This window comes from Equus quagga, chromosome 8, assembly GCF_021613505.1.
Source record: "Equus quagga isolate Etosha38 chromosome 8, UCLA_HA_Equagga_1.0, whole genome shotgun sequence".
In the NCBI taxonomy this organism is placed as follows: Eukaryota; Metazoa; Chordata; class Mammalia; order Perissodactyla; family Equidae; genus Equus; species Equus quagga.
The window spans coordinates 79,271,212-79,343,300 of NC_060274.1; the positions used below are offsets into that span (position 1 = coordinate 79,271,212).

The window sequence follows — 72,089 nt, forward strand, 5'->3', positions numbered from 1 at the left end:
GGTCCTGTTCTTGAGTAATCTACAAAAAGACAGAAACAGTGAGATGAAATTATAAAGTACTTCTCTTACAGACTTCTAAAATTAATAGGGCACAAGTAGGGGGTGCGGTGGAATAACTTAGCATCTGAGTAAGTGAGTTTCAGAAATAAATCTCAGCAATATGCATTCAGTCAACATAGACTTTGATATCTGCTTTCAACTAAAAGTTCAATAATGTCTTACAAATTACATTATTTTTAAAACAGGTTTAGGGGCCAGCCCCGTGACCGAGTGGTTAGGTTCTTGCGCTCCGCTGCAGGCAGCCCAGTGTTTTGTCAGTTCGAATCCTGGGCGTGGACATGGCACCGCTCATCAAGCCACGCTGAGGCGGCGTCCCACATGCCACAACTAGAAGGACCCACAACTAAGAATATACAACTATGTACCAGGGGGCTTTGGGGAAAAAAAGGAAAAAAATTAAAAAATAAAACAGGTTTATTTGAGATCAGCAGTATATCTGCCTATAGCTCTCCATGACATCCTGCACAGTGAGGAGATTACCTTGCTGCTTTTTCTAGGTAGATTGGAAAACAATTAATGCAAATCAAATGTTCTCACTTCATCAAATATTATTCACCCCACTGACTAAATTGAGAAAATAAAGACAAACACAATATGCAATGGTCAACTTATAACAGCAAGGATGAGGCTCCTATGGCTTTAGCCCACTATCTAACATGTTAGTGATAATTAACAGACATTAAAATGAACCATATCATTAAGCATATGCCCCAAATTAAGATTCCCGGTTGTTTATTCCACAGCAAATTCACAGGAAAACATACTTTCCAATTTTTTGCAAGTTTTTCTTTAAAACATACTTTCCAATGTATTGCAAGTTTTTCTTTAAAGTCATATCTGTTTAATGCAGAAAATAAGGAAAAAGAAATAACAAGCATCATCCAATATTCCATGATCAATATGCATTCATCATTAATATTTGGTTATACTTCCTTTTAGTCTTTTTTCCGTGCTTTTTAAAGATGCATGTTAAGATCAGATTTTAGAGAGACAGATATTATCCTTCTGTTTTATTTTGCTTATTATTATAACAAATGTTTTCCCATTGTTGAAAATTGGAAGAGTCCACTCAGAATTCATATTGCTTTAAGAAGACAACCTAAGAATCTAATAAATATTAATTTAGAAATATAATGGAGATTTCCAGTTTCAAGTCCAACATTTAAAAGCTTAGAAGTCATCACTCGCATCCTTACAAGGAAAAAGCTTAACAAACTGATAATCAACAACTCTTCCTAGATCCATCAGAGAACTGACGTCACAGGGCAAACTACAGCCCCCAAAATTGGAGAGACAGGCAAACATAGAGAATCACAGCTTAGCAGGAACAGAAGCCCAGGAGCAGAAGCCCACTGCTGCAGCCAGTACCAGTAGGAACACATAAACTATAACTGATGAAGTGGAGGTACAGTGTAGATAAGCTTGAGAGTTAAAAACTCTGAGGGTCCCAGTCTTAGGAGAACCCCCATACTTTCATGAGTTTTATCTCCAGAAGCCACTCTCAGGGTGAAGATTGGAGAAATTTCCCTTTTGCTTCTAGCAGGGGGAGGGGAAATGCCATCATTTTTAAACACACACAGAGAATTCTGTTCTCCTTAACAAAAGCCCAGCTTTAAGGGAAACTATTTTACCTGAGCCTAACAAACTTGGGTTTTACCAGAGATTAACCAATCTAGGAGAAGGGAAATACCCAATTCCAGCCCCCTCTAGCCTTCCTGTCTCACCTGCCAGGGGGAGTGAGGGTGCAGGAAAGAAAGCTGAGAAGCACTTGTGAAGGTCACAGCCCAGGGGTACAGGCTCACTAAAAGTGAGACCTAATATAGGAGTATAAAATGCTTCCCTTCCCCATCCCCCTCCCATCTTACCACCACAGGAATAGGACTCCTGTATAATAACAGAGGATTACAGCTGAAAAAACTCAGACCCTATTTGAGAAAGAGTCTCCAGGGAAATACAAAGACAAGGCAGACAAAAACAAGGACACTAGAGGAAATTTTAGCCTCTGATACAGGTACAGCAAACAGTAAACACAGCCTAAACTCCTAACAAGACAAACATCAAACCTCACACTAAAATCCTATCAACCTCAGTTCCCTTAATCCAATACTTCATATTCAACTATCAACAAATAATTACAGGACAGGCTACAAGGCAAAAAGACACAGTCTAAAGAGACAAAGCCAGCATCAGGATCAGACAGATATGACAGAGATTTTGGAATTATCGGATAGGGAATTCTAAACAACCATAATTAATATGCTAAGGGCTCTAATGGAAAAAAGGATAGCATGTAAGAACAGATGGGTAATGTAAGCAGATAGATGGAACCTCTAAGACAGAAGCTATAAATGTAACAGAAATGAAAAATGCCATTGATGGGCTCATCAGTAGATTGGGCATGGCTTAGGAAAGAATCATTGAGCTTGAAGATATGTCAATAGAAACCTCTCATACTGAAAATCAAAGAGAAAAAGGAATGAAAGAAATGAAACAGCTTATCTAAAGACTGTGGGACAACTACAAAAGATGTAACATATATATAATAGGAATACCAGGAGAAGAAAGATCAGATGAAATATTTGAATTAATAATGGCTGAGATTTTTTCAAAATTAATTATAGACACCAAACCCTAGATCCAGGAAGCTCAGAAAGCAACAAGGTAAATGCCAAAAAACATACACCTAACCATACACACATTCAGACTGCAGAAAATCAAAGACAGAGAAAAACCTGAAAGAAGCCAGAGGAAAATAACATCGTACCTATACAGAAAAATAAGAATTACATCAGACTTCTCTTCAGAAATCATGCAAGCAAGAAGAGAACGGAATGAAATATTTAAATTGTTGAAAGAAATGTAATGGGGAAATGTTTTGGGGGTCTCCAAGACCAACTTCATGTTCCATGACTCACTAGAGGGACTCAAAGAATTCAGAAAAGCTATTATACTCGTGGTTATGAAAGTATACAGATTAAAATCAGCCATGGAAAAAAGCACATAGGGCAGAGTGCAGGAGAAACCAGACAACCTTCCAGTTATCCTCTCCCAGTGTAGTCACATGGACAGTGCCAAATTCTCTTAGAAATGATGTGTGATGTGTAAAGTGTTGCCTACCGGGGAAGCTCACGCAAGGGTTCATACCTAGCATTTTAATGGAGCACCAACATAACTGACCTTAGCTACTCAGTCTCCAGTCCCCTCCAGAGGTCAGGCTAGTACAGTGTGGTCCAGCGTCCCAAGTGAATAAAAACAGATGCTCACTATAAATCACATTGTTATTATAGACCATCTGGCATGGCCCAAGACCCCAGGTATACAAATATACTTTTATCAGACAGGATATTCCAGGGGCTGAGAGGTTATCTCTCAGGTGATGGTCAAGGACCAGTGCTAAAGACCTTTGAAATGTATGGGGTTTGGAAAACCCAGGCCTGTTGAGTTAACCTTTTACTACACAGGAAACCATCAAGGAAACAGTTGCGTAGATAGGAAGAAGCTCAGCAGATGGTATTAGAATTGGGTGCAGAGCTCCTTAGCTCTGTGTGCCCCTTTCCCATGCAGGCAATGTGCCCTCGGTAGAACACATACTAGAATATGGCCAGTCAAGCAGGAAGGGCATCAGTGTTCCTATCATCCTTGCTGAAGAGTCCATCAGTGGGAAGAGGACTTCACAGAAGCTTCAAAGCCCAGGTAAAGGTTAGGTAGAACATGGGATTACTGCCCTAGGAAGGAAGTGTGATGTAGAGAAAGGAACTGTAGGCTCAGAATGAGGACACCTGATCCTAACTATGTCGTTTTGTCTAACTGGCTTCAGGGTCCTCGTCAGTAGTATTTTCCTACTTAGAGGTGGGGGGCAATATTGCATAGTAGGTATAAGAGTGCCAGCCAGGGCAGGCTTAATGAGCAAGCAAACTGTGTGGTTGCACAGAGCCCTACACTCAAAAGAGCCTTGGACTTGGTTTCATACTCTGCTGTTACCATCTTGAAGTTCCTAACAATTTTTAAACAAAGAGTCCCGCATTTTTGTTTTTCACAGGGCCACACAAGTTATGGAGCCTGTTCTGGTGCCAGGTCTGGAATGGGTCTATGGATTCAAATACCCATTTATTACTGTTTAGGAATATGACCTAAGGCATATTACCTAACTCATTTTAAATGTTTTCTTTTCCATAAACAGAGGATAAAAACAGATTGTTGTGAGGATTAAAGGCAATAATATATGGAAAGAAACAGCATTGTACTACATTAATAGGCCATAAGTAGTAACTATTATTTGTTCTCAACAATAATAAAATGAGAGTATATTGCTGTGTAACAAATTGTAGTCAAATCTACTGCTGTGTAACAAATTACCCCAAAACTCAGTGGCTTAAAACAATATTTTTTATCTCATGGTTTCTATGGGGCAGAAATCCAGGTGCAGCTCAGGTGAGTTCTCTGGCTCAGTCTCTCACTAGACTGCAGTCATCTCAGGGTTCAAAGGAGAAGAAATCTGCTTCCATACTCATTCCTGTGGCTCTTGGCAGGATTCAGTTCCTACTGGGTTGGTTGTTGGACAGTGGGCCTCAGCTCCTTGCCAGCTGCTAGCTGTAAGACACCCCCTGTTCCTTGCCCCCTGGGCCTCTCAAGAGGACAACTCCCAACATGGCAGCTTGCTTCCATCAGAACAAGCAAGCAAGAACAGCCAGACAGAGATTGAGCAAGACAGAAGTCACAGTCTTTTGTAGACTAATATCAAAAATTATATATCATTACTTTAGCCATATTTGATCTATTATAAGCAATTCACTAGGTCCATCTCACACTCAAGGGTACAGGATTACACAAGGGCACTGTTACGGACTCAACTGAGTCACTCTAAAATTTATATGTTGAAGTACTAATCCCAGGTACTTTAAAATGGGACTGTAATAGCAGATAGGGCCTAAGGCAAAAAAGGCAATAAGGTTAAATGAGGTCTTATGGGTGGGGTCCTAATCCAACATGAATGGTATCCTTATCAGAAGAGAGAGAGATATGAGGGATGTGCGGGCAGAAGAAATGCCCTGTGAAGACACAGTGAGAAGATAGCCACCTACAAGGCAAGGAGAGAAACCAAACCTGTCAACATCTTCATCTTGGACTTTCAGCCTCCAGAACCGTGAGAAAATACATTGCTGTGTTTGTCACCCAGTCTGTGGTATTTTGTTATGGCAGCCCTAGAAAACTAATAGACGCATGAATACCAGGAGGCCAGGATCACTGGAAACCATTTTAGAAGCTGCCACAGAGGATGTTGGACTAGTTTATTGTCAAGGCCCTTTTATGCAATCATCTTCTAAGAGAATCCTTTGCTTTTGCAGAAAAGGACACATTTGGCACTCTCCAATATGCAGTAGTAGCCTGACAGCTATTAAGCAATCTTAAATAAACCTGTTTTCAGGAAATTTTAAGCTCTGTGATTTACACAGTCACCTGCAAAGATGTCATTTTCTAGAATTAACATTCTTAAACATTCAAAACTTAAGTAATCGCAGAGTGCAGAACATTAAAAAGACTTTTAGATTCACCCTCATGTGTCCCAATTGGTTGTATTTCAAAAAGTTGTTTTTAGATTAGACCTATTTCGCTTGCCATCATTTTTAGATCTATACATACCCTAGGCATTCTCTGATCTAATCAGAAAGCAAAATCACAGTAATATATTTTCTTCCAACTGAGTTTTTAAAAAAGGAATGACATATGTTGAATTTCCTACAGCTACAGCCTTTCAGAGAGGAGTCTTACTCTTTAAGAAAAAGAAATTAAACGAATAGTTCTTTGGAGACCGTTTCAATGTAAAACAACTCGTGGGAGTTCTCTTCAAAGCATTTGCAAATTCTAATAATCTAGCTACCCACCCACATCAACACTGTTAATTAGAGCCTCTTTTTTTACTTAAAAGGAAGTATAACCCAAAAAATCAAAAGAAAAATAAGAATAAACCAAGCATATACCAATTCCACCTCTCATTGACAACTGTCAACTAAAAAAATTAAATTTTCTTGGACTTCCAATTTCAGCCATGACAGAATAGTTGGTGTTAGACTTTGCCTTCCTGCCATAAACTGAATAGAATAAATAAAAGAACAATTTTCAGGATTGCATAGCATTCAGAACAGAAGTATGGTACTTGAAAGAAGGAAAGAAAGCAAAGCGAGCTTCTCTTGCCCTGCTGGGAAGCTGAGTCTAAGCAGAAAGATGCATTCTCATAGGGCAGAGGAAGCAGAGACTGGAGTTTGAGGTTGCCAAGGTGGTTAGGATTTGGAGGTCAGGCACTAGAGAGGCGGGAATTGCACAGGAGAGAACTTCAGAGAGGAACCTGTGAAATTTTATAGACATTCTCACATCCCTGGCCCCAAGCTATCTGAGCACAGGGTGAGACTACCGGAGGCCTACCAGAGAATAGCTCCCAGGAGACTGGAGAGCTGAGCAGAAATTCCAGAGGCTGCACAGTGCTAGGAAGATAACGGAGTTCTAACCCAGCCAGAGTAGAGGGATATTCGATCCTAGACTTTTGGATGAGTCACAAAAAAAGGTCACACCCTAGGAATATTGATCATGCTCTAGGAGTAAGGGCTATATCCTAGAAGTAAGGTTAAAACTGAAATAAGCCCACCGTAAGAGTCTAAATCCAATCTTCATCAGAAGTAAAGTGATCTGCCAGTAATTTACTGGCAGCCAGAACAAAATTCAACACTTTTGAGAGGAAGAGAACATAATCCAGAGCTTCTACAAAGTATCATCCACAATATCTAGCATGAAATAAAAATTTATCTGGTGAGAAGAATCAGGATAAAGTGACTAATAGCCACGAGCTAGAAGCAGGTACAGAGAGGATTCAGATATTGAAGTTAACAGAGAAGACTTCAAAATAGCTACAATTTATACGTTAAAGAAAATAGAAGTAAAGGTTGATAGTGAAGATGACAAGATAGAGTACATCAACAGAGAATTAGAATCTTTTTTTTTAAAGAAATCATGTAGACATCCAATAACTGAAAAATACAATATCAGAAATTAAGAATTTTTCAGATGGGTTAACAGTGCAACAGAAAACACCATTAATGAATTTGAAGACAGGTTGATAAAATATATCCACACTGAAGCACTGAGAGGGAAAAACATAATGGAAAAAATCAGTCATCTTAAATCCATTATTGGGGAGATTCTCTCTTATCTACCTCTCTTTTTCTTCTCCTTTCTCCCGAACAATTATTTTTCTAATAGGAGAAAAAGGTTGGGAGTGGGATTTAAAATAATACTTACCTGGTAAGAAACATCTACATAATAATTAAGAATTAGCTTTGGGCACAAAAATTAAGCAGAAAGAATGTCTATTTAAATCTCCCCCTTTCAAGGCCCTCACTTTATCCATATCCAAAGTCCAGAAGCCAAAATACTGTGCTTTTCTTCAACAGGTACAGGACCTCTACTGGACTACCTCCTCTCCCAAAATCGGGTCTCAGACTTTCCGTTGAAGAAGTACCCATTCCGTGTCCCATCCCCTCAAGCTTTGGGTGGTATTGAGCAAATGGATATACTAATGAACATACTGCAATTCATCTGCTAGCCCTTATAGATTATCACTTAACATGATAATCCTGTAAATACAATACGTGATGCAGAGGAGTAAATTACTGAGATTGGAATTTGGTAATCTAAGACATGCCAGTGACACATAGCAATACTTTAGAATGGACAAACTTTACTTTAAATAATAATATGATAATGAGGATGAGGATGATAATAATACCTCCACTATTCAGTCTGCTAATTACATATAAACTCTTAATCCACATGGCATTTAAACAACTCATTAATATCAGGAAAAAATGTAAATGGTATAATCTTAGGTGTTTTATTTCCCTTCCTTTAATCTATTACTCAGAAGTAAAATAGTAACAGAAAAAAATTAAATTTTGGAGAATAGTCCTGTTAAAAATATTCAATTACTGTAGTATCACGGGGGCGGGGGGGGGAATTCTTCAAAGATGGCAAGTATATACTGTTATAGAATTCTTAGTCATAAACTTGTTGAACAAAGCATTTCATAAAGTTTTATTCTCGTTCTAATAAAATACACTTGTAGCTCTTAAGTTTAGTTTTCAACTAAATAATAATAGCTCTCCACTCTCTATCAGAAGACATCTAAACTCTTTCTTCTGACATTCTAAACTCCCCATTATTTGCTTCCATCTAATTATCTATGTCTCTCTAACTATAGCCCCCCACAAACACTTCTCACATCAGAGCAGTACCTATTTCTTGCATATACCACTCATCAAAAAAAGCATCCAATGATGAATCTTTATAGAAACTCTTCTCAGATCCTTGGCCCTGAGCTGTATGAGCACAGGGCAAGAGTCCAGGAGGCCCAGCACAGAACAGTTGCTGGGAGACCAGAAAACTGAGCTGAGCAGAAATTTCAGAGGCTGCACAAAAATGGATTTTTGGTAGGCAACTAACATTCTATGCCATGTCTACTTCTTTGCCTACCAAACATTGAGCCCTCACTATGTTCCATGCACTATTCTAGGTGTTAGGGATGTAGCAGCAAACAAATCAACTAGGTCCTTGCCCTTATGGTGAGGAAGCTAGATAAATGGGGAGGGTTGAGGGAGGGAGCAGGATAGTGAGGAAGAATTAGTGGGCATTTGTTGAGGTCCAAAGGCAAGAGATTATGACTCACACAAGAAACTAATATGATCCTTTTGGAATTTATTACTAAAACCTCTTCTCATTTCACTTCACCTACACCTTCTCTAGTTGATCCTGTCTACTCTAGATCAGATCTATTTGATAACATCTCCTCCTTGGAACCTAAAATCAGAGCAGTAGATAAGATCATTAAGAGAAGCTATGATGAAGGAAAATGAGAAACTGTCTTAGTTATAAATTACAAATGGAACAAAATATTAAAATGTAAACCAAAATATATCAAAGGAAGGCTTGAGAAAATATTTTTTCCAATCTCAAGAGAGAAAAAGACTTTGTCTGTATGAAATAAACCTCATAAGGCATTTTAAGAAGTCAATAATTTGATTGATAAAATTCAAAAACTTCTGCATGGCAAGAACAGTCACAAGCAAAGTCAAATGACAAATGACAAACTGGGAAGAACATCTACAATTTATATCACAGATATAATTCCCTAAAATATAAAGTATCTATAAATCAATATGGGAAAGATGAACACTCCAACAGAAAAATAGGCTAAAGAAAACACAAATGGTTCTTAAATATATGAAAACATGCTCTACCTCACTCGTAAGAAAAATGCTAATTAAAACTGCAAGACACCATATTTCACCTGTTGGAAAAGACGGGAAAACTTGACAACACGTGAGTCAGTGAAGGTGTGAACAAGCAGGGGCTTCTTATTAGAGTCTTCAGAGACCTAGACCCTTAACAGCAGACCACTCTGCCATTCCTAAGGCATGGCCTTTATCCTCATGGTCCAGAACAGCTGTGATCCAGTCATTTCATGTCCATTCCAAGAAACATACTTCCCTTTTAGGGAGACTTCCCAGAAGCACCACATGACACTTTTGCTTACATCTCAATTGTCAAATATAAGTCACAGAGCGACATCTAACTGCAAAGGACTCTGGCAGTCCTTTAGCTTGGCTGCAATATGAGCAGCTAAGTGTGATAATTTGAGAGAGAAACAGAAAATGGATTTCTGATAGGCAACTAACATTCTCTGACATGTCTACTTCTTTGCTGACCAAATATTCATACATACTAATTCTCATACATAGAACACAATGAATCTTCTTCAGGGATACAGTTCTCAAGTCTCATCTAGATACTGCATCCAGGTCAAAGTTCAGGAATTCTGGAAAATGTGTACCTGCCATCTGGTCCAGATGGCTCCCCATGATCCAGCAATCTAAGAAATTAAAAACAAGTTAGCTGCCCCCAACTCACCCAGTATACAAAGGTGGAGTAAGAGCCAGACAACCACATAAAACTGTGACACAGAAAAGCTGAGAAAGGAAAACCTGTAGTGGTCACTTCTCTATAGCAATATGAAATTCCATGGGGCAGAAAGAGAGACTTCCTTTCCTGACAGTGTCTGGGGCCTTTAGTTCTGCTTTCTAGGAAACTCTTTCTGGGGCTTCTAGTTTTGCTCTCTAAGAGGTTCTTTCTTGTCCCTGATCTCATCCGCAATAGACATTAGGGAACACCAGGGAGCTGCTGACATTTCATAGCTCACTTCCTGTCAGTGGTGCAATTCTGTTTTCTTCAGAAAAAAACGTATTTTTTCCTCTTGGTCTTCATGCCCCTTTCCTTACTTCCTCTTCTGGACTGTCCTTGATGCAACAGGAAAGAGAGAAAGTGCTGCAGTACCTTTCTTTTCCATCATCCCAGTTTTGAGTAAAACTCTAAGATTGTTATTATTTTAACTTTTAATCTCTTTACTTCTTACCAGAAAGAAAAAGAACATCAGTCCAAATTTCCCTATACAGTTCATCTATGCCAACCTCAAAAGTTTTTTACACTTAATTCAAAAACATTAGTCGACCACCTACCATGTGATGCACACAGGATCTCAGGTTCAAGGAGATCCTGGTCCCCATCTTGCTATGGTGGTTACAGGGTATATACAATTAACACTCATCAAACTGTATTCTTAAGATCTGTTCATTTTATTGTATGTAAAATATACCTCATTAGAAATGTAGGCTATTCAAGAAAAGAAAACAAAATGTTTAGAGTTTATTATAGCTGGTATAATAACCTCAAATAAGTTAAATTTATGATGTGAATTTGACTACTCTGTGTGCTACTGTGCACAGGGCCCTGAATATCGGGTAAAGTAGATGGGCCCTCTCTATGGAACTGGAAATGTTAACATTTTGTAGTTGTTGTAATTGTCTGTTATACCATTTCATCAGCTGTAAAAATTATTTTTAAATGTGGCATATATCAGTAATAACATCATAAGCTTTTAGTTAGCAAATTCGAGTTCAAATTCAAGCTTTCTGTGACTTCAGGAAAATGACCCAAGCCTGTTTCATCTGCATAACGGAGATAATGCCCTACTTCACAGGGTTGTTGTGGTGACTAAATGAGTAAAGTGCCAAGTCACAGTAAACATTTCCCTACCCACATCACCTCCTTCTAATGCCTTTGCTGTTACGCCCTTCGCTAGGATTGTATTACCAATTATGACTAACACACAGAAAAACACTGGCCCTTTACAATGATTCACGTTATGAAAGTTTCCAGTTCTCAAAGTATTTTACACTTAATATACACAATTCTGTGATTCATTCATCCATTCTTATTGAACATCTACTATGTGCCAGGACCTGTGTTGGCCCCTAAAAATACAGTCCTGCATTTATGGAGCTTACATTCTACAGGTGAGAGTCAAGTCATTTACATACATACATAAAATCAGGTGGGTAAAAGTTCTTTGAAGAAAAGTAAGGTGAGGTTAAGGAAGAGAATGATGGAGGGACAAGACGAGTGTAGGGAGGCCAGCTAGGTGGCATAGCGGTTAAGTTCGAGCACTCAGAGGCCCAGGCTTGGCCAGTTCGGAGCAGGGGCAGACCTACACACTTATCAAGCCACACTGTGCCAGGCGTCCCATGTATAAAATAGAGGAAGATGGGCACAGATGTTAGCTTAGGGCCAATCTTCCTCAGCAAAAAGAGGATGGCAGATGTTAGCTCAGGGCTAATCCTCCTCAAAAAATAAAAAAAAAAGACGACAGGTGTAGGGTTTGCTATTTTACATAAGGATGAGAGGAGCCATCTCTATCAAGGTGACAATGGGCAGAGATTAGACTAAAGAGAGGAAGCCAAGCATGTGGATATCTGGGAGAAGAGTTCCAGCAGAGAGAAGTTAACTCAGACACCAAGGTGAGAATGTGCCCAGCCTTTCTGAGGGACAGAAAGAGATCAAACAGCAACAGTGCAAGTGAACATGGGGAAAGAATCCTAAGCGATACAGAGATCAAAGGCACATGAAGCCACATTACACAGTCTTGTAGGCTACAGAAAGTGAGGATTCAGGATTTTATTCCCAGTGACAGGAAGCCACTGGAAAGTTTTGATCAGGGTGTGATGTGATCTGACTTTTCAAAGAACCACTCTGGATATTATGTGGAAAGTAGATTTTAATGAGGAGGAGAAGCAGAAGGGCTGTGAACACCTAGGACAGCAATTCTCAAACCTGAGTTGCATCAGTAACCTAGAGGACTTGTTAAGACACATACTGATCACAAAAAAAGCTGTACACAAACATTCATAGCAGCTTTATTCATAACAGCTAAAAATTGGGAACCCAGATGTCCTCCATGTCCATTCATACCATGGACTACTACTCAGCAATAAAAAGGAATAAACTGATACACACAGCCCAGATGAATCTACAAAGAATTATGCTGAGTGAAAAAACCAATCCCAAAAGGTAACTTACTATGCAATTCCATTTATATAACTATCTTGAAATGACAAAGTTATAGAAATGGACAACAGATTACTAGTTGCCAGGTGTTAGAGACTGCGGTGGGGTGTGGGTGAGGAAGGTTGGCTATAAGAGGGCAATGTGAGGGATCCTTGGGGTGATGGAAAAGTTCTGACTGGATCACTGTCAATATCCTGATACTATAGTTTTACAAGATGTCACCATTGGGAAAAACTAGGTAAAGGGTACAAGGATCTTTCTGTATCATTTCTTACACTGCATGCAACTCCACAATTACCTCAAAATGACAAGTTTAATTTAAAATAACGGTTGAAGTAATTAAAACACACAGGCATTGCTGGGCCTCACCCTCAGTTTGAAAATGTGCATTTCTAACAAGTTTCTAGGTGATGCTAGTCTGGGATCAGCTATGAGAACCACTAGTTTTAGGAAATAACACCTGGAGCAAGTATTATTATTCCTATTTTGTAGAAAAATCTGAGCCTAAAAAATAAGTGACATCTCCACCAAAGAGGTAGGAACTAAGTGGCAGGGACAGAACTCAAACCAGGTCCTACCAGCTCAGCGTTTTTGTGTTAAGTAAATCAAGGTCAGGAATAATCTTAATTGTAAGGTCTCTCTAGTGTCCAGCACAGAACAGAGGCCAACGCTTGTTTAATTGGATTGCACTGCCCTAAAAACTAAATTTCAGGACCCTGACTGGTGGCATAGTGGTTAAGTTCTCACACTCTGATTTGGCAGCCCAGAGGTCAGAGGTTCAGATCCCGGGCGCAGACCTAGCAGCACTCGTCAAACCACACGGTGGCAGCATTCCACATAAAATAGAGGAAGATAGTCACAGATGTTAGCTCCAGACCAACCTTCCTCACACAAAAAAAACAAAAAACCACTAAAATTCAATAAAATTTAAGAGCTTAGTTGTAAACATTTCGCAAATTTTAAGAAGTACACAATTAAACTGTGTCCTAGTCTCAGCTCTTATCCTGTGCCTTGAGTAAGTGCTTAAACTCTGTTCCTTAGCCTCCTCAGATGTGGGATCAGGGGAACTGGTCCCTCCCTACTTAAATCTGGATTTCCTACTTTAAAAGCTACTGGGTTTTTATAGGCAGCTACAAGTTAATCCCTAAAACAATATAAAACCGGTTACATTTACTAACCATGTTAGTATTTCATCAAAATGGACACCTGCCATAGCTTTACCTTCTCAATTTCTGGAAATCCTGAATGAGAAAGGAAAGAAAATGTATAAATACTAACTGGACAAAAGTTTCACTGATGACACTAAAATTTAGCAGGAAAAATGGGGTGGGGAGGGGGGGAAGCAGGAGAGGGCCAGAGCCTTCAGCAATTCTGTGGGATTCAGAAACTGCTAAGAGTTTTTTAGCAGGAACATACGTGCCTGGATTCATGGAGATCTGAGGCAATTACATTAAGCGCTTACCAACAATGCTCTTCCTGCAGTTAGCTCTCAAGAATTCCACTTTAAAATCCCTTTATGCAATAAACTTCCACAATAGTTTCCTATGCCTCCATGGCAAAGGCAACAAAACTTGAGGAAATAGGCTTAAATACCTAAGAGGATTTTACATCAGAAATAAGGAAGAACTTTCCGGTAATGATAGCTCCAGTCACCTAATATTACATTCATGATCATTCTCTACTTAAACAATGAATGTTTAAAACACTCAATCCAATAAGCTCCTGCCAAACTGTATCACATCTTGTTTCAGGCCTACTTTCCTACGTTAACTACAATTCCCAAAACTAACTAAAAAAGAGCTATTTGGTTACAATTACAGAAAAACCTAAATAATAAAAATAGGTCTCAAATCCAGACAAAGATCCCAGGAAACAAGGATCTAGAACTGAAAACTAGTTCCCACTCACTGCCTTTTCTTCCATCAGAAAACAGTACTGCTATTCTGTGTAGCTCTCCATGGGCTCTTCCCCAGCCAGCTCCAGTTTTCAGCCACCACTGAAGGAAATCTTAGATTCACATCTAACTCACAAATAAATCAGACACAATTCCCCAATGCCATTCCCATCCCCAACCAATAGAATCACAGGACCCGTATTTCTTTCAATCAGAACTTTGCTCCAATGCAGTGCAGGAAGTACAGGCCTAGTTTGTCAGAAACTGAGAGCTCTCTATACCTTTATTACCTCAGAACATCACAGAGGGAGTGATTAATTCAATGCAAAGGGAAACTGGAATCCATTTGCTAAGCGAATGGCCAAGAATTAACTTGGAAAGTCTCTTATTTTTTAAGGTAGCATCTAGGAATATATATAAATTCCCTGCTTTGAAAAAGTACCAAAAGACCAAATTTTTACCTCATAGTCCTATCATGTTCAATTCAAAAAAACTCAAGACATAACATTGTTAAAAACATTTATTTTGATACAGTCTATCATAAATAAGTCAGTAGAGGGTCCACTCTGCCACAGATGCATCTGAGAAGAGCCCCGTGCCATTCAACCGGTGAACGTCTGAACGATGTCTCATCTCTTATGCCAGCCAGAGCACACACCTTCCATCTTGTTCCTGTCCATTGACTGCTTCCAAATCCAGATGACCAAATAGTCCTTTATCCCCAAAGTAAGCTAAAATGTTTGTGAAGAGGAAAAATAAATTAAATCCCAAAGTAAAAACTTCTAAAACAGTGTAAGAACTAGAAGATTTTACATATTTACATTTGTGTTCACTCATCTGTCAAATTCAGTTACTAGAAGACAAGCATCAATCTCACTGAGCAAAAAAATCAAACACAGACACCTATGTTTAAAGAAATATGGTTTTGTTACTTTTGAGTGTGGTTATCTATTATAAACAAAAAGGAAAATGTAAGTCGAGGTCAGTTAAAAGATAAATGATTAATGATTTTCATTAACATGAAGGAATGATGAACCCAAAAAATAAACCTATAATATTAGCAGATGCAACACCACCATAACTAAAAATAACATTTATTGAATGCTTTCTATGGGTCATTGTACAGAAAGGTCACAACTCCCAATTATGATCCCTAAAGATGTAGAAACCAAGGCCTTGAGATGACTACACATCCTAAGTGGTAAAGTGGGATGGGACCCAGGTGCTCTTAACCCTTAGTCCACACACGTCCCAGGAGCAATGAGCCTTCACTTCTACCTCAACTAATTCTTAACCCAAACATTCCAGCCACTAACTAGCCCAAACTCCTGCATCATTTGCTGACTAAGCAACAGGATCCAGGAAGGAGACAAGAGGTGTTTTATTTCTCAGTCCTGTTCATTAAAAATGTGATTTCTAATAGTATGTCAACTTAAATAAAACTGCATTACAAAATGACAATTTGAGCATTATATAAAGTTTATTTTTTAAAAGTATTTACACTTTGCCTGGGAGTAAAAAAACCAACATGCATCTATTTCCAGTTTTGAAATGTGTATTAAAATCTCCCATTAAACCCCAAGTACTCTGGCATACAGTTAAGATGAAAATAAATTATTCATTTATTAAGGTCTCTTCCTCAATGGTAACGAGCATCCAAAATAGAGAAAAGAAAATCTTCCTTGGCCTTATACAGATAACAGGAATAATGATTCTCTTAGTTAACCCTAGTATTCATATATTTTTGCCTAAATAGTATTCTACTAAGATATTGCCCGCTATTCATTAAAATATTGCATTTTGAATAAGTCATTCACATCAACCAACATTTGCTGACCACGTACAATGCACCATTCGGGTGAAAGATGAATGTGGTCCTAATCCCAAGGAACCCAACTTAGCAAGGGAAACAGAACAGTAAATCCTGAAGTATAATATTTACGTAAGTATTATTATAGAAATAAATTTACATATAAACAATAGTCATGCACCACACGTTTTGGTCAACGACAGACCACATACATGACGGCTGTCCCGTAAGATTAGTACCATATAATCCAGGTGTGTAGTAGGCTATACCATCTAGGTTTGTATAAGTACAATCTATGATGTTCACACAATGACAAAACTGCTTAACAAGACACTTCTCAGAACATATCCCCATTGTTAAGCGGCACATGACTGTAAACTTTATATTAATGAACAATAAATTTTGTATTAATAAAAACCCTGGCAGATACAATTCTGTTCCTTTCAGGGTACAGATGAGGCAACCCAGGAAGACCTTTCTAGTCAGTCTCCCCAGTGCAAACAGCACAGTATATGAAATTCCATAACTGGATAATCCTTTTCAGGTACTCAATCAACTCTTTCCTAACTTGCAAATACCTCTGGAAGGAAACCAGAAGATGTTTCCAGTGACAGAAAAGAATGAGAGAGTGAGCAGCAGAAAGGAAAGGAGCACCAAGGAGACAATAAGGAGAAGAAAAGAAAAACCAGGGAGGGTGGTTGCTTCATCTAGTCTGCAATTTTGAAGGGTCAAGTCTTAGTGGGATAATTGAAGCCAAAAAGAAATACAACAGAAGGGCACATTCTATCCCCGTCTCTGGATCCTAGGTCACCTAGGTCACAAAAAATGCTACTTCCCGTAACACAGGTCCGTTCTAAAAATCATACCACAAGATGCAATGCTGTATCGATTCCTGTCCAAAGGGCCAAGAGGTTAGTTAGGGTCATTTAATTAAGTTAATTAAACACTTGTTGGCAGCTACTTTAGGTGCTTACAGGACAAAATATAATGTAAATAAGCAACAAGTATAACATAAGGCAGAGAATGACAGACACAAAAGGATACTACGGGAACACAAAAATTGGAGTGATTTCAGCTAAGAGAATGGGGGAAAAGATTTAGGGATGAGGTGACATTTGAGATTGGGTTTTCTAGAAGCACGTTTTCATCAAGTAGAAACTGAAGAGTATTCCAGGCTGAGGGAACACAAGCATATGGACAAAGGCATGAAAATATACATCTTATTCTAGGATTAGCATGCAGGTTCTTGTAGCTAGAGCATAGGTCTCGTAGGAGAAAGATGTGAGGTAAAGGAGATGACATAGAAAAGATTAAAATTACTATAAACAGTTTATTGCCCATATATTACTTATTAGTTGATAAGTACTGTTAATACTTTACATACAATATACTTGATAAGTACTATTAATACTTTACATGCAATATTCTTATTCAATCTTCATGGCAACCTTATAAAACAGATTATGCCCAACTTATAAGAGGAAACTTCATCTTAGAAAGGAAGGTTAATGGCCTCTTGGGGAAAGGTATTTGATGACAATTTCCAGTGCCTGGAAAATGTTCACACAGCTTGACCAGGTAGTCCCATCTCTGATAATGTTTCCTAAGTTAATGTTTCCCTAAGAAATAACTGGTCTAAGGTCAATCAGCTAGTAAGTAGCAGACATATTACCCCAAGTCACCATTTTACAGAAAAGGAAAGTGGCAGTTCGAAGAAAAAAGGAACCTAGTGGAGATCTCTGAAATAAGTTTTAAGATGCCATACCATAAAACGTTAAAGGGAGAGAGGGAAGTGAGGAAAGGAAGCAGTGAGTGAAGACCATTTATTGAAGAGCTTTATCAGGGAAAAGAGAATAACTGCAGAAATGGACAAGCTGAGGGCACACACGGCAGTAAACTTGCAAAAGATAAACCTCTTCCTCTGAGGAAGGAGAGGCTGGCAAGGCAGAGCAGGTGGAAATTCCTATCAGATGGCACTGTGCTAAGTAAGAGGGAAGATTATCTGGGGAGGCCACGTGGCCCAGTGGATAGACTGTAGGCTTTGGAGATAGACATATTCCACCACCAACTGACTGTGCAACTTGCTCTGAAGGTCTGAAGTGACAATTAGAGATAGTGTATAAAAAGCATCTAAAACAGTGGCTGACACATTGTAGGTGACTATTAGTAATATTACTATTATTTTCTGCACATTCCAGAAAAACGTGGCTTAGGGTAGGAGTTTGAAGAAACTGAAGACCGAGAATAGTCACTGAAATGTCTGTTAGGGAAATCCACAAGAAACATCTGTAAGACAGGGTCAAGCTGAAATCCCACAGCACCTGTGCAGGGGGCCTGGTCATCACAGTGCCATGAGTATCAGTCCCTCCTACAGAGCAAGCCTGCCTGTTCCAGATTCTGCTTTAATATATATGAAATGCGCACATATATACGTATCATTTTCACAAGTATACATATATATGCATATACATGAGTATATGAATATGTATACTGTGTATCTCCTTGTGTGTGTGTGCGCACGCGCGTGTGAAGTTTTTACAAGTCCTTATCTAACAATGGCAAGGTTGTTTCTGAAAAAGGAATTTGACAATGCATTTTCAGAGCCATAAATGTTCGTACACTGATTTATTGATCCCATGAGAATTTATCATAAGGATATAACTAAAACCTGTAAAAACCTATGTGCATATAAATGTTCATTATTTTGTTATGGAAAATACTAAAAAACTGAAAAACCTAAGTGATCAACATCTGGAAAAATCTATGTACTAACAAAATCCTACGCATCCTTGTTAGAATGATATAAAAGGTTATATTTATCTCAATAAAGATGAGAATATGGGAAATTAAAAACAGTTCACCTTTTAAAGTGGTAGGATGATAAATTAATTCTTTTTCTTTTAAAATACATTTCATTATGGTTATAAAATAACCATACAGTATAGTAAATAAAAACTAGGAGGGGAAGAGAAAATAGTTACTTTATAACATTAGCGTAGACTGGTCTGCAAACTGTTGCAGTTCTCCAAAACTATGCTGACTGGTAAAGCTCCAGTGCAATGCCTCCACTAGTACTCTTCTGCTTCCCCATGATTCACTACTAACATATGAACAATTGCCCTGAAATGTTCATTTGTAAGAGCAGTACCTCAAAACGGTTGGTTCAGGCATTCCAGGATCTGCACCCCTCTTGAATCCTAGGGGAGAGGGAGGAGAGAGAAAGAGAATAAATACTAATTAAAACGCTAACAGACAAAAAATTGACAACCAGGACTTTCTTTCCTTTTTAAATCAACCTAGGGTAGCTAGAATGATGTCCAGATTTACCAGCACTATCTAGATTTACCTGTGCTACAACAGTCTTGACTCTTCAGTAGGGTATGAGATTATGTCCAGGACTAACCAGTAGGGAGTACGAACTACCTTATTCCTATTATACACAGTTAGCACAGTTGCCCTTAGCATGCTCTATCTTTCATGATTAGTCATTACCCAGAAAAAAGATATCACAACCACCAAATCATACTGGAAAGACTATAAAGAGCAAACAGATTTTTTTTAAAAGACTAACTAAACTTTAAAAAAAAAAAAGATTGAGGACAGTATCTTATTTTATCCCCCATGAACCTCTCTTTTTATAAAGCAATCAAAGATTGGTGATAGAAAAAAGAGGAAAAAAACCATTCAAGTTATTGTTTAACAACCTAATTAAGTCAACACTCTTATTACAAGTATGATTAAATAAACCTTTTACCATTTAAAACATACCTATTAATTAACTAGAGGACACATATGGTAATTTACTGAAATAACTGATTAAAATTAGAGATGGCATCAAGAACTGTGAGGAGTATGAAATTTTACCCCATTCCCAAGAAAACAAACTAGGCTACCAATTTCACAGATGCCGGCGGAAGACACAAGATGCCAAGTAAGCAACAAAGGACAGTTTATTACTCCCTGCAACAGCTGTAGTCAGACTATCATCATTTAGCAGATGAATCCTAAGTTTAGGGCACCAGAATCTTTTACAATGTGCAGGGAGCATGGTTTCCCTTGCTCTGGAGGAAGGTACTATTTTCCAAGGCTATTCACTCCACAAACATCCTTAAAAAAGATAATATGGAACAAAGGACAGTCAGAGCCTCTGCTCACAAGATCTGTAGAAATTCAAAAGACCACGGAGAACTGTCTTCCAACAGGTGACTCATCAAAATCGTTTTTTGGTAAATGTCCACACAGATTCTTTATCATCCTGTCACAGTCAGTGCTATTTCATAGCACTCTACTCCCTATATTCCCTGATATATATATCCCTATATACTCCTACTATACTCCCTGAAGCCCTGAAAGGTATGTTTGAATCTAAACTAGACAAGAAATTCAATCTACAGGTGCAGGTTTTGCTGAGAGCTGAGGTGGAGAAGTAAATGAAACGACCTGAGAACTAGGTTAGAAATAAAATTAAATTTATATTCAGCTCAAAGGAAACAAGAGCAAGCTAAAACAGGACCCCATACACAAAACAAAGGAAAAAAAGAGGTGGCACAAAGAAGCGGAAGAATCAAAGCCCCGCACCTTTCTTAGCTAAAAGGTGAGCTAATCCCAGTGTCTGACTAGCCAACCTGGGCCCTTCTACCATTAAGTGAAAGTTGGGGAGTCGTGAAGTTTGGGAGGAAGAGGGGGAATGACAAGGGCCCATAAGGGCAGGTTGTCATAATTATTTGTTCTAATCCTTGATACCTATATAAAGTCACTAAAATCTGGGAAAGTAATGTTTTTAAAAAATTGCGTTCAAGAGGCCAGCCAGGTGGCATAGTGGTTAAGTTCACACCCTTGGCTTTGGTGGCCCAGGGTTCCAGGTTTGGATCCCGTGCGGATCTACACCCACTTATCAAGCCATGCTGTGGTGGTGTCCCACAGACAAAATAGAGGAAGACTGCCACAGACGTTAGCTCAGGGCCAATCTTCCTCGCCAAAAAAAAAAAAAAAAAAAAAAGCGGACATTCAAAATAAGGGTGGAGAAAGATCTTTTTGAGTCCTGGATACTAAAGTATCCCCAGGTTATCAGTTGCCTTGCAATTCATGGGGAAACAGGAGCCACAGCTGCCTGGAGAACATCCAGCATAATCAAAGGCCCTGTCAAAACTAAGAGTGAATGTACTTTTTCTTAGACAATGCACAACACCTAAAACACACAGGAAGCAGTACCTTGTTAAAATCACAGGATTTTCAAGTGTGAAACTGACTTTCAGAAAATGTCACACTTTATGCTCAAACTGACAGAGCTGGGGCTCTTTCCTTTCCACCATATTGCCTGAGTAGGGCAATCAGATTTAAAAAAGAATCACTGAAGGCTACAAATAAGATAAAGTCCCAGTGTGCAGCCCTAGGGGGAAACATCTGCCTGAGCACTTACAAACCTTTACAGTACAGCAGAGGGGTTAAGAGCATAGGCCTTGAAGCCCCATTGCTTGAGTTCCTACCTCCCCCACTAACAAGCGTGTGGCCTTCAGCAAGGAACAAAACTTCTCTATGACTCGGTTTCCTCACCTGTAAAATGAGATCTATAATAAAAATTACCCAAACCTTTCATTATACAGATGAGAAAGCAGAGACATCCAATAACCAGTCATGATCATGCTTCAAGGCAGTGGCATATCCACAAAGTCTACAGGCCTGTTTCCACTTAGGCCACCTGGAGAGGTGAGGACAAATGCCCTGAAAACCACCCAGTGCCAAAGAGTGAATCGGGCGCTTTCACATACGTAGGTCGTCTAACTCTCCCAACAATCCTGAAAAGTAGGTCATCTTCATTTTATAGACGTAAAAATAGAATGGGAGGGATTACATGATTTGATGAAGACCATAAAAATAGCAAAGGATAGAACAGGAACTCAAACTCAGGTCAGACCGACCCCACTGGACCAGACGGCCTCAAAGGACACGCGCGCGGCGTGGTCCCGTTTCTCTCTCCCGCACGAGACAGGCAAAAATGGAGTCGCAGCCTCCGCACTCCCTTCCCTCCCGCCTCCTCCCAAATTCTTCTCCCACTGACCCAGATAAATCACGAGAGGAATAAAGCCCCAGCGGATGGCAAACTGGCCGCCCTTGAAGAGCTGCTGCAGCCTCTGCTTGGCCTCTTTGCTCAGCTTCACCATGGCGACGGCTTGGACGACACAGCGAGGACCCACAAACGCAGCGACCGCCTCAGGAATCCGAAAAAGATAGCACATGCGCAAGCGCCAGACGCGGCCTTTACGGCAAGAGTCGTGAGCGTCGCCAGCAGAGGTCGTAATTCACCCTGTTAATCCGCCTCGCCCTCCCCGGCGCCGCCGGTGGAGGACGCATGCGTGGTTGGTTTTCCGTGCTTGGAGGCCCATTTCAAGGTCCCTAAGGTTTAGCAATCGCGTTGTTTTGTGATTGCCGGTTACTTGAGGAACTGCTGTTGGGGTTCCCTCAGCCCGGAACGCCCTCTCTCTTCCCACAGTCCCATTCATTTTTTTTTTTTTGAAGATTTTATTTTTTCCTTTTTCTCCCCAAAGCCCCCCAGTACATAGTTGTATATTTCTCGTTGTGGGTTCTTCTAGTTGTGGTATGCGGGACGCTGCCTCAGTGTGGTCTGACGAGCAGTGCCATGTCCGCGCCCAGGATTCGAACCAACGAAACACTGGGACGCCTGAAGCGGAGCGCGCGAACTTAACCACTCGGCCACGGGGCCAGCCCCCAGTCCCATTCATTTTTTTGAAGTGCATATCTAAGTGTTCCTTGCTTGGTATAGAGGGAACATTAGATTCAAAAGGACTGAGTTTTAGTCCCGACTCTTATTCTGACTTGCTGTTTAATAATCGACAAGTAATTTAACTTCTCTCAGGGTCAGTTTCTTTCTTCGTACGGAAGGTTTAACTGCAAGAAGGTTCCGAACTGACGCCCAAGAGGCCCTTATCCATATTTTCTTTGACTCCCAGAGTGGTTGATTGTGGGATTTTTTTTTAACATTTTAAATTACTTGCCAACATTTTAAAGTTTGGGAAATTTCACATGGAAATGTGGACTTTTTCAGAGAAGCTGGCGAATCCCATTGCAACACTTAACAGGACTAAGTGGGAAATGACACTCCCCTTCACCCATCTTCCCTCATGGGCTTGGAATTGTAGTGGTTCTCACCTCTGGCTGCACGTTAGAATCGCCTCAGGAGACAAAGGCGGACACCTGCCGGAGACCTACCTCCTGCTGCAGCGGACCTACTCCTAGGAATTCTGATTACTTTGGGGGCAGGGCCTGGCCATTGGTTTGCCTTTGAAGTTCCCCCGCTGATTCTAAAGTGTAGCCAGAGTTCCCAAATTATGATTCAGTGACTGTCTGGTGGCTGTTGGTGTTTGAGCTTTTGACCCCAGGTCTAGGGTTTGATTTCTAAGGCTTTGACCTTGAAGCCTTTCCTGGCTGATCCCCAAGATACGTGATGACATTTCCTGTTAAATTCTTAAAGTGCCCAATGACGCCTAAAAATTTCCCCTGGGTTTATGGCTGTACCTGTGCTTGGCTCATCTTCGTGATATACAACCTGTGTCTACTATGCCTGGCTCTGTGTTAAGCGTTTCAAATACAGTAATTCATTTTAATCCTTAAAAGAATTTAATATTGCATTGCAATAAAGCTTATTTTACTAATTCTTGTAAGGAGTAAAGTATGTATATATATCATAGACCTTATTTTACAGATGAGAAAACTATTTCTTTTCATCTTTTTATACAAAATACCTGATACATAGTAAGGATGCATTTTTGTCAATTGGACTGAACAAAACCAAGATCATTTGCCTTTACCAGACATTCTGCGTGCTAGTCACTAGAGATAGAAAATTCTTTTAAAGGCACTGTCCTTAACAATTTCATGTTTGAGTGGAAAAGAGGTGAGTAAACAGATGATTCCAATGCAATGTAAATCTGCTAAGTCCCACGATAAAGATATACACAAAATGGGAAAGCCGATGGAGGACACCTAACACTGCCTAGAGGAGTCAAGGAACTTTTGAAGAAGCCAATGGCAGTCAAACTGGAAAAGAGGAAATAAAGTAGAGAATCATTAAGGAGGTAAAATCAACAGGACTTGTTGGCCAAATGAATGTAGAGAGCAAAGTTGAAAGAGATGGTCAAGGATGACTGCCCAGTTTTGAACAGTTTTGAACTTGTCTAAGTTAGTCTCACATCTCAATCTCCACAAAGTCTAAATTATATAGATTCACCTCCAGAGTGATTCCTACAATAGGGCTGGGGATTCAACCAACACTGTGAAGGTTGCCGGTTTGTAATGTTGGTTGGATACATTCGTTATTGAAGGAAAAAGGTTGAGAAAATCTCCTTTTACTCTTGATATACTCTCTCAGGTCTTCATGGCCTATCACTTAGAGCAGACTACAATAATAGCAGGAAGGTAACTGGTCTACCTACCTCTGGTCTCTACCCCCACTGTCTACACGCTATAGTCAACATCAGTCTTCTAAATTGCAATTCTATTCATGTCACTCCCCTTTTCTGAAACCTCCAGTGAGTTACCAAGGGCTACTTTCCTAAATCTCAGTTTTCTCTTCTGAAAATAAGTGTAATTTGTAGAATATTATTGTGAGAAATAAAACCAGTTAATGGTTATGAAAGGTTTTTGCAAACCTTAGAATGTTATACATATATTAAGTAACATCACAGTCAATGATAAAACATAGTGCCCAGCAAATGCTAAATGAGTAGAACCAACAAAGAAAATGAAATGAGTTAGGTGAGACCTAGCTTTGTGAGCTGAGATAATCAGGAAAAACTTCATGGAAAGAATGGGACTTAGTGGGCCTTGATGAGTGATTATAGGTCTAGAAACTCAACTTTATCTATTGAGGCAGAGATTGACTCCTTTCCTCCAGCCTTGACCCCTCGAGGTTTTCCTCCAGACTTAATATTCCTGCTACAAAACTTCAGTACTAACTCGTTAAAAGATACAGACATGCATCACTTAATGACAGAGATGCATTCTAAGAAACGTGTCCTTAAGTGATTTCATCATTATGCAAGTATCATAAAGTGTACTTACGCAAACCTAGATGGCTTAGCCTACCACACACCTAGGCTATATGGTACTAATTACAGGATCACCATCATATATGTGGTTCATCATTGACTGAAATGTTATTATATAGTGCATGACTACATATAAAAAGCAAACACGAGAGATTCCTCTCCTATTATAATAATAATCACCATATTTTGTACCTATGTGTGTAGAAAGAAATATGTAGAAATATACTCCAAACTCTTTGTAGTAGTAATTATCTCAGGGGACCAGGGAGGGAATTATTGAAAGTCTTCACTTTCCCTGTATATATCTCTGTAATGTGTTGTTTTTCATAATGAACATATATGACTTTCATCAAAATAAAAAACAATAAAGGTAGATTTTTAAAAAAAGCAAAACCCTCCAAGGACTCCCCATTGCCTTTACGATAAAAGATTAAAGATTCATTGCACAACCTACATGGTCCTTGGAGGCACCATATTGTCTCTCATCTCTGCTGTTACCTCTGCCAGAAATGCCTTCCCACATCCCTTTCTTTTTTACAGTCCAGTCAAGTATCTCCTCCAAGATATAATCTCCCCTGACCTGCTCCTGCCCCTGTACAGGGCACGTTGAATATTTCCTCCCTGCTGGCCCTACTCTCAAGTTGGTTTATCATTATTTATTTATGTGACTATCTACCCAAGTAGAGTACAGGCAGAGACTCTGTCTCATTCATCTTATATCCCCAATGACTGTATGTATAACACTTGTGGAATTGGTGAATGGATTTCATCAGGAGCTAACAGCCTTGCTTCATCATGCTACTTAGCCACAGAATGAGTATCTAAAATGCTTATACGTAAATTTGCAATTAGACATATCCTTGGCAAAAGAACTGACATTATCCTTCCTGGTGGGCAAGAACACGCAGACAACCAATTAGAAATGATAACTAATACTTACAGGGTGCTCACTATATGCATGCACTGTGCTAAGTGCTCACATGCCTTAACTCACTGAATCCTCATAACTGTGAGATAGGGACTGTATTATCATCCTCCTTTTATGGATGAGGAAACTGAGGCACAGGGAAGTGAAGTAAACTTTCCCAAGTTTATATAGCTGGTAAGCAGTAAGAGTCTAAACCCAGTCACTCTTGCTCCAAAACTTGAATGTTAACCACAACACTAGACTGCCTTATAGGAGAGAATAAACACAGGACTAGAAGAAAAGCTGTTGTAAATTCTCAAAGAACATTTTCCTCAAGCTGTGACAGATAGAAGAACTCTTTCCATTGTACTGGAGTAACACATATGATTAGACCAAAAGCTGACCAGTGACCTAAAGGGTTGCTGACTAGCTGAACCAATCAGATCCTCTCTAAGTGAGATTTGAACTCAAGACAGAAAGAAATAACAATTGGACTGAAGCTGGTAAGACAGAGAGAATAGAAGACATGAAGCAGTAGAAGGCACAAGTATGTAAAAGCCATGAAGTAGAAAATATTGAGTTATAATGATATTGAAGTCCTTGGATGGAGACTAACACACCTTCTGGTAAGAGAGCAAGATAATCCCACCTAGAGTTTGCTATGCCCTGAACAATCTTCCATTCCCTAACTTTGTTTCAAAGTTGGTAAACCTGGATATGCCGTGGTTCCTGTTCTGTGATGTAGAGGAAAGTGGAACTAATCAATTACATTATAACCCTCATGATCTCAGCTAACTGTAAAATAATAGAAGAGAGGTGAAGGCATAAAGGTGAGAAACGCAGGGAAAAAAATCAACTGTCAGGGTTTCACCAGCACCAGTTGAAGAAAAGGTGCTACTGACTGTGTTTTCTCAGAAAGAAAAAAACCTCTAGAGAGGATAAGATGGTTGAGCTCTTTTAGGTTGCAAGGAGGACAGAAACCTATGGAAACATGAGTGGTGAACATTTCTGACCGCACAGCCAGGCTTCACGGAAGAACAGGAACCACTCCTTTGAATATCTCTTTCCACATCTGTAAAATGGGAAGAGAGTAACTACTTGTTATGGACTGAATTTTGGCCCCCAAAAGTTTACATGTTGAAGCCTCAACCCCCAGTGGAAGGGTTTGGAGATAGGACCTTTAAGGGAGTAATTAAGGTTAAATGAAGTCAAGAGTGGGGCATCATTATAAGCATTGTCCTTATAAGAAGAGAAAAAGACACCAGAGCTCTCTCTCCAAGTACATGTAGAGGAAAGGCCATGTGAGGACACAGTGAGAAGGGGTCCCTCTGCAAGCCAGGAAGAAAGGCCTTACCTGCCTGGACCTTGATCTGGGACTTTGAACCGCCAGGACTATGAAAAAATAAATTTCTGTTGTTTAAGCCACCCAATCTGTGGTGTTCTGTTATGGCAGGCTGAGTTTACTCATACACTACCTAACAGGGTTGTGTGTAATAAAAATTAAATCAGAAAGTGTAAATGCATTAATAAAAGTACCATGTATTGTAAACTGGTGCAGCTGCTGTGGAAAACAGTGTGAAGATTCCTCAGAAAAATTAAAAATAGAACTAGCACATGATCCAGCTATTCCACTTCTGGAAATTTATCCAAAGAATATGAAAACACTAATTCCAAAAGATATTTGCACCCCTATGTTCATTACAGCATTATTTACAACAGCTAAGACATGGAAACAGCATAAGTGCCCATCAACAGATGAATGGATAAAGAAGATGTGGTATATGTATATAATGGAATATTAATCAGCCATAAAAAAGATGAAATCTTGCCATTTGCAACAACATGGATGGACTTTGAGGGTATTATGCTAAGTGAAATGTCTGTCAGAGAAAAACAAATACCATATGATCTCAATCATATGTGAAAGATTAAAAAAAAAACATAGATACAGAGAAGAGATTGGTTATTACCAGAGAGGAAGGGGGTGCCAGGTGGGTGAAAAGAGTAAAGGGGGCAATTTGTATGGTGACAGATGGAGACTAGACTTTTGGTGGTGAACACGATGTAGTGTATACAGAAATCGAAATATAATGAGGTACACCTGAAAGTTATATGATGTTATAAACCAATGTTACCTTAATTAAATAAAGAAAAGGTACCATGTATTGGGCACCTCCCTATGCCAGGGATCTCATAAACATTATCTCTAGTCCTCCAAAACTCACACTCTTTGCACCATCTCACACTTCTTGGTACATAGTTCATTTGTTGAATTTTGAATCTGAACATCATAGTCTTATCAACACCACATTTATAAGCCATAATTGTTTCTATGCATTTATTCATTCTGGCGTATTGAGTACTGACAACGTGCAGCTCCCTGCGCTATGGAGCATTATGTGTGGAGAAACATAAGAAAATGAAATGCAGTCTTCCACTTCAAGATTTTATGATCGAGTTAGAGTAAGACAAGTGTATTAATAAGTTACTTGTCCGTGTGACTAATCTTTGGAAAAACAATAACATAAAGTCGAGATTAAGCACAGGGACCCAGGGGCAAATGCTCTGCATCTGAATCCTGGCTCTATCATTTAGCTGTGTGATGGTGGTCAAGTTGTTTAACCTCTGAGGCTCTCTTCTCCTCTGCAAAAGAGGATAGCAATAGCACCCACCTCAATCAGTTATTGTAAAGATAAAGAGATAATATGCCTGAAATATATGCGGAGCTAAGTAAAGATTTAATCGAAGGTAAGCTATTGCTGTTATTGTTTATTGTTTGTTCCTTCATTCTCACTGTTTTCAGCTTCAAAGATTGACCTTTTTTGAAAGTGGTTTCTCTAATTCTAAGGCTACCTATCAGGAGCCCCGCTGAGAACTGGCTGCACCTACAACATACACAGCCATAAAGTGGGCAAGGGACAGACTAAGGCAATACACAGTAGAGTGTAAGCTCCTGGAGGCATATATTTTACACTTTGCCTTCATTAAATCTTAATACAATGCTACACAATGGAGGGAACCTAACAAATATCTGGTTGCTGTGAAGAAAAGAATGCAGGCTTAGAAGTCACATGGATCTGAGACCAGACTTGCCAAGATTTGAATCCAACTCTGCCATTTACTCAAAATGAGAACCTCAAGAACCAGTTGATAACATCAGAAAAGCTAATTAATTCACTATGGTTACCAGGAAAACAGGGCCTCTTTTCCAAAACAGAGCCAGATATATGAGCCAAGATGAAAAAGAAGGAAAATTTTCGTCATGCATCTCGTTTTCCAGAAGTGTTACATTTAAAAATATATCAATATTCAAACACCATGTGCTTTCTTGAATTTTAACTCTTACTTTGTTCTCTTTTTTTCTGCTTTTGGGTGGATACACAATTTTTTATTGCCATGATACAGCTTAGGACTCATAAGCACATCAGGCAAGCATATGTGTGGAATAAAATTTCCATGAAGAAGAGATTAGTCAAAAAGCATCGCTGGACATCAACCAAGTGGAAGGCTTTGCTGGGAAAAGAGAGTTTCAGCAAACTGTTATACTCAGCCACTGCCCACAAGGATTTGGTGATCTTTGGAGACAGAGTGCCCATACCCTTGATAAGACAAGAGGGGATGGGATAAGGGGCAAATGTGTAGGGCAGACAATATATTTTATAGGAATTGGGAAGAGAGAGAAGTCACAGAGGACTGGACCGTTCAGGCAAAACTTCAGAGAAGTGAGCTTGAGCTGGTTTCTGATGGCTGGGGAGGAGCAAGAAAAGAATAAGGAAACGCCAGGAAGTACGCGATTACGAGGAGAGGGAGTGAAATGCTTTAGGTGGAAGAAAAAGCTCCAGGCAGGAAATAATGAGACCAAGTTATAAAAAGAACCTAAATGTCAAGTTAAGAAATTTGGATTTTAGCCAGAGTAGCTGGAAAGCCACTGAATATTTTAAAGAAAAAAATATTACAAGGTGAAAGCAATTTATTTTTAGGGTTTAGTTTTTTTCAGTTTTCTTTATTTTGTTGAAAAGGAAATAAATTCACATAGTCTGAATTTAAAAGGTACAAAAGGGTACGTATTGAAAGGTCTCCCTCCCACTTCTGTCCTCTGCTGCCCATTTTTGTCCCTGGAAGCAAACCAATGTTACCAGTTTCCTCTATCTCCTTCCAGAGATATCTATGCATATGGAAGCAAAGACACACATTCCTCCCCACCTTTTTTGTAAATGGGATGCATACACACTTATTTCCTTGCGTTTGTCACTTAAAAATATAACAGAAATTATCTTGTGTGAATACATTATATTTCTCATTTCTTCTTTAAAAAATAGATGAATTGGTACAAAAGAACATAAGTTCAAATTCTCTCTACTTCTTTTACACTTTGCTGCCCAGTTCTTCTCCCTGGAGGCAACGCAATGTGTCTAGTTTCTTATATATCCTTCCAGACATATTCTAGACATATGGAAGCAAATTAACACAAACTCACACATCCTTCCCCTCTCTTTTAAAATAAACAAATGAGATGCATGCTATACACTATCTCACCCTTCTTTTTTATTTAAAAATATTTCTTAGAAACCCAAATTAGTCTTTATTTGAACTAATAGTATTGTGCCAATGTCAATATCCTGGTTTTGACAATGTATTGTGGTTATGTGTAATGTTATCATTGGGAGAAGCTGGGTGAAGAGAGAGTTCTTGGCACACGTGAACTCTGTGTACAATTTTTGGACCTTCTTGTGAGTCTTAAAGTATGTCAAAATAAAAAGTATTAAGAATATTTCTTAGTGATTCTTTCATATCAGTACATAAATAGCTTCCCTTTTTATAGATGCATAGTACTACTTTTAATAAGTAAAATATTTAATTTGTCCCGTATGAAAGCAAGATGTTTCAGATCTCCTTTAAATTCCTCAATATTAATACAGTGTCCATCTCTGTGTGCTCAGTCTTTGCCTCCGTGGTTAAGAGTGGTCTCTGTACCAAACTATGTAACCACCATAAAGATTCTAGCAGGAAATCAGTGGCTGGGAAGTCAGGAGCACCTGGTTCTCATCCTAGTCTGCTGCTCACTAATTGTTTGACATTGAGCAGGTCACTTAACCCTCTTGTCTTGGCTCTCTCATCTGTGACATTGGGATTACCTGCTCTAGTTACCTTTAAATTATGTTGAGGGTTAGATGAGATGACAGATGGGACACTACTTACTTAAGTTGAATCCACTGTGCAAATAAAAGGTTTGGCAAGTATAACTATCACCTTCAGCCTGTATCACAATCCTCCATCTGCAATCAGAAATAGTAGGAGTTATCTCATGCCAGATTCAATCGCAGTTTAAGGCATGTCAAAGAGAGCTGCACCCTGATCCATATTATTTTTCAATTAAAATAAAATGACTTTCTAGGCCCTACTGTTTTGGAATCCAGTCACTAATGACTGTCAGAAGGTGTGCCACACAGTAATAATGATAAATAAAACATTTGAATTTAATAGCCATTCCGCCTCACTTAAAAGGAAAGTTTAATAACCCATCCAACAGTTTGACTCCTCGGTAACAGTACATTTTGCAGGCAAATCATCCTGTTAGCGTATCAAGAAACAATTTTACTTAAAAAGCAGACATTCCAAAGGGGCCTCACTCAGGAGTGGTATTCAAAATATTGGCTTCCACCAATCAGAATGGCACCAAAGGGCACACCCACACTGGTTCAGCTGGGCTGGAAAGCAGAATGCAGGTTTTATTTTTTCCCAAAGGGAACTTCAAGTTGACTTTCTCCAAGAACAAGACAACTACAAAGCCAACACTTGCCTTTAAATTTTTTCAAACTAAACATTTTCTCCTCAGTATTCTATGGTGCAGAACTTGGAAAGATTCAAAGCCATTTTTCTAAGGAAATACTTGGCTCCTCCTGCAGAGTTGCGTGCTACACACAGCTTGCTCCAAGCGGGCGTCTGCTATCACAGTGAGAATAGCAGCCTGTTTAAATCTTCATGGCTGTTCATTGGACCTGCCTTTGGTGGTATTAACCAGGTAAATGGTTATGCCCTTGGATCCAGGAGTTCTACTTCTCAGAATTTGTCCTAAGAAAACGATGGACACATTGAGGGAGGTGTCAGTTCACTATGATCATCTTCACCGCCCTCCTCACCCGTAGAGATGTGTCCCCAGCAACTCCTTCCAGTGTAACCCACCATTGACCAAGTTGATTGGACAAAGCATAGATTCCCAATCTTAAAAAAGCCAATCAGAATCTTTCTCCCAGAATTTGGAATTGGGACAAAGAGATTCTACTTCGGTCAAAACCGGGCTCTTGAAAGATAGTGATATAATGTTGCAAGAGGAAAGAGAGCCATCTTCTCCCACCACCACTGCCTGAGTAAGAGAGGAAGCTGGTTGGCAATGGGAGAAAAATGAAGCACATCCTGAGGGAAGCATTCAGAAAAGGTTCATCTAGCTACTGAGTCCAGTCCTTTCCCAGAGCCCATTGCCTTTCCTCCCTCTATGCAACACCCACTCTATCATCACCAAAAGTTCGCCAATTGGCTAAAGATAACTTGAATTGGTTTCTTGCAACTAAGGAATATAACTAGAAAATAGCTTACCAAGATATTCATTGCAGCATGATTTGTGACTTGGAGGCAACCACAATGTTCAGGAGCAGAAGAATCATTTTTGATGTTGGCATACACAGGTGTGCAGCCTTTGAAAACACACGTTACACAGACCATGTAGCAAGAGGGTTAAAGAGTTGTTAACTCATACAAGGACAATGCAAAATTTTATAAGCACTTTGGTTTCGATTATATAAAAATGTGTTTAAATATATTCAATGGCTGGAAGAGAAGAGAAAACAGAAGCAAAAAAGGTAGAAGCGGAATTATGAGGTGGTGAATACCGGAAATTGAACATGGCATAGAGAATGGAAATGAAAGGAAGGATGTGAATGACCTATTAAAGGAAACATTGATGGGAAGGCAGCAGTTCAAACAGGCTACAAGATTTCAAGTTTGGGTGATTTGTGAGCATTTTGATGCTATTAACACAAATGGAAAAGGAAGGGATGGAAGGGGAAGAGAAAGGAAAGGAAAGGGAAAGGAATGTAACATCCCTGGAGCAAGGGCTGTGCTTTGTGGGAGAGTTAACATGGCTTTGTGAGACAGACTCACATTGGAATACACACCTAGAGATCTTCTGGTTTTCATTCTACAAGCGGAAAACCTGAGGTCCCCAGAGGAGAAGTGACCCATTCAAGGTCAATAGCTAAGACTTACCTGATGCAGTCCCTTAAAATTCAAGTCCAATGTACTTCTCATACACCATACTGTCCACTGTTTCATAAAAATAAACAGAAAATTTATTAAAGCCACAATATAATGAATTTGATATGTAAATCTTTTCTCAATGACCTATTAATAAATTAAGTCCTCATTTCACGGTCAAATTCTTCCCTGAGAAGCATTGCTGTTAAAGGATGTTGGATTCATAAGCGATTATGGAGGTTGACAAGTCACTCAGGTAACTGACCAAATAGCATTTTGGGATGGTTTCGTTTCTAAGAAAGATAGGTCAAGAGTTGGCAATGAGGGCAAGACATGCAAGTGAAAGTTCCTTCTGGCAGGAGACACTGTAGCATGGTGGAGTCAAACCGTCCAAGAGCAAACCTTAGCTTTGCAGCTCTCACAAGCGGTGTAAGTTCAGGTGAGTTCTTAGGTAGTACATAGTAAGTGCTCTATAAACGTCAGCCCTTATTATTAACCACCTGAAGTGCAAGACTATTTACCATGCCTGCTGGTTCCAGATCAAGGCATTAGAATGACATACAGTCATTTGGGACAAGCATGGAGGAGTCCAGCTAGGCAGACTAAGCCACACCAGGCCCTGGACATGCAGGTGGGTGAATAAACAGATCAGGTGAAATCTGAGCAACAGCTCACAATGGGTTTCCAAGAGAAAGTTCAAGGTTAAGTTTAAGGGGCAGGATGCCAGGATAGGAAATAATTGGAGAATACTGAGCTCAAACCTAGAAGAGAACTGAAGCAGGCCAAGAACGGTGATAGTTGAGGTGGGGAAGGGCATAATGGAAAACAAACAGTGCTCAAAAGCCATTCAGGACATAGGAAGAAACCTGGTTACCTAGTAATATGAAATGATATGTTGGAGTTAGGGTCTTAGAGATAACACTTATTAAAAACTGTGCAGGGTCTGAAATTTTACCCTACTTACAAGCTGTCTAAAATAGGTGTCTAAAACAGGAACCCCTTTCCCCCTCCTCTCTCTATTCCACTTCCTTGATTTTACTTACCTTCCTAACACGTGTAGACTTCCTATGATCCTACTGTCTATTTCTAGTGAAAATGATAAGGGAAAGGAACAAAAATATAAAAAGCTCTGCATTATCACATATACATTCCTCTCTCCTCTCAGGAATTTTGCGTGCTTGCTAGGGTAATATGTCTACCGGAAGGTAGAAGTTCCCCTTTCAGGATCCAGATGAAAACAGGAAAGTTGAAATTTGATGTCATCACAGACAGTAACCTTGGTTTTTTAAAAGAGATGATTGGCTCACCTCATCCTTTGGGAAGCTGTGGCCGGGTCAAGTCACAGAGGTTCACCATGGAAGACCCTCCGTATGCCCCTCCTAAGCCTGGGGTCTGGTGGAGAGCAGGGCTTTGCCACCATTCAAACTTCTGAAATAACAGTGACAGCAGAGGGCTAAGAAGCCAGCACGATTAATGTCTTACTAAATAACCATTACTTTATCTTCTAAAAGTAATACTACAGAGTAGCAAGCATGTGTAATCCCTCAGAAGAGAAAAATATTTTTTAAATTGCAGAAAATTTTATATGTCTTCCTCCCAGAGAGAATCCTTCTCTCATTGCCTTTTAAAAAGAACCAATTAATTAATAATATAAAACTCTTGCAAGGAGAAGGGTGCTCTCTCTATCTCTGGCCACATGAATCTGAACACCAAGCTAACATCTGCAGAGCAGCCTGTGCCCTTGGGAGCACATGGATGGAAAAGTCGATTTAATTGTTCCCTTCTTTGCTGTGGTGTAAGGGCCTTCTGTCAACTTGTATGATGCCTATGGTTTTTCCAGCAGAAAAAAACCCACTCATGCCCCAAGACTTTGCTGAGCCATTCCAAACTGTCGCATGTGAATGCATCTTGGGTGCCCCAGGACACCCCAGAACAGAATCAGGACTTTTTTTTTTTCTGAAGATTGGCACCTGAGCTAACAATTGCTGTCAATCCTATCCTTTCTTCTTCTTCTTTTTCCCCCCCAAAGCCCCCCAGTACATAGGTGTGTATTCTAGTTCTGAGTGCCTCCGGTTGTGCTATGTGGGATGCCACCTCAGCATGGCATGAGAAGCGGTGCCAGGTCTGCGCCCAGGATTTGAACCATGGAAACCCTGAGCCGCCGAAGCGGAGTGCGCAAACTCAACCATTTGGCCACGGCGCCAGCCCCAGAATCAGGACTTTTAATGCCCAAAGGGATGGAGCACTAATGCTTGACTTGAGTGGGACCAGGCGGTGGTCAAAGCCTCCCCTACTACATGTGGGAGTCACTTCTATGCCCTGTGGGCTGATTACAAACCCCTAGTTTAAAAATTAAATAGCCAAGTCATCTCGAAACCAATGCTGCAAAGAGGTGTGCCTTGCCGAAGCAGAGAGAGGAAAGCCAGCAGAAGAAAGACCCAGAGGTAATAACAGAATTCATCACAATTCAAATTCAGTTTGAATTCAAAGCAATCGCGTCAGATTCTGAGGTTCTTATCAAATAGGGAAGCTCATTTCCATCAGCATGGTGGGAAAATGGCTGCTGATAAGCAGTGAGAGCTGTTCACTCATTGTCATCTGCCTTCACTCAGTAACACACACACACAGAGAGACACGCACAAATAAGGCATGATGACTCTAAGTACCCCACCCTCACCCCCTTGGGAGTAGGAGAGAATAGTGCTAGTGTCAGTGTTAGGAAGTAGCTAAAACACTGAGAGGAATGTGTAGGAACCCCCGAGTATCAATTAGTGAGACTTTCCCCATGACCAGGTTACCCAACAAGCTTGGAGGCCATGGGGTAGGGTAGATTTTGGGATAAAAAATTCCATGAAAACTAAAATGTAATTCTTACTTTCCTAGAGGATAAGAAAACTCTAAACAAGAGTAAATAATCTTGAGAGGGACAAAAACTTTTACTGGAGAAAGTGTAAAAGGGTGGTAGTGTTTTTTGAAATATATTGTGTTTTCCTCTTTTTTGTTTCTCCATACATTCATTTATTCATCAAAAAAATAGTTATTAAGTGCCTGCTATGTGTCAGACATCACTTAAGGACCAGGAGATACAACAATAAGAAAGATAGGCAAAGTTTCTGCCTTCATAGACTTTATATTCTAGTAGAGAAGGCAGTCAGTAATAGAGATAGCAGAAATACTTAGCTGGTGCTTTCTATGTATCAGGTCCTCTTCTAAACCCTTTCCATGCAGTAACTCATTTTTGTCTTTATCACAACCTATACAGTAGATACTCCTATTATTCTCCATTTTACAAATAAGGAAACTGAGGCATAGGCAAGCTAAGTAATTTGTCCAAGTATGCACAGCTACTAAGTAACAGAACAAAGATCTGAAGCCAGGAAGTTGAATTCTAGAGTCCATGTTTTTAATTGACATAGATTCATATAGATATGGGTATGAGTTGAGTATGGGCATGGAAATAGTGATAGAGATAGAGACAGAGACAGAGATAGAGACAGAGACAGAGATAGAGATAGAGGCAGAGATAGAGATAGAGACAGAGATAGAGATAGAGACAGAGACAGAGATAGAGACAGAGACAAAGACAGAGATAGAGACAGAGACAGAGTTAGAGAAGGCTATAACTATCCACTTTCCCAGAGGACAGAAGATTTCTAAGTAAATAACATTGAAAGGAACTTAAGATTTTACTACAGGAAGCCAGCTGAGAGAAAGATGGATGAATAGATAGATAAGTGCTATAAACAAAGCAAGATAAAGAGATAGAAAGCAATGGGGACAGTGGGGAGCTTTTTTCGGATACAGTAGCCAGGGCAGGTGACATTGGAGTTTTCCAGAGCAGATTCCCAAGGCCTGCCAAAACCAAGAGCAAGAGTAATCGTGAGTGACCAGCCAGGTCCCAGGTTTCAGAAGCAAACCCCAGAGAAGACCCAGACCTGGGAACAGTTGCATCTCCCTGGCCACTGTCCGAGGGCAGCCCTGGCTGCAGCAAAGACCGGTTGGAAGACAGAAGATTAGCGTCAGCCTGTCTCCCATCCAGTGCCGTAAGCACCTCCCTACCTACATTCATCAGATCCCATGGAGAGAAGGGAAGGGGAGCAGACATCCGAAAGACTGGGCCTTGTTCAAAAATAGACTGAAAGTTTACCTCAAAGCCCTCTTTAAACTATTGAATCTGAATCAGTTTACTTGACTTGACTAAAATGTAAAGCCCCGTAGGCATCTTGCGCCCTATCTAGCAGAACACGGGGTCTTAAGGGAGTGCAGATCAGTAATGGAAAAAAATAGAGAACGTCTCTGCTCTCAATACAGCATTTGTGAGCTGCTGCCCCAAGGGAAGGCTACATTTGGCACGGAGAAGAGAAAGGATGCAGGATGGTAGCAAGAGAAGCTAACCAGGTCCTGCTGCTCTCCTTCAAGGTGGAATCGTCACGGTCACAGACGTTTAGTCTTGTCAAGGGTCAGGAACGAAATACATGTTATGTACACCTCTAGAGAGGACAAAAGGATCAGTCATTATTTCGTTATAATATTTCTAAAGCTTAAAGCATGATTTAGGAGGATGCCATCCGTGGCATTGCTGCACTCACTCAGCACAAATTTGGATGGGCCTGGCAGCTATCTGCAGGCTTCCAAATGCGGGTCGTACAGGTGCGTTCATCAGAAAGGACAATGCAATCAAGTGGCTTCACATATTTATCATCCTCTCCATGAAGGGCCTTTATTAGCAACCGCCGGCATGAGGTCCAGGCAGCCCGGGTTTTATGTACAGAGATTAAGCAGTCACAATCCCTACCCTCTCAAAATAGAAACATGGCCGTGTAGATTTGAACAATCATGTAATATACAATGGAACAGAGCTCGCCCGCAGTTACTCTCTGTCCCACATGCCCACGGTGAGGTTTTCTCGTGTCTGCTCAGGAATTCTGTGCACACTGTTCTCACCACCTGAAACTCCATTCAGATTAAAGCAGAAACATGGATCATGCTGTTGGGCTACATTCTTTTAGAACCGAAAAGTGGGGAAATTGCTTTCCTTGTGCCAAAGGAAGAGGCTCACACTGCTGGATACCTAGACAATTTCCATAATTCTGACACTTCTTTTCTACAAAAGCACCCCACTTTTGTTCAGGATGGTAATGTGCCCAGCTTTTTTTTTTTTTTTTTTTAAATGCATTTTCCAGTATGATTTACAGCTAGAGGATAGCATGTGACACAGTTCTGGCCAATGAGATATAAGCAGAAATCACCAAATGGGGCTTCCTGGAAAGCACTTTTTAAAAGAGCTGCCTCAGACGGCATTTGCTTTCACATTTCCCCCTTCCCAGTCTTCTTGCCTGGAATGCAGATGAGATGCTGGATGTGCAGCAGCCATCTTATGAACACAAGGAGTCAATCAGAAGGGCTAAAACTGCATTTTAAGGATGACTGAATGGAAAGATAGGATGCAACTGGGTCCCTTTGCACAAGTTCTGAATTGTTATGAGGAAAATAAAATCACTATTTAGTTAAGCCCTATGTATTTATTTAGTATATGCAGCTAACTACAATCCCTGATTGATTCCAAGAATTATACAGGTGAGGCTGTCTGAGTTAGAGGGCCATTGTGATTGGAGCTCACTTTTTGACAGAATTTTCTTCCTTTTGAGCACTCATAGCTGTCTGAGGAATTTGGAGCAATGTTAACACAGGGGAATTTTGCTCCAGTTCAATCATGAGCATTTAACAATCATTTGGTGAGGATCTAAGACATGCCAGACACAGTGCTGGGGGCTGTGGGTACCAGTCTTTGCTCTCATAGCACTGTTGTTCTATTCAGGGGAGAGGAATAATAAACAAGCAAACAAGGAAAGGAGGATAAAGTGCAGTGAAGAAAAAAGCAGAGCAAGGGAGAGAGGCCTGCTGGGGAAGATGAAGACACTGGCCCTTTTACAAGGTGGTCAGACAGGGCCTCACTTCTGGGTGATGTATTAGTCAGCTGGGACTGGCATAACCAAATACCCCAGACTGGGTGACTTACGCAACAGAAACTTATTTTATTACAGTTCTGGAGGGTCAAAGCCCAAAATCAAAGTGGCAGCAGGGTCGGTTTCTGGTGAGGCCTCTCTTCCTGGCTTGTAGACAGTACCTTCTCACTGTGTCCTCACATGGCCTTGCCTCTGTTCGTATGCAGAGAGAGAGAGAGAGATCTCTGGCATCTATTTCTCTTCTTAGAAGGACACCAGTCCTGTCAGATTAGGGCCCCATCCTTAGGACCTTGTTTAACCTTAATTATCTCCTTAAAGTCCCTTTCTCCAAATACAGTCACATTGGGGGTCTGGGCTTCAACATATGAATTTTAGAGGAACACAGTTCAGCCATAACAAATGGCTTATGAACAGACACTTGAAGGAAGAGTCGGTGAAAGCCTCAATGAAACCTGGAGAAAGAGCATTTCAGGCAGAGGAAGAGCAAGTGCTAAGGCCCTGCAGCAGGAGTATGTTTGGTATGTTGGACGGGTAGAGAGAAGCCAGTGTAGCTGGAGCCAATGAGGAGGGGGAGTGTGCCAGGGAGTAGGACAGAGGAGAGATGGAGGCTGCATCACAGATAGCCTTGTAAGCCACTGAAAAGACTTTGCCTTTACACTGAGAGAAAGGAGAGGCCACTTGAGAGTTCTGAGCAGAGGAGCAATATGATCTTGCTCATGTTTTAAAGAGCTCTTGCTGGCTGTTGCATGGAGAATGGACTGTAAGTGCAAAGACGGAAGCAAAACATCAGTTAAAGGCTGTTAGAATAATCAGGAGAGAGATAATGGAGCCCTGGGCTAGGGTGGTTAAGTGGTCAGATTTGGGATTTAGAGGTAGAGCTGATGGGATTTGCTGCTGATTGATGGAAGTAAGGTGTAAGAGAAGGAGAAGAGGGGCCAGCCTGGTGGCACAGCAGTTAAGTTTGCATGTTCTGCTTTGGCAGCGTGGGGTCTGCCAGTTTGGATCCTGGGTGCAAACCTATGCACCATTTGTCAAACCATACTGTGGCAGGTGTCCAGCACATAAAGTAGAGGAAGATGGGCATGGATGTTAGCTCAGGGCCAGTCTTCCTAAGCAAAAAAGAGGAGGATTGGCACAGTTAGCTCAGGGCTAATCTTCCTCAAAAGAAAAAAGAGAAGGAAAGGAATCTGGGTTGCCTCCAAGGTTTTTGCCATAGGCATTTGAAGGATGAAATCGCTATTTACTGAAGTGGGGTTTATGGTGGGAAGACCAATTTTGAGGGGTGAAAATCAAGAGGTCAGTTTCGGATAAGTCAGTTTCAAGATGCCTTTTGGAAACCCAAGTGCAAACGTTGAGCAGGCAGTTAGATATATGAGACTGCAAGTCATATGGGAACAGTTTAGGCCTGCAACAGAAATTTAAGAGTGATAGAGTAAAAACAGCATTTAAAACTGTACCTCTAGACGAAGTCATTGCCTAGATAGGAGTGGGTCAAAGACAGTTGAGATCTGAGGACTGAGGCCTGGAGAAGAACTCCACAGAGTAAAGGTGGGCAAATGAAAAGGATCCCGTAATATAGACTGAGAAGAAGCAGCCTGGAGGTTGAAGAAAAACCAAGAAAGAGTGGTGAACCAGAAGCCAAATGAGAAGTATTTCAACAAGGAAAGGGTGATTACACTTGCAACTGACAGGACAACCAAGGTGAAAACTAAAATCACTGTGGACCCTGAAAAGAGCTGTTTCCATGCAGTGATGGATCGGTTATTAGTTATCTATTGCTGCATAACAAATTACCCCAAACTTATCAGTTTAAAACAATAAATGTATTATCTCACAGCTTCAGTGGGTCAGGAATCTGGGTGTGCCTTAGCTAGTGCCTCTGGCTCGTGGTCTCCCACAAGGCTGCAGTCAAGGTGTCGGCTGGGGCTGGAGTCTTCTCAAGGCTTGATGCAGGAAGACTCAAGCTTGTTCATGTGACTATTGGCAGTGCTCAGATCCTCGTTGGCTATTGGCCTGTGCCACCCATTCCTTTCCAAGTGGGTCTCTCCATAGGGTAGCTCACAACAGATCAGCCTGCTTTCGTTAGAGCAAGGAATCTAAGAGGAGAAGGCAAGAGAGAGCAGCCCAAGACGGTAGCTACAGTTCTTTATAACATAATCCCTGAAGTGGCACCCCATCAGTTTTTTAATAGGCTTTATTTTCTAGAGCAGTGTTAGCTTCACAGAAAAATTGAGCAGAAAGTAGAGTGAGTTCCCACATTCTCACTACACACACAGCCTCCCCCACTACCAACATTTCCCACCAGTGTGGAACATTTGTTACAAATGTGAACCAACATCGACACATCATTATCAACCAAAGTCCATAGTTTTTATTAGAGTTCACTCTGTGTTGCACATTGTATGGGTTTTGACAAATGTATAATAACGTGTATCTTCCCTTATAATACCACACACAGTATTTTCACAGCCCTAAAAATCCCCTGTGCTCCAGCCGTTCATCCTCCCTCCTTGCAAACCTTTGGCAACCATTGATCTTTTTACTGTTCCCTAGTTTTGCCTTTTCCAAAGTGTCGTATAGCTGGAATCATACAGTAGGTAAACTTTTTAGATTGGCTTCTTTCACTTAGTAACATGCATTTAAGTTTCCTCCATGTCTTTTCATGGCTTGGTAGCTTATTTCTTTTTAGCGTGGAATAATATTCCATCATCTAGATGTACCATAGTTTATCCATTCAGCTATTGAAGGACATCATTGCTTATAAGCTTTGGCAATTATGAATGAAGCTACAATAAACATCTGTGTGCAGGTTTTTGTGTGGACACAAGTTTTCAACTCTTTTGGGTAAACACCAAGGAGCATGATTGCTGGATCATATGGTAAGAGAATGTTTAGCTTTGTAAGGAACTGACAAACTGTCTTCCAAAGTGGCTGTACCATTTTGCATCCCCACCCACAGTGAATGAGAGTTTTTTTGTTCTACATCCTCATCAGCATTTGATGTTGTCAGTTTTTAGAATTTAGCCATTCTGATAGATGTATAACAGTATCTCATTGTTGTTTTACTTTGTAATGCCCTAATGACATATTTGTGGAGAATCTTCTCATGTGCCATCTCATCACTTTTGCTCTATTCTATTCACTAGAAGAAATTCACTAGGCCCAGCCCACACTCAAGGGGAGGGAATTACCTAAAGGCATGAATAACAAGAGATGGGGCCATTGGGAACCATCTCAGAGGCTGCCCAACATGATCAGATTTAGAAGAGAATGAAGGAGAGGAATTAGAGACAAATACAGAAAACGCTTTTGAGGCGTTTTGCTGTAAAGAGAAACAAAGAAATGAGGGGTTAGTTGCAAAAGGATATAGAGTTAAAGAATGTTCTTATTCTATTTGTTTTGCAAGAAACTAGATCACTCTTATCAATAAAGGTGATATGTATTTGATATATTGAATATGTAACTAAATAGAATTCTATTTTATACCCTTATTTACATATTTCCTAGAAGCATTGTGAACATCATGCTCAGGCTTGTTATGGGGATATTTTTAATTCTTTTTTTTTTTTGGAGGAAGATTAGCCCTGAGCTAACTATTGCCAGTTCTCCTCTTTTTTGCTGAGGAAGCCTGGCCCTGAGCTAACATCCGTGCCCATCTTCCTCTACTTTATATGTGGGACGCCTACCACAGCATGGCTTGCCAAGCAGTGCCATGTCTGCACCTGGGATCCGAACTGGCGAACCCTGGGCCACCGAAGCGAACCTGAGAACTTAACCACTGCGCTACGGGGCCGGCCCCATGTTGTCGGGATTTTTTTAGTAGTCTATTTTGTATGCATGTGGGGCTCAGAAGCAAGCACATCTGTGTCCTAAGGCTTCCAGGACACTTACCTGTATGCCCTCTAATTACTGAAATCAGCCACACAGTCTTACTTAGGCAGATGAAACCAATAGGCCTCAGCGAGGACACACATTCTCTATTGGCTGGAAAACAAGCCCACAGACACTTGGAAAAGGCAGCCTGCTGGGCAGAGACCTGCAAGTGGCAAACGGCCCAATGACACCAATTACAATGTTCCCTGACTAGAGTGATCATTTAAATCATAAATAATGTCTGCAGTTGCTTTATCTTCTGACTCTACAACAACACAATAAAATGTGCAGTAAACACAGAGACAAAAGTAAATGAATGGGCCAATTAATTTGCAAAAGCAAATGTCCTAGATCTGCGTCTGATGTAAGTCCACTGAAAACAAATCTTTTTTGAAGAAGAAGATTAGCCCTGAGCTAACTACTGCCAATTCTCCTCTTTTTTGCTTAGGAAGACTGGCCCTGAGCTAACATCTGTGCCCATCTTCCTCTGCTTTATACATGGGACGCCTACCACGGCATGGCGTTTGCCAAGCGGTGCCATGTCCGGATCCGGGATCCCAACCGGCAAACCCTAGGCCACCGAGAAGCAGAATGTGTGAACTTAACCGCTGCACCACTGGGCCGGCCCCTGAAAACAAATCTTAATATGTTCTGAGAATAAAGATCAGGCAACTGCAGGGCTTGGGGAGGGTGATAAATAATGTGCTTTCTTCCCCTTAGCCCTTCAGAATCCACCCAGATGTAAGACACAGGATAGAAATTAAAGTGTTAGTTTTATTACTGATAAGACCATATCTTCAGAGCTGAGTCTGTTCTACTCCTCTAGAGTACTCCTCTAGTCTGTTCTACCCCAGTCTAGACCTTGGGTCACCCTTGCCTTATACTGATCCTGAGCAGTGAGGGAGGAAAAAGAATGAGAATCCTCACAGCTTACAGCCTTCCAATATATTCCCTCTTCTTTGAGAAAGATGAGCCATTGGATGTCACCTGCCGTAACATACGTGGGGGCCGAAAATTTGGAGTAGAATGCAGGATGACGTTATTGCAGGGTTAACGAGAAACACTATCGTTCATTTGGTTTGGACCATCGAAAAAGTACAAAGATAAAGGTAGTAACACTTACATTGTACCCAATTGACTGTACACTGAACCAAGAAAACCCTCAATGGCTTCCAGGTGGTCCCTTCTCACCCTCTGTCTCCCTCTTTCTTCAGAGAAAATAAGAATCCTAGCCTGTTCCATTGAGAACAGGGGACAGGAGGAGGATGGAAGTCAACAAGCCTACCCCAGTTTGCGTGCTGTCAAAACTCATGTTAACACAGGACTTTATTCAAATTCCTTCCTCTTCTGGAAAGGAATGAGGAGAGGCTCAGGGCATTCATTATCCAGCAGAAGTTCCTCCACGGAGACACATGGGGCCGGGGTGGGTGGGTGGAAGGCTCCACCCACTCCTGCAGCAGCAAAACTAGCCAGAGAAGTGCCCCACATCTCCCGACGCCCCAGGATGCCTGCTCTGTAAGTAGTTCATCATATGTATGAAAGGCATGCCAAATATGCACCAAGAAAGAAAATCCAGCAGGTTTTATCAAGTACTTACAGTACACCAAGCCCAAGGCCATGTACTGGGAATGCAGAGATTAATTCACACTCAAGGTGATCCGGGAAAGCTACAGCCTAGGCTAAGATGCGCCCCACCCCCCCACCCCCCACCACTATGAGATCTGAAGAGTTTTAGTGTATGAATACTCAACTACTTTGGGAGACAAATGGTGAATCTCTTTACCTGGAGTCAGTTCCCCTAATCCAAATATATTCCAGGCACTATGCTGAATTCTGGGGATCCAGTAGAGAAGAAAACAAAGTCCTCATAGAGCTTACTTTCCACCATCGTGACAGCTGTTTTTGGACAACACCCTGAGGCATCTCTATTCCACCAGAGAAGATTCTGGATGATCTATAATCTGGATGATCTATAATCTACTCTATGATTCTTTTTTAACTCTCTTGGCCTATTTGGTTTTTCCCTCTCCTGTATCTGACATGCCGTCAGCTCCCTGCTGGTAATGCTGCACTCAGCCTTCCTACTCCCTCCTCCAGGAAGCCCTTCCTGACCCCATAGCCCGCGGGCTCAGTGGCTTTGTGCTGTGCCCTTGGCGCACTGTGTGGGCTTCTGTCAGCAAGTGAACCTCCCTTTAGATTCTTTGAGGGCAGGGGCAGTTTCTCATTCAACTTTGCACCCCCAGCACGGATCACAGTGGCCGACACAAAGTCAGCACTCAACAAATATCGGTTGCACTAAACTGTCCCTCCAACCAAAATGATCTCAAGTACTCCAGTTTCTGGGAAGCCCCAAATCTCAAAATTCCAAAGACAGATTAAGGATAAAACTAAATATAAGAGCAAGGCTGGGGACTGCGGGTCCTGTCTAGCAGCACTTCTGTGGCTTGCAGACCACCCTGGGCGAAGCCACGGGATACTTGGGGTGGGGACGGGCAGGCAGAGATACCTAACATTATGTGAGTGCCAGGAGCTTCATCGAAGCTGCAGCAAGGTAAGCGGACACCACACTCAGGCAGGTGTTTGGGGCAGATGGCCCGGAACCGCAGGCTCCGAGGGCCGAGGCCGGGGCTGGGTGCCGGGGCCGCCGCCCGCCCGCTTTCCCCAGGCCGCCGGCAGGGGGCGCGCGAGGGCCTCGGGGCGCCGCCGGAGGGGCGGGCGCAGGGCCGGCGGGGCGGGCGCCGGGCCGGAAGGGGAGCTCGAGCAACTTTTGGGTTGGCTGCGGCCGGGTGCTGACGGCCGGGGCCCCTTTTAAACTTGGTCTCCCCGGCGCCCTCCCCTTTCGGCCGCGGCGCGCGACTCGGTAAGTGGCTTCCGACAGGCTCGACGCTGCAGCGGGCCACGTGGCCTGAGGTCTCTCCGGTGGCACTTACTTAGCTCAGCCCTCCTTGTCCCCGTGCCCGCCGCGTCCAGGCGGCCGGGACCCGGGTTCGACGTCAGCTCGGCGCCCCCTCGGGAGAGGCCGTCCCAGCCCCGGGGAAGGAGCACCCGGGAAGCCCTGTGAGGGACGTCCTCGGGGTGCCAGGGGCCCTTCCCGGGAAGCACCCTCGTGGCCCGGGCTCCCGGAACCTCTCGTGCCTGTGGCTCGGACGCTTAAAGGATCTCGGCCACAGGGAGCTTCAAGCTCCTTTTTTAGTGTGAAAAGATAACATTTCGAGAATCAAACTGACCAGGGGCGGAGGCGCCCAGGCCGGGACGGTGTCCGGGTTCTTGGCGCCTTGGGGGCTCCGGCCTGTGCAGTGGTTCTGCTGACGCGGACACAGGCCGTTTAGGAAGTGCGTGAGACCGTGGATCTGAAACGCTTTAAGTTTCCGCAAGATCAGTATAATTCCGGAGTTAGCAACAAACGGAGGTAATTTCGCCCACTCAGCCACTCCTCCGCCACAAATGCCTTTCAGTTGCCACTTTGCACGGTGGGTGGGCTTCCAAGGTCTGCGGGTGAGTCTTGCGGGAGTGGGTAACTGCTGTGAGCTTTAATGAAGGAGCCTGCAATTTCTCCCCCAGATTCACCTTTTCGGGAGTGGCCAGTGCCTTACGCACCACAGGACCCTCATCCAACATTTTGTGTTCTTTACCGGTACACATTGCTGTACAAATGGTTATTCTCCGAATTTAGTAAAATTTTTAAAAATCTAAAGTGAGTGAATGAAGGAATCATTGTAGCTGTCATAGGTACCACATATTGCGGGGTTTACGTGTTCTCAGGTTGTGAAAGACCCTTTTACTGATTAGGAAACCAAATAGGCTATCAATTTCATCATACTTTTATAGAGGAAAATGTAGTGTTGCAGGCTGTGTTCTAGGCACCCTTTTCCCAGCCATATATATGGGCCCAAAGCACATGGACGCTTTTCTCTGCCCCGAATACCTCCATCTGATCAATAGCACTGCAACACGGAAATGCCCGCTCTGTTTCACGATCGCTTTAGGTGTTGGGGATTCCCGTGGAGCCAAACTAAACAATTCTATCCGAGAGAGCCAGGCAGCTGACAGGGAAGCAGCTTGAGCCAGGATCTATTTGAGGATTATGGAAACTGAGCAAGTGCTGAGGACCGTTCTCAATTTCTGGGCTCGGCCTCTGGGTAAACAAGTTTCAGGCTTCCTTTGGTTTTTAACTGTTAAAGGTTTGTTTCAGTTCTTCCTAGGTAAATAATGTTGCCAGAGTTTTGTTTTCTCTAACATTGATGCTATTCCATGCTTAATGTAACAAAGAAACAAAGTTGGAAAGATTGTGACTGCTGACATTCTAGTAAATGGATTCCCAGAATGTAGAAATTTAATTCACTATACATTTTACTCCTGGCTGGAAATTACAGGTGATTTCCCAATGTCAGGAAATTTGGAGAATGTAGCTTTTTTACAGGAATTCTATTCAGAGGTAGCTTTTTATGCATTCATCAAAGGTAGCTAGTAGATAGGCACAATAAAAACCACTCCTTACACACACAAAAAAGCAACATAAAAAATCACATAATATCCTTAACATTGTTCTTTTCTCTTATCTGCCAGGTTCAGTGCAGTTACAAGATGCTGATGAAATTAAGGTATGGACCAAATGGAAAGAATTTGGCTTGAGTTATTAAGTAGTTGAACTGAAAGTCTTGGCCAAGGATGAGAACTCTAATCTGATTGGATATGCTTCTGCTCTGATGGGTTAAAGGATTTACCTGAGGCCAACTTGATAGGAAGACATTTATTAAATGCAGTCACGTGTCGTTCCCCCCCACCACCACCCCCCATGTTTTAAATTTAAAAAAAGGAAAAAGGGGCTGGTCCCGTGGCCAAGTGGTTAAGTTCGTGCCCTCTGCTTCAGCGGCCCAGGGTTTCGCTGGTTCGGATCCTGGGTGCTGACATGGCACTACTTGTCAGGCCATGCTGAGGCAGCGTCCCACATGCCACAGCTAGAAGGATGCACAACTAAAAGTATACAACTATGTACTAGGGGGATGATTGGCAACAGTTGTTAGCTCACGTGCCACTCTTTAAAAAAAAAAGCCTCCAGAAAATAGGTAATATTTTATTATGCCAAAGAAAAGGTTATTTTAAAAAGATGGATTTTTAAGTGATTTGACATTTACTATTTCAAAATGTTTATCTTTTCCTCTGGTGGCTATTTTGGTAAATTAAAGTCTTTTGAGAAGCTTTGGGGAGTTTGAGTCTTATGGAAAGCTGAGGTAAATTGTTAGCATTACAAAGTTAGGATTTTGAGTAAAAAAATTGTTTTTCATTAGGAACGTTACTGTATCTGAGTTGACAATGTGTATTAGTACATTGGGGAATTCTGTTTACATGTCTACAGAACTTTTCTAACACATATTAGAACTTTTCTAATAAATGGTCTAGAAACCACTGTGTTTCTCTTAATAGTATATCTTTTATTTAGTAATTTCTGATCTAATTACATCTGTGATACTTCTTTTACAGGGCTGGTGCTTGAGAGGCAGAATTGTGGTGCTCGAAAGAAGCTTTTCAAGTAAAGTATTTGAACATGTGGCGATTGGTATATACAGAATAGAGGGGTTTTTTTGTTCCTTTCATGGCTGTAGCGGAGGTGAATGTTGAGAAGGGACGTGGCAAGTGTCTGTAGGAATATACATCTGCCCCATAGAGAATTTCCAGAGAATTCAATTCCATTATTTAAAGTAGTTTTTCTATCAACCAACCCGAGCGTGGAGTGTGACACAATAACCAGACTAGCTCTTCTACAACTATCTTAAGACAACTTTGTCAACTGTGAATTAATTTACAAAGGTTATTTTGAAATCCTATTCTTTTGACTATTCTAAAGATTATATGTTCTTTCGTGGTGTACATACTTAAATATTACTGTTGAGGCATATATAAGGCAATGTTGGCTTAATTCTGCTTGAGATCTCAGCACTGGGCAGAATATCCTGCATATGTGTAGTAAAACGTGAAGCTGCCTTCATTTTGTTGGTATACTAAAGAAAACTTTTTCAACGTGTTTTTTTGAAAACTTAGCTCTATATGCTTATAAATTTTTCCATAGTAGATCATTTAAGTCATTAAATCTGACACTTTGACAGAAAACAAATCAGTGGGTTCCTAGGGATCAGGGAGGGATTGGTTGCAAAGGGGCATAAGGGAGTTTGGGGGTAAATGTTTACATCTAGGTTATAGTGGTGATTGCACTTGTCAAATTTAGGGGTGAACTTTACTGAGTGTAAATTATATTTTAATAAACATGACTTTAAAAACTTAACCCTTTCTGGCATCTTAATGACATTTCCAGTGAATCTATGGGAAGACAGTCTTGGGTCAGCACTTAAGTGATTTGCTGAGATGTTAAAAGTGGCAAAAACAAAAATCCCTTTGGGGTGTAAGTCACATAAGTGACTTGTGCACACAATAAATACCTGAAAAATGGGACCAAAGGGTATGTGTTGCCTCACCCATCACGGATATAAAATTTCTCTTTATGGATATTTCAGGTAACAATGTATTCCTCATTGTCTTCTCAACAGCTGCCTTTTAAATCTCCTCTGTGGTATGGCACTTTTCCTTCAATTTCTTGACGATCTATTCTAGTGGCCACATGTAGCAGAAAACGGAGTGTGAAAATTCTGTTATCATGTACCCTGTATCTTTGTTAGTACTACTTTGGGTTCCTTGCAGCCTTGCATTTTCACACTGACAATTTTCCATTCCAAGAAAATTTAGAATGGCCTCGGCCAATCCTGACCAGCCAGGGAATTGGGGAAATGATGTGAGGTTCTAGGTGCTGAGTCAGTGGGCTTGGGTTGATCTCAAAGCTCCATGCATAGCCACATGGTTTACTCCTGAAAGAACCAATCTGAACTCTGTCCCTTTTTCTCTTGGGATATTCAAAGATGCTTTTGAAAGGGATGGGCCAAGTATTGCTTGTGAGTCATTGTTCTTTCCTATAGGTAATAGGTCTGAACACAGCTGGTTGACCATGGGTACTTTTGATGAGCTGGGTTGTGCCATCTTGCCTGTAGGAGCAAATAATGTCCTTCAAATATCCCCTTGTGGTTCCAGGTTTGATACGTTCCCTGCTTCATCTCCCCCAAATCTCCTTCCCTGTACCATTGCAATTCAGAATTGTCCAACACCTTGGTTGAGTAAAATAAAATGAGATAAGGAGTTGCAGCCCGTCCCACAGTTCTGCAGAGTCAGCTTGCCCTCCTTGGCACAGTGCATGCTTGCATGTTGAGCAGAGCTAAAGCTGGAATGGAAAGATGCCAACGTGACTATTAAACTACCAGGCTGTTACTTTTGTGCCTGAGTGCCCTGAGGAGAAGTGAAGCAAATCTGAGTTGAGTGAAATGTTTTCAAAGAGGACTTATTAGTTCCAAAGGAGGTGCTTGGTCACGAAGAGAATCTTTGAATATGACTAGAATACAATTTAATGCTAATGGTTATGATTTCATTGAAAATGTGAAATCTTATTTGAGAACTCCAGTCACCGACCTCCCCACTATGTGACTTGCCCGGTATCACAGTTATGCTGTTGCTGTGTCAGTTCAGGTAGATTGAGTCACATAATTTGATTTCAAGAATGGGCGTATCCCTTTGTTGTCTGAGCTCCTAAGCACTGGGTACAAGTAGTTTTTGTTACTTAAAAGCAAGCAAATCCTTGTGGTTCAAATGAATATTCCAAACCGAAGTATGTATTTTTTTGAGGTTCCTAAAACCTTAAATATTTAATTAGGTAACTTGGCAAATATTTACTCTTTGTCCTGTGTGTTAAGGCCCCTGATGGACAATTCCTGCCTTTGTGGAGCTTACACGGTGTGACGTACCCATATCTCTATGTAAGATGGACCCGGTTAGAATGCCTCAGTTGACTTCTGTTATGAGGAATTTCACCTAAATCTGAAGATTCGATTGTTAGGATAAACTGCGTAGAAACTATTATGGCTGTTTATACCCCCCACACCACCATACTTATAAACAAATTATAAACAAAGCAAAGCAAACAATACAATAATTAGAAGAAGGAGTAAAAGCTCAGCAAGAAGAGGGCAGGGTTGGAAAATCAAGCCATTAGACCCAGGTCTTTAGGCTCCTGCCAATTTGGCTCAGCCTCCCGGGAGCCAGAGGAAGAGCCAGTTGCCAAATTTCTAATTTGGTACTTGTCTAGAACTTCAGAATGGAGGAGGAAGAGAGGAGGGGTTATTTGCATTTTAGGGTCCCAGGAGCCCGAGTGAGAAGATAACGTTTTTCCCCTGTGAAGGAAGAAGTAGAACAGAGAAGGTGTCCAGATAACTAAAAAGGGATCTAGAGATAGTGCAGACTGATGCATTTGGCTCTGGAGGAGTGAGGTCAGTTGGCCAGTGACCCTGGTGAGAATGGACATACTCAGCTGATTGTCAAGCCAAAGCCAGGGGTTAACGCTTCTTGAGAGACAAGCCATGTTCAGATTGTGTGAACAGATGAACAGACAGAGATGTGTTTGAAAGGCTTATTTTCATTTTATATTCATAAAGTTTGCTTTTCTGAAATTTACCTTGTATTCGTTAACTGAAAAGTTCTGATTTCGATATTTTGTTATAAACTTGTGATTTATCACAATCTGGCACTATGCAACCACGACTAGAAGGCCCCCTAGTGGAGTTTGTGTGTATTGCAAGGGGTCAATTGTCTTGTACCCTCCTCTGTCGCCATCTGCATTTCCTGGACGGGTCCAAATCCATCTGTCTCAGAGATAAAAAGACAAAGTCCAGTCAAGTCATTTTGATGTATGTCATGTGGATTTGTTTATGGGAACAGAGCAGAATGTTGTAGTTGATGGAACACAGCCTAATACCATTGACTTTCCAGTTGGACAAATGCCTTGGCATGTTATCCCCACTCTTTAAGGCAGCATAGAGCCCATTGTATCATTTATTGGCCTCCTATAGTGGAGAAATATGTGGAATGTTGGGAATAATCATAGACTCAAAAACCGCGCTCCGATACAGTAACCACTAGTCACTTGAAGTGTGGCCGATCCAAACCGATGTGTGCTGAGGTATAAAAAACATCAGATTTGGAAGAATTAATACATAAAAAAATTGTCAAAGATCTCAATTTTGAGATAATATTTTGGATATATTGGGTAAAACGAAATATATTAAAATTCTGTAAATATGATATGCATTGCATTTCCATTGAGCAGCACTGGTCTAAAACAAGAATCAGAATAATTGTGGAAGCGTGCAGGTGGTGGTTCCACAATCCAACAGAGAGAAGGACGTTACTGTCCTACTATATAGGACCTGGAGGAAAAGTAGGAGTGAGATTAGCGCTTAAAATGCAGAATTTACAGGTGAGCAGAAGGCGCAGGTGTAGGGAGCCAGTGCTGCTTGGAGGACTTGACATAAATTCTACACTCAAGCTGCCAGCACTTCTGGGGATTCTAAATAAAAGACTTCGGAATGTGTTTGTTAAACAGTCTTGTTCTGTGCCTGCTCTGGGTAAGTACTTGGGTGTTCATTAGAATAATCAAGGGCCAGAGGACTTGGGATGCTGCATCTCATCAAAATACAACTTCCCTACTGAAGAATCTACATGAAGAACAGTTCTGCTCCCCTGACCTGGCTGGTTTCAGGGGGGCGGGGGGGGGGGGGGGTGGGTTATGTATGTTTGTCTGGAGTAATGTAGTCTTTCAGGTTTTTATGGAAGGGAAAGACTGAGGGAGGTGGCACCATAAATATTACCAGAGCTTATATAAAGTATAATTTTTAAAACTACCTTACGTTAAGCAAAATGTTCCACGAAATTCTCTCCTTCCCTCATTGTCACTAACTCAGCTTTAAAAAGTAAGTCTGTGTTGGGGCTGGCCCCGTGGCCGAGTGGTTAAGTTCGCATGCTCCGCTGCAGGTGGCCCGGTGTTTCGTTGATTTGAATCCTGGGCCCAGACATGGCACTGCTCATCAAACCACGCTGAGGCAGCATCCCACATGCCACAACTAGAAGGACCCACAACGAAGAATATACAACTATGTACCAGGGGGCTTTGGGGAGAAAAAGGAAAAAATAAAATCTGTAAAAAAAAAAAAAAAAAAGTAAGTCTGTGTAAAACTCCCTTTCGTAGTGTCCTTACTACCACAGTCAAGCGCCGCATACAACCGATGGCATACACAATGCTGGTCCCATACGATTAGTACCACATAGCCTGGGTGCGTATTAGGCTACATCATCTGGGTTTGTGTAAGTGTACTTTATGATGTTCGCACAATGATGAAATTGCCTAATGACACATTTCTCAATCTATCCCCGTTCTTAAGTGACACATGACCGTAATAGTGACTTTTTTCATTTTGCCTTTTAACAATAAGTGGATTCCTCCCTTAGTTTTCAGTTTCTCTTAAGGCTGGTTCTTAAGAGGGGGTAAAGGGGAGACAATTTTGCCTTCCTCTGGAACATTTGGTAATGTCTGAAGACATTTTGATTGTCACAACTAGGTTAGGCTGGGTGCTACTGGCTTCTAGTGGGTAGAGGCTAGAGATGCTGCAAAATATCCTACAAAGCACAGAACAGCCCCCACACCAAAGGATCAGCTGACCCAGAAGGTCAATAGTGCTGAGGTTGAGAAACCCTGTCTTAGAAAATGTCATTTCCAACAAGGCCAACCTGCTAAGGTGCCACTGAATAAACTATAGGCTATTCCCAAAATGTGACTTTCCTGCATGCAGAAAGTTTCTCTGTACTTTGAGGCCTGAGGGGGCTTAATTGCTAATGTCGTGGTTCTCCTTAGAGCATTTACAAAATAACAATCCATTATTTTTTTTTTTAAAGATTTTTTATTTTTTCTTTTTCTCCCCGAAGCCCCATGGTACATAGTTGTATATTTTTAGCTGTGGGTCCTTCTAGTTGTGGCATGTGGGATGCTGCCTCAGAATGGCTTGATGAGCAGTGCCATGTCCATGCCCAGGATCTGAACCGACAAAACCCTGGGCTGCCCAAGCAGAGTGCATGAACTTAACCACTCGGCCACGGGGCTGGCCCCATCCATTATTATTTTAAGTGAAGAGCTATATGGATTTTCTTGTAGGCTCCTCAAAAGCTAGTTTTAGTGTTGATTGTTTATAAGTGGTCAGAAACTCAAAATTCGCTCATCACAAACTAGTGGTTTTCTCAATCAGAGTTGGTCTAATGGGAGGTCTTAGCTTGATCTCTGAGGTGAAGCTTGCCCAAGTCTCCTGAGGGACCGTCAGATGTCTGGCCTGGCCCTAGAGTCCTGAAACCACCCAAAGGTAACCAGGACCTGCTTCTCCAACAAGTAGCTTCAGTCCTCACGAGGGGCACTTGGCACATCAGAAGAACATTCAAGAACCAGCAGGAGAACAAAAGCCCACACCCAAGGAATTGAGACCAAACATTGACCATGTTCCACCACCCTAAGTTCAACATTGACCAGAAGATTCTGACTAATTTTAGAACCTGAAGAACAATAAAAAGCTGAAACCTGAAAACGTTGAATTATCATGTTGGCAAACTCAAAACAAGCCCCTTCAAGTTGTCTGGTGTGGAATCCAGTTCTGTTAATGAGCCTGCCATGAGTCAGATGCCTTTGAAACTCCCAGGCTAGTACCCATCACAGCAAAGATGCATTTAATGCAGTTGATGCTATTGGCAAAAGGTGATGGATGACACAATTGCTCTCAAATGTAGCAGCGGACCAAGGTAGGAACCCAGGAGCAACAGAGTTGCTGGAAATTACTGGAAACAGTGTGAGATGAGGCCAGTGTTGCTAGAGCTCTGAGCAGAGAGGAACTCAATTCCTAGGATGTGAGCCTACCTCTCAAGTTGAAGTGCCCTTCTTCACTGTCTTCTGAGCGTGGGCATTTGTAATCTTACATTTTCTTGCATAAAAAAAAAAATACAGCACATGCCCCATGGTTACAAACAGTATGGCGATGAAGACCAGCATGCCAAACTGCTGTGGCCTCAGGGCCTGCATGTCGAGGATGAAGTGGATAAGGTCCATGAGGTGGTTCAGGGAGCAATGCATACAGTTCACAGCCCCTTGCTTTGCTTCTGGAATGTTCTCCTGAAGAAGCTGGGTCACAGTGAGGTCAAAGGATCAGAGACCTACTTACAGGGCAGCAGTGTTGGGAGAATAAATGTGAATAGATGTCAGAGACCTCGGTGAGAATTCTGGCTTTGGCAGTGACCGGCATTGTCGAGTTGGGTAAATGAAGCTTTCTGTGGCTCAGTTTCCTCATCTGTGAAATGGGAACGTTTAGAGCGCTATCACACGGGAGGATGACATGAAGATAGAGTTGAGAAGCTGTGGCATCATGCCTGGCCGTGTGTGCACGGTAGTTACTGTCATAATTTGTTGTATTACAATTATCTTTTTGAATCACCATCACCACCATCATCGCTAGATAGCAATATAACTTCATTTTAGATGGATTTATTTATGCCTCCACTTCATTCCAAAAATGTTGAGGACAGAGCAAAGTCGGGCTTCAAATCTGGTTCCAATTCCAGCTTTTCCCTCTTTGTTCCTGGTGTAGCAGAGAAGGAATTAGCTTCCTGTCTCCCTGCGTCCCCCACTTTCAACCACGTGAAGAGGCTACGTTTGAGCACACTTCAGAAGCATCCTCAGGACCTGCTATGTAGGCATCAAGTAGGGCAGAAGCCAGCCGTGGTGATGACAATGCTGTCCTTGAGTGACAGCACTGGAGGTTGTGGTTCCTGCCTCCACGGGCACCTGCTCCCAGCTCTCTCTGCCTGGTTGGTTTTCCAGCAAGCTGGCCGTCTGGATTCTCCCTGAGACCCAGCTCTGGCCCTACAGAGGCCTCCTGGTTGCCTCCTCCTGACCCCTGGACTTAGTTCTGAACTCAAGAATAATTTGGATTGCATGTGCTGTGTCTTCCAGTGCCTGCCTTTGCGAGCACTGGCCAGGCCTTCTGTCCTCCTGGGCTGGCTTTGCCACCCTGATGTGATCTCCACCTGGGGACTCTGACCAGGCCCCCCATCCTCCTGGGCTGCCCTGACCACCTCTAAGTCTCTTGGGGCCTGGCCTGCCGAACACCCTGCCCTGCCCTGGACTCTGACCTGGAGCTCACCCATAAAATCCCCTCACGGGCCCTTAACAAGCAGCGCTCAGAGTTAGGGAGTATTTGGAAATGCTGCAGCGCAGCAATGTGCAGCCCTCAAAGAAGTGAAAGCTAATTTGCAGTGACAGAATTATTTCTAAATTGAGGGCATAAAAAGTTACAGTTCTTAGGTTTTAAAAAGCAAAGTGACTTTTGGGCAATGTGCCAAATCTTCTTGTAGCCAGAGTTCTGTAACTTAGTTTCATCATAACGGAAACAAGTATTTACTGAGCAAGTGCCTTCCATAAGCCCTGAGCTTGGTGGTACATGGTGGATACCAAGGCAGGCCACAGGCCACTGGTCCCAGTGAGAGGAGCAGTTATTACGGCCACCAGACCTGACCATGCGAACCAAGCCGCAATATATCCTTTCAGGAGCTGGTGCTTTTAACGTGTGCAGTTCAACGCCACACCACCAACCCCAGGGTCATTTGGAATTCTGCTAGGAATAAATCTAAATGGCACTTGCTGGCATTGGGTGTGCAGGGATCACACAGTATCCATTTCACTCAGTGTCATCGTTCTCTGCCTCACTACCCATCTCACACTCCACCTTTACACAACAATGCACGTGAAAACACCAAAATTACACCCAAAACATAATCATGATAATGATGACTGAAGACGAGAGTTAATATTCATTTTTGACAAGTAGCTCCTATACTTGCGCAAGTTTTGTGCTAAATACGTTACCTACGGGGATTATTTCAGTGCATCCTCAGGACTTCCCTGATGGGTAAGGACTATCATTATTATCCCGTCTTACAGATAAGCAAACAGTGACACGGGGAGCTTAGGTAACTTGCCAACATCATTAGGCAGCCTGGCTCCACAGCCTGAGTTGTCTCCCTCATGAGTGGCAAGAGTGTCCTGTGTCTCTGGAATCCTTATCAAGGATCAGCAAAACGACCTGCTGTTGCGACAGAGAAAAGCCTGAAGTTTCTCTCATAGTGAATGCTTCTCCAGCCTGCAGGCATTGCCCATGAGATTCCACCTTTTCCAAATGTGATCATTTCCTTTGTGTCAGGAAGAGTCAAGCTACCTGGTGGGCAGGAGGCACTGGTGGACTTTTTTTTTCTTTCAAACTAAATACTTTATTATCATAATACAATGTGAATTGCATAAATCTTAAATGGCTGATCTGCTCTCAGTTGTTTGTGCAATTAAAGGCTAGAAGTGCAAGCCAAATACCCTAATGAAAGGTAATCCACCTGTCAGGTAGCACACTTACAATAGTTTAGAGGTTAGGTAATCTCCAGATGAAAGGATAGGTTTCTAAATCAGCTATTTGGAATGAGGAACACAGTAGAAAGAAATATACATACACATTATATGAAAGGAATGAGGTCCCCAGGCTAGCCCACAGTTTTATAACCTCTTGAATTGGACCTACAAAACTCTCATTTCCCCACTCCCAATATTCCAAAGCTTCTGTGGACCAAGGGGTTCTGGATCTCCAAGGCAGAAATCAGGAACCCTGCATCCCATACTCCCACCCCACTGTGGCCCCAGAGGTGAGAAGGTGAAGCTCTGAGCCCCAAGAGGGCAGGGACCTTGCTGAAGCCCAGAGCCTGGAGTGTTGGATGAGAAACACAGAGGAGGTATGCGGGGGGTAGGGGTGAGGGGTGTTGTTGATGAATGAATGAGGAAGACACACTCAGTTTTTGATCCACTCCTTCCACCATCCACCACCACACTTTCCACTCCCCTCTTTTCTAACCAGGGGAGGGGGAATCCCCTGGCTTTGAGCTGTGTCCTCAGGGAGAGGTTTTGAAGGTAGTGACTTTGGATTTGAGGGAGAGAACAGAGCTTAGGCAGTGAAACAATACTGTCTGAGTGGAAACCTGATCACAGGGAATCCATGTCCAAGAGCAAGGCCCAGACTCTCCCCAGACTGGGAATCTGCAGGTATAATCACTCGGGCCAATATGCTGTGAAGTGATTGCTGTTGCCATCACTGTTGATCCCCAACATGTCACTGTTGGATTCACCAGGCATCAAATGACCAAAATTAAAACAAAATTTTGACACTGTATCCAAATCAGATACATCCTCACTGCCAAGTATGGATGACATGTGGTTGGTGGCAGAGTTCCAAGACCAAGTTCTTGGGGCAGACAGGCTTGTAGACCATCAAAGTGAGGCACCCTGTCTCTGGGAAAGGATTTCCCTCCCCTCCCTCAGGCAGTTAAGGAAAGCTTTGGCCCCACCAAGCTGCCTTCTTTTCTGTCTCCCCAACCCAGTTCCACAGAGAAAGGATCCAGGTCAAAATACTCCTTTAATGTAGATGCCACTTGTGGTTTTACATGCTTGAAACTCAGGAAATAACTATTTTCACTTCCCCAAATCTCCACATTTTCACATTTTAGCCTTTCTGCAACTGTCCACCTTGTCTGGAGCACTCTTCTCTCTCTGTGTCACCTGCCTTGCTTTCCCTTCAGGGATCTCTTAATTGTGCCTCCCTTAGGAAGGCTTCCCCAACTCTCAGGACCAGATTTGGTGTCCCTCCTATATGTTCTCAATCCTTCTGTCCTTCCCTAACTTAGCTCCTATGACTTTGTATTGTTGACTGTTGTTGACTACTTACTCACTGGCCTCCCATCCTGACTATGCTCCACAGGGCTAAGACCTCGTCTGATTAACCACTTTTGTGTCTCTAGTGTCTAGGACAATTCTTTTTACATACCAGCTTCTTAGTGAATGAAGGATGAAGATTTACAATGACACAGTGATAAGACCATCAAATGCTTCTAAGATTACTTAGCAACATCACAGGTTGCAGAATCCCACACCACACATGACTCACTGCTTACCGATTCTTGCCAGGATCACACCCAAGAAGAGCAAGATGATGGAGACGTAAGACTCAAGATGCTCAGGGTCCTGGTTTCCTTTAAACAGAACTGTGATATTGGTCCAGTGGATGGAGGAGTGGTCCAGAAGGATAGGTCGGTTCATGTTTCTTTCAAAGGAATAAACATGTATCTGGTCCTCTTTTAGCAACTCATGGTTTGCAGAAGAGTTTTTGCATAATGGAAGTGAGAAAACAGCCAGATCAAAAGGACTGCCAGGAGCAAAGACAGAAAACATGCAGAGCATCAAGAGCCAGCTGGATATAATTCCCATGGTGACCAAGCCATAGTGTCCCCTGGACCTGGTGAGGAGAATTGTGCCCATCAGGCCAGACAAAGCTGAAAGGGCTATGAGGATACCAAGCAGGGAGCCTCTGATCCCTTGGGTGTAGGTGTAACTGGTGGTGATGCAGTTGAATCCCAGCACTGCCATCGAGAGCAAGGCCAAGCCCAAGCCAGCCGAGAAGACAGTCTGCCTGCAATACGTTTCCCATCCCTGAAGGCATGTGTGAAGCAGCTTTCAAGTGTTTTGAAGCCAGAGAGTAAACCCTGTGGTTGTGGCCCATTGTCCTTCACGGTTAGACTTGTGGTCCTTTGACTATACCAAAGTTTTGGAATTGTTGATGAATCCATCAGTAGTTTCCCCAGAGTTCATTTCACATAAAATAAAGGTCAAATAAGCCTTATGTCATTGTCCTGCCCAAATGCCCTCAGCCCATCCCCAACCTTGTCTCCCTCTTTGTTGGACAATTCCTGTGTGCACCGATGGCTTCCTATCCCAAGCACCTGTGTCTGTCTACCTGAGGGTCTCTCTCCAGACACAGGAACATGAGAGCAGGCTGTAAGTGCCCAGAAGTCAACACCCCCGGAAACAACCCTCAACCAATGAGTGACAAGACTTGGTGGAGAAATACCCCAGTTTCCTTGGTCCTTGGTGGGACAATTCTGAGGTATGTCCTACACAGTGTCTTAGAGGGCCCCAGTGGGAGTAAGGCCCAATTGCCCTTGGCAGTAACCCATACATTAATACACCTTTTATTGCCTTTCCTCCCTTCCCTGTCTCACTTCCCATTCCCTCACCATGCTTCCTGGGATCCTCTTCCAAGTAGATTACTTTTCACCCCAAATCCTCATCTCAAGGATTGCTCTTGAGAGAACCCAAACTAAGACACACAGTGAAGTCGGGAAGGTGGGCATTGACGGGAGAGAGAAGACACAGGGGAGGGTGAAAGACAACATTTCACATGCTTGAGATGTGGTAATGAACTCTCAGAAATAGTGATGGATATTTCCTTTAGTTATTTTTCTGAAGAAACAGATACTGATTAAAACAAAATGATAAATCCCTTTCAGTCCTCCAAGATAGACTAGGCAATGATTGTAAACAGATTTTTTAAATACATGTACAAGTATTTGTGAGAGATATTTAGTATAAATTAAGACAAGCTCTGAAAAGGACTAGAGGAGCCAAATAGGGCTGTGAATGAAGGAGAGAGGGTCAGGTGGGCCAAATCCATTCTAGCTGAAGAACTGTGGGAAGGGTGAAGCTGTTGGTTATAGAAAAGAATTTATTGAAAGAACAAGTTTTTAAAAAACTAAGAAAGTATCAACAATGAAAAAACAGCTAACAGGGACTTAAGTTCTACTCTATGCCGGGGAGCAAAATGGGACTTTGCATAGACCATCTTACTCAATCACATCTCTGTAATCAGTTCTGATACTGCTATGCTTACTTTACAGAGAATGACACAGAGAGTCTGAGTAAATTAACCCTGCATGGTCACACAGCTAATACGTGACAGATGGGAAGACATAGTACTATCTATCTATCTATCTGTCTATCTCTACCTATCTCACCTATCTATCCATGTATCATCTGAATATGTATACCTACCTATTTATCCATCTCTATAAATACATATATTCTGTTAATACAATGAGATCTGAGGGGGTTTAACTGCAAAAAAACTTGAGAGAAAAGATAATTAATTATAAGAAATCCAGAGAGAGAAAGAGATCAGAAGCAATGCCTGAGCTGTGTTGCAGGCAGATGGGCAACATTGTCAATAGGCAGGGATGGCTCTTATCTTGGGAGAATGAGGTCATATTTATTGACAGGTCCCCCTTCCTGCCAGTCTCACTCCAATGTTAGGGAATTTCTGATGGTACAGTTGGAGCCTTCTCATTTCTCATTGTTTCTAGGAACATTTGCAGACAGAATGTTCAAGTTGTAATTAAACACAAGCTCTGGAAAGAAGAAATGAAACACTGACATAAAGAAGGAAAAAGAGCTGTCTCTGAGTTTGCATCACCTTGAATGTTCACAGCCTCCTGTTGCCTTTCTAGGAAGTGCTCCCCTGTTTGTTGCTGGGGTTTTACTGACACTTGGGGAATTAATTAAAAACCCCTATGCAGAAATAGAAACTCTACAGGAAGTGAAACCAAGTTCCATCCAAGAATGAAACCACAACCGATCACATGAGATGCCCGTGTCATCACCCGGCCTACAGGCAGGGGAGTAAATATATTGATGATCTGGTCCAGCCGCTGGATTGTTGCATTCATCTCTGTGAGAGGAAGGAAACATTGCAACTTAGTGGATGAGTCTTTCCTCCTGGTGAATTTGACCTCATGCATTTGCTAGATTTGCTTGCCGTGCACTGAGTGAATGATGGTGAAAAGAGGAATGATCCCTTTCAGTCTAACTCTAGATTAATTATAGGATTTTCAACCTAGAAAAGACCTTTGAGATCAGTTCTGTTGGAACTTGCACCATTAACAGATGAGTAAACTGAGGACTAGAGAGACTAGGTTACTTGGAGCCAATTATTCTAACTCCTGTCTCAGCACTCTATCTCATATCACTATCTTAATAACAACAATAATATTCACAGCCGTTATCATGACTAACACGTTGACAGAGGAGAGTGGTAACGAACAGAGAAGAGGACAGAATTAGTTAGATACTTTCTCTGTGCCAGGCACACAGTTTGAAGCCTTCTACAAAGAGTCATCTCACTTAATCTTCTCAGGAACTCTAAGAGGTCAACCGTATCTCCCTTTTAAAAATTAGGGAACTGAGGCACAAAGAGGAAAGGTTATTTGCTCGAAGGTCACAGGTGGAGCTGAGATGCAAACCCAGGCAGTCTGACCCCAAAGCTTATTCTCTTAACTATTCCACTATCGTCGGAGAATATATTTACAATGTCTTTTAAAAAATTATAGTGAACCTCAAACCAGAATCTGTGTTTTATTTTAGATTTCTTTAAAATTAATTAACAGACGCTAGGAAGATTTTCTTTCTCACAGACACACAGGACACTTTCAACACCATGTCACCCAGCTTTTACACACAGAGCTGTTTTATTTTAGGTAGTGTTATTTAAGCCACAGTACATCCAAATAACTGTAGTTTAAAAGAAAACATGATTATAAGGGCCTTCTATTCTTTGTAAGGAGTATGTTTTAATAGACTCCTCCATAATAGCTTCCTTTATCTTGGCTATCAACACTCATGAACATTTTCTGGCAGAGAGTCCCAACTGCACAAATATAGGGCGGGATGAGATCTCCAGCTTTAAGTTGGCAATCGGAATATCTCACAATGTCACTGGTCCAAGTTTTATAAACAGAAGAAAAAAAAATAAGATGCCAGATTTTTCCATTTAGCTCCATTATTGAAAAAAAGTTTACCTCTCACTATCAGTGAGAAGAGATAATCAAGAGTCACATTTGGGGAAGAATATTTTGGGAAAGTAAAAGCTTATTCCTGACCAGAATTAAAGAAATTTTTTAATTCACTTATTTTCCATGTCTGAAATTACCAAGGAACTTCTACAATGTATTCTGAGGGGCTTCTCTCCCAAAAGCACAGTCTATGTATCTACTTTACTGCCTCTCTCAGAGCCCTGATTGGCTCATCAACTTTGTTCACTAAGCCAGGCCTGCTTCTCAGCTGATTAGGGAACCCATGATGACCTGTGATGCCTGGGGTGGCACAGCTCACCAGCCAGCTGGCCTCTGTTGTCACCTGTGAAGCTCACAATCCAGTCCCTCCGAATGATGATGATCAGTGCTGTGCTGAGCAGATTCACCAAGGCCACTAGGGTGATCACGGCTGCAGAGCACGCCCCCTGCAGAAGGAGGATGGAGGGAGTTTGGAACCCAAGAATAGACTTTCTCAGCCCATTGTGGTACATACAGTCATTTATCTGACAGCTCATCTAAATGAACACAAAAAACTTTGAGAGAAAGAGGTTCAAGGCAGGTTTGGAGCCAAATGTTATTGTGTTGATTCTAAGCATTTTCTTCTTCCCACCCCGTTGGCACCAGATCCGATGCTAATTTGTACCTTGCAGACAGAATTTGCCGTTCTACTGCCTTCATGTCTGTGGCATTTAGGCTCTGATTCACAAATCAGGGGTGAGGAGAACACTGGAGAAAGATTAGCCAGATCCAAAACCGGTGAGCAGGGCCATACACCAAAGGCATGCAGGTCTTGTCTCTGACATTCACTCTCCTGGTGCAGGAGGGAGGTGGGAGACACACATGTAGAACCAGCTATGCCAAACTTGGTGCATCTCCCTTTTGTATGAGAACACAAGCATCAGGACAACACAGCGGCTGGTGACAGAGGCATCCTCAGTGAAAAGTGAGGCATAAGCACTGCGAATAGAAAGAATATTTACTCTTGGTTTTAAGAGGCAGGTCATAGCTATATCGTCGTTTGATGGAAAATAACCACATTTGACCAAATCCCTGTGTTAACCAGAGTTGCCATTTCCATCGGCAATCGCAGGCTTGCATGGGAGGAAAGAGCAGGCCCATGTTCTCACTAAAGGTAAAGCCTTGGCAACCAAAAGAAAAAAAAAAAACCACTGGGTTTTTCAAGTCAATGCAAACATACTTTGAGAGAAGGATGATATGAAAAACAGGATACTAGATAAATTTAAAAAATTAAAATTTTCCCAACTGACATATCACACTCTTCTGGGTTTAATTTGTGACTGAAGTTATCAATACGGCCTAAGGAGCTAACAGTCCAGATTTTAAACAAGTTATCCTTTTCAATGGTGTGGCTTCAGAGAATTCCAAACCTCCCAAGTGGAATGAAAACAATCATCTTAACAATAATCAAAAGAACAGGAAAAATTTAGGAGATCCTACCTTCTCATTGGGTAAAGGAGAGTTAAAGAGATGTTAGAGCCAAAAACTAAAAGTAGGTCTATATTTGAACAAATAAGTCTCCACATACTAATTCCTACCTTAGACAGATTACTTGGTACAAAAGACATCTTTTACAAAGAGAAGCTATCTTTAATAAAAATAACATTAATGTATTATATATAAATAATACCAGAGTATTAAAAAGAAAGCATATTTCCAGGAATTTAATATTAAAAATACGTAATGAATAAGAATTTAAAATCTACCATAAAATATTTTAAATGTAGAACTGGAGAAAGACACAAAGCTGTGTAACTCTTTTTCTAGTTTTTAAAAGTTATGTTCTATTGCTGGTAAGTTCATATCTGTATTTTATTTTACTAAATAAACCAAAAAAGCTAGTGAGATGATAATGTACCACATAATTATATATGTCTTGGGTGAGAGTCTTACCTTTATTTCTTGGTTTCCTGTCAATCCAGTCACAAATTAAGACCCCAAATATTAATACAGATCCAGCCACTACTAAGCCAAACACTGCTGTTAGAAGGTTGTGTGTGTATAATTTTGTCAGGAGCACAGACATGGCAAAGTGCCACATTCCGTCTCCCTGGAAGGCAGTAGAAGCAAAGCATGTTTTAATCATTGACCAAAAAGATAGAACAAAGTTAAAATCCAGGAAGACACATTTCTCCCAAAGGACTAATATGCAGGATTTAAAACCAGAATGCCAAAATGATACTTTTATGCAGTAGAGCTGTAACATCCTTTAATGCAACATAGTTATACTTTAAAAAACTGGACACAATATATTTTAAAATCAAAGCATCAAAGAGCCAAGAAGCCTATGAGAAACTACCAGATGAACACCTGTGAGAACAATGAGAACCGAGAGAAGTAAGCCCAGGTTACTCTGAGATATCTGCTGATTCCAAACAAGCAACTGTGAAACAGAACTGCAGTTTTGGTGGCCTCAGAAAGTCAGATGATAGAAGTCCATGCCCACCGAAGAGGGGACAAAGATAAAATGGTTCCCACTTTAAGCTGAGATCCCATATAACTCCACCCTCACGGTAAATAAGATTAAACTACAAGTAAGCCAAACCTTGTCTGGACTTGTAGCCCAGCTTGACCTCATTGGATGGTAAATCTCAGGCCTTGAACTTGGATTAAACTAGTCCCAAATGGCTAGTGCCCACTAAGCACATGGTAGAAGCCAATTAAAATCCTCTCTAAAGGAAGATACTATCATCTTAGGCTTCAAAATGCTCCAATAATTTTAAAACACAATGCCCTGCACACAGTCAAAGATAATCAGTCACATAAGGAAGTGAAGCACCATAAGCACGATCTACAGTAAATAACAGACAATAGAAGCAGACTTATTGAAATTCAGATATTTAAATTATCAGGCATAGGCTGTAAAATAACAATACTTACTACATTTAAAGAAATAAATGCCAAGTCTAACAATCTGAGCAGGGAATTGGAAACTATAAAAAGTAACATAGCCAGTTTGAAAAAGAGCTAAATAGAAATTCTAGGACTTAAAAATATAGCAATAGAAATTAAAGTTAAGAATTCAGATGATAGGTTCTATAGTAGATTATAACTAAGGAAAAATCAGTTAACTGTAGCTATGTCTGAAAAAAAACTCACAATAAAACACAAAAAGACAAATTGAGGGAAAAATGGAAAGAGTATGAAAAAAGAGAAAAAGAAAAATATAATGAGCCAGACAAATAGAAAACACAAAATAACATGGTAGATTTAGCTTAACTGTATTATTAGTTATCATTAAGCATAAATGAACTAAATGTTCCAAGTAAAGGATAAAGATTGACAAATTGGATTTAAAAATATAACTAGATGCTGTTTACCAGAAACATTAAAAGAAAACCTTAAGAAAGATGGAAAGTAAAAGGATGGATAGTGATATGCTATGCAAACACTAACCCAAAAGAATCTGTGTCACTAAACTGGTATCAGATGAAGTAGACTTCAAGGCAAAAAAGCATTACTTGAAATAAAGAGGATCACTTCTTAATGATAAAGGCTCAATTCATAAGGAAGATATGAAAGTTCCAATTTTGTATGTACCTAATAGCAAGGGCTCAAAATATATGACTTGAAAATGTGTAAAATTAAAATAAAAAATAGACAATCATTGTGGGAGAGTTCAACTCACCATCTCCCTCTTGGTAATTGATAGAAGCAGCAAAAAGTATAAATATATATTAAGTATATGTATATGTATTTTATTTGTTTAGCTATTTTGTATTGTGGTAGCATTGGTTTATAACATTACATAAATTTCAGGTGTACATCACTATATTTCAGTTTTTGTGTAGATTACATCATGCTCACCAGCCAAAAGCTAATTACAATCTATCACCACACACATGTGCCTGATCACCCCTTTCACCCTCCTCCCTCCCACCTTCCCTTCTAGTCACCGCCAAACCAATCTTTGCCTCTATGTGATTGTGTGTTGTTGTTTTTATCTTCTACTTATGCGTGAGATCATGCAATATTTGACTTTCTCTCTCTGACTTATTTTGCTTAGCGTAATATCTTCTAGGTCAATCCATGTTGTCACAAATGGCCAGATTTCATCATTTCTCATGGCTGAGTAGTATTCCATTGTGTATGTATACCACATCTTCTTTATCCATTCGTCCCTTGATGGGCACTTAGGTTGTTTCCAAGTCTTGGCTATTGTGAATAATGCTGCAGTGAACATAGGAGCACATGTATCTTTACACATTCGCATTTTCATATTCTTTGGATAAATACCCAGCAGCAGAAAAGCTGGATCATATGGTAGCTCTATTCTTAATTTTTTGAGGAATCTCCATACTGTTTTCCATAGTGGCTGCACCAGTTTGCACGCCCACCAGCAGGGTATGAGAGTTCCCTTCTCTCCACATCCTCTCCAACACTTGTTTCCTGTCTTGTTAATTATAGCCATTCTGACGGCAATGAGGTGAAATCTCATTGTAGTTTTGATTTGCATCTCCCTGAGAACTAATGATGTTGAACATCTTTTCATGTGCCTGTTGGCCATCTGCATGTCTTCTTTGGAGAAATGTCTGTTTATATCTTTTGACCATTTTTTTATTGGGTTGTTAGTTATTTTATTGTTGAAATGTATGAGTTCTTTGTACATTTTGGATATTAACCTTTTATGAGATATATGGTTTGCAAATATCTTTTCCCAATTGTTACGTTGTCTTTTTGTTTTGTTGATGGCTTCCTTTGTTGTGCAGAAGATTTTTAGTTTGATATAATCTCATTTGTTTATTTTTTCTATTGTTTCCCTTGCCTGGTCAGACATGGTACTTGAAAATACGCTGCTAAGACCAATGTCAAAGAGCATACTGCTTATGTTTTCTTCTAGAAGTTTCATGGTTTCAGGTCTTACATTCAAGTCTTTAATCCATTTTGAGTTACTTTTTGTATATGGTGTAAGATAATGGTCTACTTTCATTCTTTTGCATGTGGCTGTCCAGTTTTCCCGACACCATTTAATGAAGAGACTCTCCTTTCTCCATTGTATGCTCTTGGCTCCCTTGTCGAATATTAGCTGTCCATAAATGTGTGGGTTTATTTCTGGGCTCTCGATTCTGTTCCATTGAGCTGTATGTTTGTTTTTGTGCCAGTACCACGCTGTTTGGTTACTATAGCTTTGTAGTATATTTTGAAATCAGGCAGTGTGATACCTCCAGCTTTGTTCTCTTTTTCTCAGGAATCATTTGGCTACTCAGGGTCGTTTGTTGTTCCACATAAATTTTAGGATTCTTTGTTCTATTTCTGTGAAAAATGTTGTTGGAACTTTGATAGTGATTGCATTGAATATATAGATTGCTTTAGAAAATATGGACATTTTAACTATGTTAATTCTTCTAATCCAAGAGCATGGAATATCTTTCCGTTTCTTTGTGTCTTCTTTGATTTCTTTCAACAATGTTTTATAGTTTTTGGTGTACAGATCTTTCATCTCTTTGGTTAAGTTTATCCGTAGGTATTTTGCAATTGTAAATGGGATTGTATTCTTAATTTCTCTTTCTGTTACTTCATTGTTAGTGTATAGTATTGCAATTGATTTTTGTACGTTGATTTTGTATCCTGCGACTTGCCTGCATTCATTTATTATTTCTAGAAGTTTTTTGGTAGATTCTTTAGGGTTTTCTATGTATAAAATCATGTTGTCTGCAAAGAGTGACAGTTTCACTTCTTCTTTTCCAATGTGCATCCCTTTTATTTCTTTTTCTTGCCTGATTGCTCTGGCTAGGACTTCCTAAACTATGTTAGATCAGAGTGGCGAAAGTGGCCATCCTTGTCTGGTTCCTGTTCTTAGAGGGATAGCTTTCAGTTTTTCTCCATTGAGAATGATATTTGCTGTGGGTTTGTCATCTATGGCCTTTATTATGTTGAGGTATTTTCCTTCCATACCCATTTTATTTAGAGTTTTTATCATAAATGGATGCTGTATCTTGTCAAATGCTTTCTCTGCATCTATTGAGATCATCATATGATTTTAATTCTTCATTTGTTAATGTGGTGTATCAAGTTGTTAGGTTTGTGGATGTTGAACCATTCTTGCATCCCTGGAATGAAACCCACTTGATCAGGGTGTATGATCTTTTTAATATATTGTTGTATTTGATGTGCTAGTATTTTGTTAAGGATTTTTGCATTAGTGTTCATCAGTGATATTGGCCTGTAATTTTCTTTTTTTGTGTTGTCCTTGTCTGGTTTTGGTATTAGGATAATGTTGGCTTTGTAGAATGAGTTAGGAAGCCTCCCCTCCTCTTCATTTTTTTTGAAGAGTTTGAGAAGGATAGCTTTCAAGTCTTCTTTGAATGTTTGATAGAATTCACTAGGGCCACCATATAGTCCTGGACTTTTATTTTTTGGGAGGTTTTTTTATTACTGTTTTGATCTCCTTACTGATTATTGGTCTATTCAAGTTCTCTACTTCTTCTTGGTCCAGTTTTGGAAGGTTGTATGTTTCTAAGAATTTATCCTTTCTTCTAGATTATCCAATTTTTTAGTGTATAGCTTTTCATAGTATTCTCTTATAATCTTTTGTATTTCTGAGGTGTCCATTGTAATTTCTCCTCTTTCATTTCTGATTTTATTTATTGAGACTTCTCTGTTTTTTTTCTTGGTGAGTCTAGCTAAAGGTTTGTCAATTTTGTTTTTATCTTTTCAAAGAACCTTGTTTTCTTGGTTTCATCAATTTTTTCTATTTTTTTTGTCTCTATTTCATTTATTTCTGCTCTGATTTTTATTATTTCCTTCCTTCTACTGATTTGGGGCTTTGTTTTTTCTTCTTTTTCCAGTTCCTTTAGGTGTACTTTTAGATTGTTTATTTGAGATTTTTCTTGTTTCTTGAGGTAGGCTTGTATCACTATAAACTTCCCTCATAGAACCACTTTTGCTCTATCTCATAAATTTTGGCAAGTTGCATTTTCATTTTCATGTGTTGGCAGGTTTTTTTTATTTCTCCTTTGATTTATTCATTACCTCAATTGTTGTTCAGTAGCATTTTGTTTAGTCTCCACATAGTTGTGGCTTTTCCGATTTTTTTCCTCTAGTGGATTTCTAGTTTTATACCATTGTGGTCAGAAAGGATGACTGGTATTATTTCAGTCTTCTTAAATTTGTTGAGACTTGTTTTGTGGCCTCATATGTGATCAGTCCTGGAGAATGTTCCATGTGCATTTGAAAAGAATGTGTATTCTGTGGTTTTTGTATGGAATGTTCTATATATATCTACTAAGTCCATCTGGTCTAATGTGTCATTTAAGGCCAATGTTTCCTTATTGATCTGTTTGGATGATCTATCCATTGGTGTAAGTGGAGTGTTAAAATTCCCTACTATTATTATGTTGCTGTCTATTTCTCCTTTTATGTTTGTTAATAATTGCTTTATATATTTAGGTGCTCCTATCTTGGGTGCATATTTATTTACAAGTGTTATATTCTCTCATTGGATTGTTCTCTTTATCATTATGTAGTGCCCTTCTTTGTCTCTTGTTACAGTTTTTGTTTTAAAGTCTATTTTTTCTGATATAAGTATTGCTTCAAGGCTCTTGTCGGCTCTCTCAGGACTGCAGCTGAGTGGGACTGGCCCCAGGCATGGGAGCACTCAATTGTTTCAGGCTTTGGAAGGTGGGACTGATCCTCTATGTGGCTGTTTGAGAAGCACAAGTCTTCTGTAGCTGACAAGCCACACCACCCACGGGGCCATGCACACTGTCAACACAGTCCTACCCTGTGCATGTGCCCTGACCCCCTGAAGTGGACCCAGTCACCCCACTGTAGAGGCCTCACACACTCCTTCAATTCCCCACACACTGCATCCACTCCTCACACACACCCTGCCCCAAGAGGTGGACCCACTTGCCCAGCTGCAGAGGATTGAGGCACCCAGGCTATGCCGGCCCACAAGTTGCCTGAGGGCTTGCTCTTGGGTTGGCTGGCCCTAGAGTGGGCTGCCTGCCCTGCCTGAGCTGAATTACATCAGTGCTCTAATGGACAGGCAGATCCTGGGCTAACAGGCCAGTGGAATAACTCCAATGTCATCTGACAGCATCTGTATCAGCACACCTGTACTAGGTCACAATAATGGCTGCTGCCAATGTCTGAGTCCCTGGAGAGGTCTCACCTCTCACCAAGAGGCACCCAGAGCCTATCAGGTGAGTCTCTTTTCACCAAAAGACTGTGCACCTTTCTTTCTGGTGACTTTAGGTTGCTTTCTGAAATGGGTGAATTTGTGTGTGGGCCCTATAAAAGTGGCCTTTTTCCCCTTACACCCAATAGCTTTTCTGGGGGTATTCCTTGTTGTTGTTAATAGCCAGCAAAGCCAGATATTATGACACTCATCTTGGTTGTGCTGAGTCCAAAGGATGCTTATAGTGGTAATGCTCCCCCACTCAGGTCCCCCGCTCCTCTAGGGAAGGCTTCATACCTTAGGATTGCTCCCAGCCGGCCATGAAATGTGGCAGCTTATGAAGGTGGCTATTTTTCTCTCCAGAAAGGAATTTCTGCCTCTTCCACCTCAGTCAAGACTGTCCCTTGTTGCAGGGGTTCTTTTTATCCAGTTTTCAGTTCTCTCACAGGGGTAATTGTTCCAAGAATACTTGTAAATTGGATGTGTCCATGGGAGGAGGTGAGTTCAGAATCCACCTATGCCATCATCTTGACATTGCCCTTTATTTTATATATTATATATGTGTGTGTGTGTGTGTGTGTGTGTGCGAGTGTGTGTTCTACCTAAAGGTTACATAAAAAACACTGTACCTGACAAGTTCAGAATACACACACTTTTTAAGCACATGAAACATTTATAGAAATTGACCAGATAATGTGTCATAGAGCAAATCTTAATTTCAAAATATTGAACCACACAGAGGATGTTCCTTGACCTCAAGAAAATCAAGCTAAAAGTCAATAGGAAAAAAACCCAGAAATTCCTCATATGTTTGTAAATTAAGGATTTCATTTCTAAATAATCCACAAGTCAAACCAGCAATCATAAAGGACATTATAAAATATTTTTAACAAGCAGATCAAAACTTGTCAGATGCAGCTGAAGTACTGCTTAAAGAGAAATTTTTAGTCTTAAATGCATATATTAGAAAAGAAAGGCTGAATTTAA

General features: G+C 41.1%; 1 protein-coding gene, 1 long non-coding RNA gene and 1 other non-coding gene across 3 annotated transcripts; 2 read left to right on the forward strand and 1 right to left on the reverse strand.

The window, feature by feature from the left end:
• Positions 1-14,900: 14,900 nt before the first annotated feature.
• Positions 14,901-22,451, reverse strand: TOMM7 (translocase of outer mitochondrial membrane 7). Its single transcript, XM_046668855.1, has 3 exons — positions 22,267-22,451; positions 19,357-19,405; positions 14,901-15,129 (listed from the first exon to the last, which is right to left on the reverse strand). Exons 1-3 carry the CDS (start codon positions 22,442-22,444, stop codon positions 15,114-15,116), a joined length of 243 nt encoding a protein of 80 aa, XP_046524811.1. The 5' UTR covers positions 22,445-22,451; the 3' UTR covers positions 14,901-15,113.
• Positions 22,452-46,075: 23,624 nt separating this feature from the next.
• LOC124243938 (uncharacterized) lies at positions 46,076-49,436 on the forward strand. The gene is made up of 3 exons (XR_006889810.1): positions 46,076-46,130; positions 47,837-47,871; positions 48,752-49,436. It is a non-coding gene; the product is annotated as an uncharacterized LOC124243938 (long non-coding RNA).
• On the forward strand, positions 47,930-48,003 carry LOC124244322 (small nucleolar RNA SNORD93). The gene has a single exon (XR_006889966.1). It is a non-coding gene; the product is annotated as a small nucleolar RNA SNORD93 (small nucleolar RNA).
• Positions 49,437-72,089: the final 22,653 nt, after the last annotated feature.

Coding starts and splice junctions, on each gene's coding strand:
- TOMM7 (XM_046668855.1), bottom strand. CDS start 22,444: ATGTGCTATCTTTTTCGGATTCCTGAGGCGGTCGCTGCGTTTGTGGGT. Junction 19,406..22,266: donor TCCTCTCGTGATTTATCTGG/GTCAGTGGGAGA, acceptor CCTCTCCCCTAG/GATTCAAGAGGGGTGCAGAT.